The following is a 69,726-nucleotide window of genomic DNA, read 5'->3' as shown; positions in this document are numbered from 1 at the left end:
CCATCCTTTTCTTGGCCCTGGACAGAGAAACCAATGGTGTGTTAAGTTAACATCTGCACAGGAATGCTAATCTGTCAATCAATCATCAACCATCTGTCAATCAATCATCTGTTTATTCAGATATTCTGTACATCTTCTATCCATATAGTCTATACATCCCATCACATACTGTGTGTGTGTGTGTGTGTGTGTGTGTGTGTGTGTGTGTGTGTGTGTGTGTGTGTGTGTGTGTGTGTGTGTGTGTGTTTCTATATTGTTTTTTTCCCCTCATCAATCTACAATCTACCCCATTATCACAAAGCAAAAACAGGGAAACGGAAATAACGTTTACATAAGTATTCAGAACCTTTACTCAGCATTTGTTACAGCCTCGAGTCTTCTTGGGTATAACACTAGAAGCTTGGCACGCCTGTATTTGGGGAGCTCCCATTCTTCTCTGCGCATCCTGTTTGAAGGTGAACCTTCGCCCCAGTCTGAGGTCCTCAGCGCTCTGGAGCAGGTTTTCATCAAGGATCTCTTTGCTCCGTTCATCTTTCCCTTGATCCTGACTAGTCTCCCAGTTCCTGCCGCTTAAAAATATTCCCACAGCATGATGCTGCCACCACCAGGCTTCACCGTAGGGAAGGTGCCAGGTTTTCCTCCAGACGTGATACTTGGCATTCAGGCCAAAGAATTCAACTTTCTTTCATCAGACCAGAGAATCGTGTTTCTCATGGTCTGAGTCTTTAGGTGCCTTTTGGCAAACTTCAAGCGGGTGGTCATGTGACTTTTACTGAGGCGTGGCTTCCGTCTGGCCACTATCATAAAGGCCTGATTGGTGGAGTACTGCAGAGATGGTTGTCCTTCTAGATTCTAGAAGGTTCTCCCATCTCCATAGAGGAACACCTCCCTGACCACGGTAATTTTCCCCTGACTGCTCAGTTTGGTCGGGCGGCCAGCCCTAGGAAGAGTCTTGGTGGTTCCAAACTTCTTCCATTTACGAATGATTGAGGCCACTGTGTTCTTGTGGACCTTCAATGCTGCAGACATTTTTTGGTACCCTTCTCCAGATCTGTGCCTCAACAAAATCCTGTCTCGGAGCTCTACGGACAATTCCTTAGACCTCAACGCTTGGTTTTTGCTCTGACATGTAGTGTCAACTTTGCCCTTCCAAATCATGTCTAATCAATAGAATTTACCACAGGTGGACTCCAACCAAGTTGTAGAAAAATCAAAGATGATCAATGGAAACAGGATGCACCTGAACTCAATTTCAAGTCCCATAGCAAAGGGTCTGAAAACTTATGTAAATAAGGTATTTCTGTTTTTCTATTTTTAATAAATTTGCTAAAATTTCTAAAAACCTGTTTAGGCTTTGCCATTATGGGGTAATGTGTGTAGATTGATGAGGAAAAACATGTATTTCATCAATTTTAGAATAAGGCTGTCACGCAACAAAAGTCAAGGGGTCTGAATACTTTCCGAAGGCACTGTATATTTATACTACGGACTCCGACATTACTTGTCCTATTATTTCTAAATCCCATTATTTTTAGATTAGTGTGTATTGTTGTGCACCGTTAGATATTACTGCACTGTTGGAGCTGGGAACACAAGCATTTCGCTCCACCCGCATAAAATTTGATTTGATCTGTCAATCAGGCATATAATACAATAAAAAGGTATAATTTTCATTATAAAGCCAACTTGGTCCAACTACAGTGGAGATAACTTACATGTTGACAGTGAGGTGACTGTGTACAACACGGCTCTCCTTGAACAGCATCCTGGCCTGCATCCAGCCCTTGGGCCACAGTGGTTTGACCTCGTTCTCCATGAAGGCCTTGAGGTAATCCTCCACGGAGAGAGAGCACTGAGACGACTCCAGTTCATAGCAGCTCAACTTCACACGCACCAGGTTACACAGCAGCGACCTACACACACACACACACACACACACACACACACACACACACACACACACACACACACACACACACACACACACACACACACACACACACACACACACACACACACACACACACACACACACACACACACACACACACACACAAAGAAAGCTTACTAATCTTTTATATTTTCAAATCAGTCATTTTCTCTATGACTTTGCTCAAGAATTTCACTTTAGTGTCTAGGCCGGATTACTATAAAAGCACTTTGTGACAACTGACAAATAAATAAGATTTGATTGAGGGCAGTGGATGAGCCATTACCTGAGCTTGTCGTCCCAGACAAACTTCTTCCGTGGGCCCATCATCCTCTTCCCCGGCTTCCCCTCGTCCTCCTCCTCTGATCCGTTCTTCTCTCCCTCTCCGGGCTGCTGCCTGCTAGGGTCCAACACACACACACCTCAGAACCAACATATTCTACCAACCTCAATATATTCCCGCAGAGGCAGAGACGCATATAAATGAAAGCAGTGATGAACACAGGCAGAGTACAGCACTAAAAACAACCTAACATCCATTATGGATCAGCGATATGGCATTACAGTATACCAGGGGTACTCAACTATTTAAGACGGTCCGGTCATACAAATTACCTACAGTGGGGCAAAAAAGTATTTAGTCAGCCACCAATTGTGCAATTTCTCCCACTTAAAAATTCATCATAGGTACACTTCAACTATGACTAATCACATTGTAGGATTTGTAATGAACTTATTTGCAAATTATGGTGGAAAATAAGTATTTGGTCAATAACAAAAGTTTATCTCAATACTTTGTTATATACCCTTTGTTGGCAATGACAGAGGCCAAACGTTTGCTGTAAGTCTTCACAAGGTTTTCACACACAGTTGCTGGTATTCTGGCCCATTCTTCCATGTAGATCTCCTCTAGAGTGATGTTTTGGGGCTGTTGCTGGGCAACACAGACTTTCAACTCCCACCAAAGATTTTCTATGGGGTTGAGATCTGGAGACTGGCTAGGCCACTCCAGGACCTTGAAAAAGCCACTCCTTTGTTGCCCGGGCGGTGTGTTTGGGATCATTGTCATGCTGAAAGACCCAGCCACGTTTCATCTTCAATGCCCTTGCTGATGGAAGGAGGTTTTCACTCAAAATCTCACGATACATGGCCCCATTCATTCTTTCCTTTACACGGATCAGTCATCCTGGTCCCTTTGCAGAAAAACAACCCCAAAGCATGATGTTTCCACCCCCATGCTTCACAGTAGGTATGGTGTTCTTTGGATGCAACTCAGCATTCTTTGTCCTCCAAACACGAACAGTTGAGTTTTTACCAAAAAGTTATATTTTGGTTTCATCTGACCATATGACATTCTCCCAATCTTCTTCTGGATCATCCAAATGCTCTCTAGCAAACTTCAGACGGGCTTGGACATGTACTGGCTTAAGCAGGGGGACACGTCTGGCACTGCAGGATTTGAGTCCCTGGCGGCGTAGTGTGTTACTGATGGTAGGCTTTCTTACTTTGGTCCCAGCTCTCTGCGGGTCATTCACTAGGTCCCCCCGTGTGGTTCTGGGATTTTTGCCCACCGTTCTTGTGATCATTTCGACCCCACGGGGTGAGATCTTGCGTGGAGCCCCAGATCGAGGGAGATTATCAGTGGTCTTATATGTCTTCCATTTCCTAATAATTGCTCCCACAGTTGATTTATTCAAACCAAGCTGCTTACATATTGCAGATTCAGTCTTCCCAGCCTGGTGCAGGTCTATAATTTTGTTTCTGGTGTCCTTTGACAGCTCTTTGGTCTTGGAGTGTGTGGAGTTTGGAGTGTGACTGTTTGAGGTTGTGGACAGGTGTCTTTTATACTGATAACAAGTTCAAACAGGTGCCATTAATACAGGTAACGAGTGGAGGACAGAGGAGCCTCTTAAAGAAGAAGTTACAGGTCTGTGAGAGCCAGAAATCTTGCTTGTTTGTAGGTGACCAAATACTTATTTTCCACCATATCATTTGCAAATAAATTCATTAAAACTCCTACAATGTGATTTTCTGGATTTTTTTTCCTCATTTTGTCTGTCATAGTTGAAGTGTACCTATGATGAAAATGACAGACCTCTCTCATATTAAGTGGGAGAACTTGCACAATTTGTGGCTGACTAAATACTTTTTTGCCCCACTGTAGGTGGCAAAAGTCAGGATGAATTTAGTCATTTATTGGCGTAGTAACAAACCCCCTTCCAACAACTACAAACTGTACAAATTGTTCACATCCTTCCTGTTGGAGATTTCTTTTGCCATTTTAAAGCTAATTTCCTGCACTTCTACACATTTTACCATATGATACCTGGGTGAATGACTCAACAAAATCAAAATGGGGGCCCGCTGGGGGTCGAAGCCCCTGGGCGTACCCATATACCTAACATGGGCTATTTGATCAACTGGACATTTCTGACAGGTACTAAATCAAAATGGCTCTCTGTCAGGGGATGACAAACAGCCCAATGCAATACCAAATGTAAAGTCGGGAGCCGCGGTCCGTATTGACCCCCTTCTGGGTCCCCATCCGGACCGCGGTCCCCCTATTGAGTTTGGCTGCAGTACACTTTGGAGTATTGTAGTCTTCTTACTTGGCAGCCTTGACCATGCAGTCCAAGTTGTATCGTTGGATCTGCTCGGGCATCACACTGCACACAGCCAGCTTCAGCTTCAACAGGGGCGTACGCAGACGGTCGTCCTGGATGTTGAGGCTAAGCTTCTTGAGGCGTTTGAGCAGGGCCTCCTTATTGCAGGGCACAAAGGCCTCCAGGTGAGAATACACCTCCCCACGGAGCCCCATCGGCTGCTCCTGCACCTGCAGCTCAATACTGGGGGAGGAGAGAGTGGAGGGAAGGGAGAGGAGCGACAGAGGGAAGTAACAGGAGTGAGAGAAAGTGGGGGATGGAGAGAGAAAGATGGTAAGCAAGGAAAGGGGATAAAGGAGACAACAAAGAATAAAACAATTTGAGCGAGAGAGAAGGATGTTGGGAGGAATGTGGAACAGAGTGGGGGTGAAAAAGACAGGGAAAGAGATGAACAATCGACTCCAATATCAGCAGTATGACACATTCAGGGTGGAGACGGAGAGAAATGTACAACGTGTCAAAAGAATGACAAACTCACTCCAGTAGGATGTTATTCATATCCAGGGTGAAGAATTTCTTCCTTCCCTCTTGATCAAACTGACGAGAGGCCTGTGAAGAAAAGATGTTGGTGAGCATACTGTCTTCCATGGAAAGATGAAGAAAAGCAAAAATAAGCCTTCCCTGTCAGTTTTCAAAATGGCTGCATCGTCATCTTGCCAGTTTTCGCTCATCCTTGATTTGTCACTCTCTCTTTCTTCTCTCTCCCTTTTGGCCACCAGTTGTCTGTTGCTAGTCTACCTTTGTTTCATGTGTTTTTCTCGCATCCGCTCTTCCTTTCTGCTCTGCTCCTCTCTAACCTCTCTTTGCATTTTTATCAGCCTGTCAAGAAATGCATTACAAATAGTCCAAGAACTGAAACACTATTTTAAGTGATATCGTCATGGTTTAAGAAAATGGCTGCCACACATTTCAACTGTATAAAATTCCAGGAAGTTACTCAACAATTAAATCAAGGGATTATCACAAACATTAAATAACCAAATAAATAAACCTATGATAAACTGGAAAAGCCTCATCAGTGAGACTCATCAGTGAGACCTACCGCCCGTAGGTCCTCGATGCGCTTGATGAGGGGAGCAGGCAGGCCGTCAGGGAGCGGAGGTGGGTGTAGGAGACCCCCTGAAACCCCCAGTCCTCTCCCTAACACGCCCCCACTCGGCTTCGGCCCTGAAACTCCAATTCCCATCAGGCCATTCTCTCTCCCGGGCATGGCCACGTGCGGATTAGCCGAGCCGTCCAGAAGGCTGAAGTCCAGGTCACCCAAAAGATCCTGAAGCTCCTTCTCATTTGCCGAGCCCAGCAGTGACATCATGGTGGGGTCCGCGGTGAGCTCGGCCAATGAGACGTCGTTGTTAGCCGCGTTAGCGTGCAGGTGGGAGTTAGCCAGCAGGTGGTTGGCTCGCGGGGCATTGGTCACGGAGCTACCCATGCCGGGGTGTGGCACGGTGGGGTTCATCTTCCTCATCTCCTGCTTCTCCCGGGTAAAGCGGCGCAACATGGCTGCCAAGCACAAGGAGTCCTTCATCAGCTTCTTCCTCTTCTTCTTCTCTGGCCGGTGGATGTTCATCAGAGACGACACTCTGGGTCAGAAAGACAAGAGAGAGGGGTGAAGAGGAAAGAGTACGAAGAGAAAAGGAAGAAAGAGAAAGGAGAGAGAAAATATTGAGGGACGTTCTGATGTGTAATCTCAAAGACAAGAAACCTATAAGCAAGGCAATGTATTTTCAATATGATACAAAGGAAAAAACAGTCTCGTAATATCGGCTGGTCTATTTCTGGGAATAGGAGTATTTATGGCAGCGGAGTGATCAGCCTATCAGAGCGTAGCTAATGGAGCCTTTGTTAAGGACACTTGGCCTGTCACACAAGCCCACGAGTCATTCAGAGAGAGCATCACATTGTATCATGTCATAGCCAGACATATCTGTACATGGGTAGGAATGAACAAAAATATATCTATATGATGAATTTGTCTATTGTATTCCATGCTGAACTGCACACATTTCAATTTCAGTACACATTTTATAGAGTTTGACGCGGGAAGGTATAAAAACTTAATCGAAAACCATTACAAGACATTTTGAGGAATGGTTCTTGCAATGTGCTCAGTTCTATTTGAGAAATATGCATAGAACCACAATGTCCCCTTAGATGATTTGCTCTTACAGGAAGAACAAAATCATCCAAATTATTCAACAACCATTCTATCTGAAATTGTAATCTGTGAAGGTACAGACATGCCCGACAGGCACAAGAAGCAGTGATTTATCCATCCCATTATCCTATCATCTCACCCTGGTTTGGGCACTCTGTTCTTCCTGGGTTTCTTCTCCTCCAAATTGTTTCCTTCTTTCCTCCTTCGTCTCTTGATCACTTGCTCCTCGCCATCCTTCAGCTCCTGCTACCACCGGAAGGCACAGACACAACTCATGAAAAACCAAAACCAGTTGGATAAACACAAATAAAGCAGGTTTGTCATACTCCTATCAGGGATGGGGTCAATTATTCTCATCAATTCAGTAAGTAAACAAAAATTCATGGATTTTCTCAATGATTTTGAATGAATTAGAATTTCTGTTTACTTCCTGAATTGATATCACTGAAATGGAATTGACCCCAGCTGACTAATATAGTGTAATTTCACTGTATACAATACATCATGCCAGTATCCCACCCTTACTCTGGGTTTGACATCCTTGCCCCCATCCTCTCCCTCGGACTCGGAAGCAGCTCTGAACTGCAACGTGCCCGTGTTGATGTAGAACCCTCCCAGCTTGGTAGTCAGGGAGGCCGGGACCAGCTCGTCATACTGTCACAGAAAACAAAATGGCAGCCGTTACATTCATAGCACACAGGAGAGTGCATAGACGCAGAACACCGAGTAACTTCAATGAGTCTCTGACAAAAAAAAACAACCAAAAAACATGTCACCGTGGTGGATGTAGGTTAGTATTTATGGGGTGAGGTTGATTGCTTCTGCAAATTGGTGCTGTGGTTGATTGACAGTCTTAAGCTCCAAACAGGAAGCAAAACTCCAGAGAGGAGTTCGCCAGAATCGAGCAGATTCCTGTTTTCTCCACCTATAATACAGCCTAACATGCATTCTCCACATGAAGGGGTGTAGAAGGTAAAAATAAAGGGATACTTACAGCCTCTGAGTTGTCAATGAAAGGGTCGGTCTCGTCGTAGCCGAAGCCAATGTCAATCAGATCCTGCATTCTATCCTTCCTCTTCCTCTTTCCTGCTGCATTTGCATTGCCCTGTGTCACAGGCGATACATACTTTAACATCTACATACTGTATAACCAGTAGTCATAAACGAGAAAAACATGGCTTATAACCAGATATAGCAGGCTTAAAACTTGATACAACTATTAACCAGATAAAAAAAGTCAAACTACACTTAAAACATGTATCTTATAAGTGGAGTTATTAGAGCACAAGGTTTTACCACGGCTCCAAAAAATAACATACATATTTGTTCTCAAACTTCTTGGCCAGGGCCTCCACCTGCAGTCGTTCTTTCTCGTCATCGTTGAAATGGTCGCTAGGGTCAAGGGCAGGAGGCAGGATAAAAGGAGTTGGAGTCTGAGTTGGGGCTGGAGAAGGAGTGATCTTTTTTGCCTAGATGGGGGGGGGGGTGAAGAAACGTGTACTGTAAAAGAAATGGACTTACCCACAATAAACAAACAATGAACAAAGTAACAAATAATATTGTGTTGTTGTTGTACCGGATGTAAAGCATATTGTCATGCAATCATATTGGTGAGGAAGCATTTATATTTATAGCTGGTTCATAAAGTAGTATCACTTGTACAAGTTTGAGAACAATGTGTTATATATTCAGCATAATCGCTATGCAAATATGTAACAACAAAAAAAGCGTAAACTACTGTACCATGCAATGATGTCTGTACACACCACCGAGTGTCTTGGTAATATAATACCGATATTTGCACAACTCTCTTTATTTAGGCCACATCCTTGTACTTTCAAACCTACTCCATACATTCAGCACTGACTGATCTTCAATATGTCACCCATAGGAGGCTAAACTCAACTGTACTGGGGCACTTATTCTACGTGCCATAATAATGGCTGTATGACTGGTGTAAACTAACAAGAGAGTTGGCAAGTTAACAAGAACAGGAAACAGGTAACGCCAGACAACCTTTATCACTGCATGTGCATTAGGCGTGCCTACAACTGTAATCTTGACGTGCCGTTCGAGTTGAGTACCAAGTGATTTGAGTGAATGGGTTCATGAATGGCTGAGTTAGGGTCTTTTGTGTGAAGTCCGTGACTAGTACTTTCCTCCCACCGACCACGCTATTCCGTGGAAAGACAAGATACACCCACTTTCATATCCTATCTTATAACAAGTCCCCACTAACCAAGTTAATAAAATCAACTGGTGTTGATCCATGTCTTTCTTAGCCAAACAGGAGTCATACCTGGATGTTTTGGATGAGTTCGCTGTAGTTAAACTCGGCCGACGATTGATCGCTGGGCTCGGACAGAGATAGATTCAATCGCACGGTAATCCGTTTTCCTTCAGCGTTGTCCTTGTCACTACTAGTTTTGCCGAAAATCCCACTGCTACCATCTGCCCCGGACGCTTTCGTGTCGCCCTCACATTCCGCATCCAAGTCGATGTCGGCCTCGTCATCCTCCAACCGGCGTTTCCTAGTCTCCGTGGCTGATCCAGCAGCGAAGGCCGAGAGGGTGACAAATTGTACTTTTCTCGGTTCGGCCATTTGGATGTGCTGCCTGTCTGAACCTCGCTTCGGACAGACAGCGACAGCGCGAGCTACTTCGCGAAACTACTTCAAATTGGCAAATTGAAGGGGTTTGCGCGAAAATGCAATGGCTATTTAGTGGCTAATAAGATGTAAGGGGGTCATCCGCACAATTCGAATTGAATTTCAGGGGATGAGATGGTCGGGGAAAAGTTGTTTTTTCGGTAGCTACTTGCATCCTCAATTGCTATGGGATCGAGATATTCAAGGTGGCCATCTTGGATGTCAGGAGTAAATAAAATATCAGAGAGGTCACTGGGCCTGCGCGCACAGACACAACGGAAGGAGCGTGAGCGAGGGCGGTTATCATGGCCAATCTCCGCATTCGCCCCCATTTTAATCCCACCCCTATCACAACAGGCGATAATAAGAACATCTGAAGATGGCACTAGTATTATGACCTTAACGGAGATGTCTTTTGTGAAAGGACATTTTATCAGATCATGTCTCCAGAATAATTTATGCATTTTGCTCACTAATATAGAAAATGGATGGGCATCTGTTTTGATGCCATTCTTATGTCATCCATTCAGTCCTGAAATGCTGAATTGTGCGTTTTTCCACAATGCCCTAGCTACACTCACAGTAAATCCCAAAAGGAACCAAACAAGCCAGTTGGGTGGCTCTGTGAGTTACCTATGACGCAACACAAGCAAACATTGGTGGACACCTGTTGAAATTGATGGGTTTTGTGTTCAGTTATTTTGTAGAGACACTGCTTCCGTTAATTTAGATGAGGAAGAAGCTGATCAGCAATAGGGCATTTTGGACAGTACATGTACTATTTCATTCAAATGTATGCCTACAGTATTTGTGTCAGTATGGCCACAAAAAAACGACATCATGACAGAACTAGTGAATGCAGAGAGAACAAACAATAGAGAAAAAGGTCAACAACCCTTTATAAAGAGAATACGGTTTAATACTTGTATCAGCATCATTTGAGTAATACAAAATACACATTTCAATACAATTGATTGGCAAGATTGTACAGAATTATATACACTGCAAATAAAACATGTATTTCATGATAAATACTGTGACTCGTACAATAAAGCGCATCAATACACATTGTGCACGACTCATGAAAACAGGTTATTTTGTAGATTTTTCACTAGTAAAAGAGTCTGATAAAAAAATGCACATGTAAACCACATATATAATGTAATAACAACATGTAGTAAGTGTATTATGTGAGTTAAGCACGTTATATGACATTGCTATGTCAGAGGAACCCTGTTGTCTTTGGCCCATTTCCTCAGTGCTCTGATAATGTACTCCACCTGGGGGTTCTGTGTGCTCCTCAACAGGGGCAGCACCTCCTTCAAGGTTTCCCTGTGGAACCACAGACAATGGTTATTAGTGATGGGAAGTTAGGAACAGGTCGTATTGTACAATGGCAATTTTTTCATAACATTAACCATAACGGTTGTCAATAAAGTTAAAAAGAAAGAGCTTGAATCACAAAAGTCACACTTTACCGTGCAATGTAAATTAACAAGGCACAAAAATGATGTGCCAAAACATCTCTGTGGAGGACAGGATTTTCATATTTGATGTGTTGGTGACTGTATAGGGGACAAATCTTTAACACAGACAAGTGTTGGTATCAAAATTGGACTAAAGACTAAGAAACTTAGCCAATACTTACTTCGACTCTCTGCCTGCCAGTATGAGCTGGAAGATTCCGACACAAGCCCCTCTCTTGCCCTCCCAGTAGTTGGAGTCGGGATCCAGTTTCTCCAGAGAATCGAACGCTTTGGCTGCCCAGTAGAACTGACCCATCTGAAAGCAGACAGACAGAGCAACATTTAATTGCATTGAATATTGAGAAAGCTTGTCCTTTGCTAATCTCGTCCCCAGTCTATTGTGGAGGAAGTCTGGTGTGGGAGATTAAGCCATTGCTGACTTGTGGTTAGCCTGGAAACTAAGTTAGTAGAGAGAATAGTAGTGAGCCTTACCTGATAGCAGTCATTGGCAATGAGTTGTAGGAGGCTGAAGGAGTCTGGCGAAGCCCCCATCTTCAGATACAGCTCCCAGGCTAGTCGGCCTTTCTGGTTCATGATGTCTGAGCGAGAGGAGAGACAACACTATTTAGATAATATATATATTTAAATAAGTTAGTAATATATTTTGTTTCTTAGATCATGTATGTAGATATCACATTGATGTAAAGGTATAGGTATTGAAAATGTATTGACAACAAATGGGTAATGTATTTCAGACTGGATACATACAGCAGCGAGTCAGCCAGCTCAGGTATACATAGTCAGTCTTCATCTTCTCACCCTGGATCAGCAGAAATATCTGAGTCCAATATAAAAGAATGTTACAACATGAACTTTGAACTGATTCAATACACTACTCATGCAAGCAGTAATGCATTTTTCTATGTTGACAGTATATACCTCCTCTGCTTCTTTGTAGTTGCCCAAGGCAGCTTTGGCCTGGGCGTAGTTGAAATTGAACGTATCCTCAGTATAGAAGTAACTCTGTTAATGACAAACCAAAAATAAACAAACAGAAATTATGCTTGCCTCCTTTCCCCAAGTATACATGTTAATTCCACACCAATCCATAAATATGTCAAGCACTCAAATGCAAAAAGAAAAAGAAAGTGATTATGTGTGTGCAAACATGCCTATGTGGTGTACTGTCCTATTGGTCTGTATGCTACATGTTTTGGGCCATGCAAACCTTGACTGAGTTGAGGTAGATGAGAACGTCTTCAAACTGCCTCAGAAGGAAGAAACAGGAAGCCATACACTGTCTTCCAGGTATCGTGTCTGAGGAGAGTGAGATACATAACAGTGAGACAAAGAGACAAAGACGCACATGCTCACTCCAACGCAGATACACACACACACACGCTAACTCCTAGCTTGAATCGCTTTAGATTCATTCATTCACATTACCGCATTCGCTGGCTGAGCCTCCGACCAGCTGGAAGAACTGTTGAGCAATCTTCAGGTGATCCCTCTGCAGCAGAGATACAGGCAGGGACGAGGAGGAGGCAATAGAGACAATCAGTCAGATTTCAGTGATGATCTACTTAACCAGGTTTATAAGACATTCCTAATCTACTCAGACATTTCTACTGTGTGGTAATAGGAGGTTTTCGGGTAGTTTGTCAAACACTTACTCACCGATCCAATTTCTTGACCCAAAGAGGCATTCACCACTCCTTTCAAAATGTACTCCTGAAAGAAATAGATTTTGTTAAGACACTGCATGTACGCTATTAAGGCTTTAGTCTTGAAACAACGAGACTTCCTCTGCTTATGACACCTGATAATGTGAAACTATTACTACCTGTGGTGTGGTTGGCTCCAAGTCTTTTATGAGGGTGTAAGCCTCTTGAACATCATCTGAAACATAAAGATGCACATTATTGATGATAAAAGAGCCATTCAACGTTTCAATGTTAGGATTAGGATTCAAAGACAACCACCAGTGGCTAAGGCCCACCTTGTCCGAGGTAGTAGATGACCAGGTTCAACCGAGCCTCAGAGATGACATCAATCAACGGGGGAAGCACCTGCAACGCCCCCTCCCCACCACGAAACACCACCTGGGGTGATAGAGGTCAAAGGTTATAGAGCATGGGGTCACTGTCTTGCAAACACAGTCACACAACAGAGGTGGTGGAATGGGTTACCAGGTTATGCCGGATAAGGTCCTTAGCAAACTCAAAGGAGCAGGAGGAGATGTCTATGAGGTTCTTTAACTCGGCCTGAGAGAGAAATGAACAAATTGAACCACATTATTTATTGCTGTACAATGACAAGTCTAGACATAAACATCGACTGTGGTTGTAACGCGTGTAGATGCACGGCAGTCTGTTTTGACCGTAGACGCATACAGAGTTGCTTTACCTCAGCTGCCGTGCCATTGTACAGCCTGAAGTGGTTGCAGGCCTTGAGGTTGAGAGCGATGGTGGATTCAGGAATACTCTGAAGATACACAGCCAACACCTCTTGGGAAACATCATAGTAGTCCAACTTGTAGTAGCACAGCGCTACGTACACGTTAAGAGCCAGGAAATCTCTGGTTAAAATAAATATGTAAATATGGTAAAACACGCAATAGCTAGTCCTATAGCTCACACTGCATTCTTGAATAGAAGTCCTTGTGCATCTTTCTCTCTTGCTTTTTGACTGCACCGTCCAATATAATGCCCTTTTCTCCACTTTCTCCAATGCATCTTCCTCCACTGCAAAATAACTATAGCCTCCCTCCATCTTCTTGTCTCGGTCTCAACACAAGGAAATGTGTCCTTCCTATTTTCTAATACTTCATCCTAAATGTATGGCTTATGGTATGTTTACTGGATATAGATATAATAATTTACAGTAAAATTGACACTGACTCATTCAGACAATCCACAATACCTATTGGTACTAGTGGGACCACTGTAATCTGGCATATGAGGGACTATGCTCTTGTCTATCAGTGATTTTGATGACGGGACATGGGAGAATGGCCCAGTATAAGTACCTATTCTGTAGCAGGATGCGTTTGTAGATGTCAATGGCCTCCTGGTAGTGTGATCTCATGTAGTGGATGGAGGCCAGGCTCAGCTGGTCCTCAGTCACATCCTCCAGGTTCTGGTGGAAACCCATCAGCTTCTTCTCATCGTTGAACTGGGAACAGAAAGGAAAGGGATGGTTGGTTTGTTATTACACAAGTAGGTGTGCACCTACAGTAGCATACAGTTGCATTACGAAGAAAGAGAAAAGTACACTGAACAAAAATATAAACATGTTACATGAGCTGAAATAAAAGATCCCCAAAATTTTCTATACGCACAAATAGCTTATTTTGCTCAAATTTTGTGCAAATTTGTTTACATCCCTGTTCGTGAGCATTTCTCCTTTGCCAACACAATCCACCCACCTGACAGGTGTGGCATATCAGGAAGCTGATTAAACAGCATGATCATTACACAGGTACACCTTGTGCTGGGGACAATAAAAGTCCACTCTGAAATGTGCAGTTTTGTCACAAAACACAATGCCACAGATGTCTAAAATGTTTGAGGGAGCGTGTAATTGGCAAGCTGTTGCCAGAAAATGTCATGTTAATTTCTCTACCATAAGCCGCCTCCAACATAATTTTAGAGAATTTGACCGTATGTCCAAATGGCCTCACAACCGTTGTGTGGGCGAGGGGTTTGCTGCTGTCAATGTTGTGAACAGAGTGCCCCATGATGGCGGTGGGGTTATGGCATGGGCAGGCATAAGCTACGGACAACAAACACAATTGCATTTTATCGATGGCAATTTTAATGCACAGAGATGACATGACGAGATCCTGAGGCCCATTGTTGTGCTATTCATCTGCCGCCATCACCTCATGTTTCATCATGATAATGCATTGACCCATGTCGCAAGGATCTGTACACAATTTCTGGAAGCTGAAAATGTCCCAGTTCTTCCATGGCCCGCATACTCACCAAATATGTCACCCAATGAGCATGTCTGTGATGCTCTGGATCGACATGTACGACAGCGTGTTCCAGTTCTCGCCCATATCCAGCAACTTTGCACAGCCATTGATGAGGAGTGAGACAACATTCCACACGGCACAATCAATAGCCTGATCAACTCTATGCGAAGGAGATGTGTCACGCAGCACGAGGCAAATGGCAGTCACACCAGATACTGACTGGTTTTCGGATCCATGCCCCTATCATGTTGCGTTTATATTTTTGTTCAGTATAAGTATTGAGAGCTGAGCGATTAACTGAAATGTTGGTTATTTTTCCGTCTTTAAACAACTAACTGACCGATGTCGGTTCAATTATTTTAATTACATTTTGTGCTCAATGCACAGTTTCTCTACAGATAAATCAAATCAAGCACAAACTGCACGATGTTGTAAGGGGTTGTAGTTTCCAAAAGGCCAATATTCAACATAGTTTAGCAAAGAAAACGTGGTAATTAACTACAATGACCATAATCCATTGTGTGCCTACTTGTCTGGTCTGAGAAAGAGAGAAGAGAGAGAAGAACGTGTGATCGAGAGGGATAGAGAGCAGTTGCTTCGTGACGCATCTCTACCTGAAAATACATGATCTATGATTGATAATTGGTATTCAGCAGTCATAAAAGTATGCCTTAATTACTTTGAAGAACTAGTAAAATAGTTTTGGAATGAAATAATACAGTCATCAAATAGGTCTAAAACAAATGTAATATACACAACAACTGAAATATTTTATTAAAGTAATGCGAATCAATTATGGTTAACATATTAAAGAATTCAGAAAAGTAACAGTTCTGACCTTATGAGCCAGGTGAAAGAGCAGGCGATTCTGAAGTGCACACTTTGGAGCTACAGGAAAAAAGGAGGAACACCTTATCGACTCGGGCAAGAAATAGAAACAGGAGGATGAAAAACAGAACATTTACAAAACATGTTAGCTAAATACTCACCCTTGTTTGCAGCCTCCTCTGCCTCTCTGTAGAGTCCCAGGAAAAACTGAGTGCAGGCCAGATACACCCATACCTCCCCTGGTTCTTCTAACCGGAGTGTCAAGGCCCTGTACTCCTTTCATGGATATAAATAGACATGTGTGTCAAATAGAGTATTGTAAAAATTGCTTTTTTTCCCAGACAATAATTAATTTGACTGAACAAACACACACGCAAGCACACACAGACACACACCTCCATTGCTCTCTTGTAATCACCCAAGTGAAAGGCACAGTAGCCAACCCAAAGGTCTGCATGCTCCTCTTTTTCTCCAACATCTCGCTGAAACTGGAAGACAAAGCAACACATCAACAGTAGGACACAGTGCTCTCGCTCGTTCTTACCACTCACACACACACACCTATGCAACTGTAATAAGGAAATAGAAAGACCTTAAAAGGACACAGGACTTTCACAGATCGCATGATATCTTGTCACATTTATTACAGAGTTGCTCATCATTCATTTGCTGATTGCACATGACAGCTAGCTACATGAGTTCCTATCTGGCTACCTCTAACAGAGTTTGTGCCCCAAGGTAGTCTCTCTGATTGAGGTATTCCTCCAGGCGAGGGCTCTTCTTGGCTTTGTTTTTCTTCTTCTTCTCACTGACGCTAGCTGCAGAATCTCCACCGACTGCTGGCTTCATCCGAGACAGAATCTGGATGGATGTGACAAGGAAGAGAATCCTTATTGTGGACATGACAGCTGGCAATTTGTTTACTAAAGCGGGAATCAAACACTATTTGCACATTTGGTAAGATAGACGGTCATGTTTTAATAGATGTAGTGTAGCACTTATCCTGTCAAACGAGCTAACTGCCATTACTTTCAAATTAACCTCGTCACATATCACAGAAAGGTGAAATAGACTGGTAGCTGGCAAGCGACATTGATTAATCTAAAAGGCTACCTAGCTAACGTTAACTACACAGCAAGACTTTTAGCTAACAAACTAGTATGTTACTCAACTAGTAGGCTAACTTGTAAGACTTACCATGACGGCACAGCAGTTACCCTTGCATAATGTCACTGTTCAGTTTGGAGAAATTGATTATAGCTAGATAACAACACTTGGTAACGTTAGTGGTAAATTAGCTACACGTGAGCACTATTAGATTTTTTTCTATCTAGAATTAGCATAGCTGGCTGGCTAGCTAACAGTGAACCAACAGATACGAAAAGAAAAGACACCTTTTCTTTTCGCTGTCTAAAATTGTTATCAAAGAATAGCATGAATAAGTAAGGTGAACGAAGAGCATCAAGCTAGCTAACGTTCGACACTAACTAATGAAACATCTGACTGTGATTTCCTTTCCGCTTGGGGATTACGTTTGTGTTGCCTAGTAACGCTGTTCATCCTTTTCACGTCTGTTCATCAGATGTCGAAATGCAAATGTAACTCTGGATTTAGTTCCCGTCAAATAAAAATTGCCAACCACATAGCATTGAAACAGGGTAGTTTCATCACATGTATTCGGAACAGCCCCAGTGGCCTAATGGATAAGGCACTGGCCTCCTAAGCCAGGGATTGTGGGTTCGAGTCCCATCTGGGGTGATACTGTTTTCACCCAGAAACTTTCATTAGGCATAATAACGTGAAATCAGTCTTGATAAAGGCGCTCTTGCCTGCAAAGTGGACATAGATGCTGTTTATGTCATTTAAATGTTGTTTATGTAACTGGCCTGGGCAACTATAGCCCTCTGGGTCTGATTGGTGTTACTTTCCCCCCCACCCTTAACTTTTGTTTAATGGACACGATGCCAAATAGGTCAAATCTGTCAAGAACTTTCTACAATCAACCTGTTGTGCACAAATTCACATCACAAGAGTCAACCGTCTGTTATTCCCCTTTAAAGCTAGAATCCTTAATTGAAACAAGTTTTGTAATAGTTGAACTAAACTCATTAGGCATTTATAAATTATATTTTTCAAGAAACAAAATGTGCCTTTACTATTCAAGTCCAAAAATGGATGCAGCAACTAAGGATTCTATCTTTAAATATCAATTGTAAACTGAACAGTCACTATAATATTCGTATGGATTTCTGTGTATCCCTTGTGACTCTGTGCTTGAGTGTTGAAGGCCAAACTGAAGACACCACAAGAGTAGATGACAGATTAAATTCTATGTCAATGTGAAAAACACAATATAATAAACCCATGTATTTGTAATCACCCTCATCCCAAGAAAAATAGACAAGTTTAAAAACAATAAGCCAACTTTATTGACAGTCACTGTTTAAAGCACAGCTTTTGACTCTTGATTGACACGACTTGATTGACGACTTAGGACCAATCAGCGGAGGCACCACCCCACTCGGTAGCCTGGGCGGTGGGGGCAGCGGACCAATCCTCTGTGGCGGGCTGGGCACTCCAATCCTCTGTAGGAATACAATCATGTGTGTGAGAAAATCCAATCAAACCATTTATTGTACAGACATTTCCACAATCAAGAGAAATTGTGTTTCTCCCGACAGGATCCACAGTGAGGATTTGAGGCTTCACTACAGGTTTATGAGAGAACTACTCTACCCCCCTGTGTTAGTCATATAGGACATTTTAGGTCCTAGATGGGCAAAAAAAAGGGGCAATACTAATTTACTTTCAGTAGATCTTACCAGCAAAACCTTCAGCTGCTGCTGGGGCCTTGGAAGGTGCAGCGGCTGAAAAGGAGAATTAAACAAAGTTTGAGTCAAATGTATTCCGGTAGACATTTTGTTTTGTGATTGTCAAAATGTGCTACTCCATCCACCTTTGCATTTGTGGCCTCCACTCCTGTGTATTCATTGCTTACCCTCGGTGAAGCTCTTACCCTCAATGCCAGCAGGGAACTGCTGGATGGGCACAGAGGGCACTGCCACTCCTTCTGACCAGTCGGCCACCTCGGGCTGGGCAAAGTCGGCCGTGGGGGCGGTCCACTCACCCTGGAACTCCTCCTTGCCAACAGCCTTCTCGGCCGCGGCCTGCTCCTCCTTCTCAATCTGGATCGGGACGAAGAGATTAGAAGTTAGGGATGTGACAGTCAATTTGCGCGAGTGCTCAGGTAAGCAGGCACCACAGGTATATAGATTCTTAGCGCAAGCATACAACACTCCAACACCACACCGGAAGCATATTTTGCTTCAAGTTGTTCCATCACTGATTGAGATAGGTCAGTTACTGTTTCAGACTGCCATCTCACCCACAGTGATGGTTTTACTATTCCCTTCCAACGACAACTCACCCAGTCACTGACCGGACAAAGCAAGTGCTTTTAGAAGGAGAATGTGCATTCGAGGTCTCCAAACTCCATTCCTGAATTGCTACATGGTGAGCAGGCTTTTGTTCCAGTCCAGCACCAACACATCTGATGCAATTAATCGTGGTCCAGATAGAGGCCCATGATTAGTTAAGTTGTATCAAACAATTAGTGCAGGGCTAGAACAAAAACCCCAAACACACAACTCTCCAAAATCAGATTTGAAAACCCCTGGTATAAACAGTGTGTGAACCATAGTGTCCCAGTATATCAGTTACCTCCTCTGGATCTCTGTAGAAGTAGAGATCAGGCATGACCTCCCAGGGGTGTTCCCTGGAGATGGTGCCCCTCATCCGCAGCACCTCCCTGGACAGCATCCACCACATCAGACCAACGGAGTGGTGGCCCTGGAACACATCAGACAACAGTCAGTTAGACATAGGGTTGTATAGTAAGTCAATGACGATCATATGCACTGGCAACAGTCAGTCATACAGAGACACGAAGGCCATCAACAGAATTGATCAGTCTAAACTAGTAGAATTGGTTAGTGGATTAACTGATACCAAGTAAAAACATGACTACATGGGAGGGCATCTTCAACTACTGACGAGGAAGTACAAAGGAAACTCCCTAGGTAGGAAGAGACCGAGTAGGGTTCATAGTTGTGGCTCAGGTCACTATCAAACTCCAGTCATGGGGCAGCAGCCCTACTGATGTTAGCGAAAACCCGGCCAGATCACTCTGGCACACTTCCGACACCTGAACACAGACATCCGACCGTGTCAGGCTTTAATTGTGTGCTGCATATTTTCATCAGTCTACCAGGATATCTGCGGAAGTCCCCATCTACGCTTCCACTTTGAGGAAACACCATTGGGGACAAAACTGATATGATAGGCTGTTAAAGTCATTCATTCATATATATATATATATATATATAAAAATGTGAGACCACTAGAACATACATCTGTAGTCTATGGCCTGTCTGTACCTTGTTGTTGCAGGGAATGGCGATGTCCACGTATCTGAGGGGAGAGTCAGTGTTACACATGGCGATGGTGGGGATGTTGACGTAGGAGGCCTCAGTCAGGGGCTGGTGGTCGGCACGGGGGTCTGTCACGATCAGGAGGCGGGGCTCACGGAAAGCAGCCTGGATCTGATTGGTGAAGGTTCCGGGGGTAAAACGACCGTGGAAGGTGGTGGCGCCGGTGGCGGATGCAAACTTCAGCACAGCCCTCTGGTTGGAGGAGAACGGAGAGTGGAGTTAGTGGATTGGCTAACAAGCAGGTGACCCAGTCAAGAATATAACTTAGCAGTAATTTAGTATGTTTTGGTTGTGGCTCAGGTCACTATCAAACTCCAGTCATTGGGCAGCAGCCCTACTGATGTTAGCGAAAACCCGGCCGGATCACTCTGGCACACTTCCGACACCTGAACACAGACATCACAGTGCCAGGCTTTAATTGTGTGCCGTTTAGCTAGTCACCCACAATTACATCAGGCCAACTGAGCTGACCAAAGTAATGTTCATTAGGGCACACCAAGAAATAAAAAACAGTTTCTTATCGGACAAGATTAGATAGTACCTCTCCTCTTTAGACCGTTCACTTCCAGTTTGCACCCCCTGAACATAACCCAGGAGAAACTCTGGGCCCTCGAATATGTCAGGTGAGCTAGCAGTGGGGGTCTCACCTGTCCAGTGTTCCTGGAGGAGATGACGCAGACATCAGCTGGGTTCTCAATGGCCACGATGGCACGGGCAGCCAGCAGCAGCTTCTCCCATGTCTTCTTCAGGTTGATGATGTACACACCTGAGGGGACAACCAGTTACATTATTTACATGTTGATACCCGACATGCATACAGTCATAATGTCTATACACATGCTGGCCTTTCTCAGGACAATCCATGAAGAAAAAGACTGTACCCCTTAAAACTGACCGAGGACTGGTGTTTCACCCACATTAAGCTCATTATCTACTGGATAAATGCTTGAGCTAGAGAAAAACATTCAATATTAGGAAGAGATGTTCCATCACTGATTGAGATGGGTCAGTTACGGTTTCAGACTGCCATCTCACCCACAGTGATGGTTTTACTATTCCCTTCCAACGACAACTCACCCAGTCACTGACCGGACAACGCAAGTGCTTTTAGAAGGGGAATGTGTAATTCAGAGGTATCAACAACTCTAAAGTGACAAATAATCAGGAATCTCGTATTCCTCCACTCACCATCACTCTTTCTCTTGTACGTGTAGTGCTCCATCTGGAAGTCCATGTTGGTACCTCCTAGGTGGGTCCCGGCTGCCAGGAACTTGAGCACATCCTCCTCCTTCATCTGCAGCACATCCAGACCTCCGGACATCGTGACCACTTTTCCTAAGTTACGAGTTATGTGGAAAAGCTGCAGGAAAAAAAAAGAGAAAGGTGAAATGTTATATAAAAGGTAGGGAAGCAGAGAATGGTTGCAGTTGGAATTGAGGGGTCATTGTGGCTCAGGTCACTATCAAACTCCAGTCATGGGGCAGTAGCCCTACTGATGTTAGCGAAAACCCGGCCGGATCATTCTGGCACACTTCCGACACCTGAACACAGACATTAGACCGTGTCAGGCTTTAATTGTGTGCTGAACAACTGTCAATGCTGCAATGCTTATAATTATTTAGTGTACTTATACAGACACTTGCAACAGCATCCGTTTCTAAATACAGAATTTACAATTATTAAATAAAAAATATTGTTGCAGTTCCTTATGAATGACATCTGATCTCTTGAGTGATGATCGACATGAGCATGTGGGGAAGAGGGGCAGCAGGTAACATAGTGGTTAGAGGGTTGGGCCAGTAACAGAAAGGTTGCTGGATCTCATCCCTGGGCCAACAAGGTACAAATTTGTTGTTCGACACCTGAACAAGGCAGTTAACCCACTGTTCCCTGATAGGCCGTCATTGTAAATAAGAATTTGTTCTTCAACGGCTTGCCTTGTTAAATAATGGTTAAATAAAAAAAATGTTGTTGTAAGTAGCAAGTTTATTCCACTAACCCCAATTCGATGCAATATTGCTGACCAATTCATATCAATAAATACAATGTTGCAAAAGAGCATTACATGCGTGAAACTAGTCAAATTGCATTTATGGATGTTGGCTACCTCAGTTATTAGTATCCAGCATCTTCAATGGATTTCACGAGCATGCATGGCTAACTAGCTACTAGTGCAAAGGTTAGTAGTAGCTACATGGCTTCTGGCCTAGCTGTCTAACATGTAATTCGCTATTTACAGCTGTTGTATTTATTCGGATATGGGAAACATTTAGACACAATTTCATAGTTGTTCGTAACAAGGCTTTAATATTGGTCTCCGCAACTTTTACCTCAAGAAAATAGAAAATTGTTATCTCACCACGAGACAACGCCGTATGGAGTTCTGTACCTCACCGTAAAAGAGAAAGAGAAACGGAAGTGACGTATATATATACTGTAAATTCCACCAATCATCTTCCATTTCCGTCTCCATGATTGTAGTAGAACCAATTCATAAAAAGGTCGATAGATGGTAGTCAAATCATTTGAGACTAAAGTGCTATGAGAACGGGCATAAATTGTGATGGAAGCAGTTGTTACTTCAAATTCTGTTAATTGTACAATTAAATACAGTAAAGTTATTGCCAAAAGATCATGCCTTCACCCCATATAGTAATGATTGATTGAACGGCTTTATAGTCTGTTTATGTCATTAGAATTATAGGTTGCCATTTTGAGGTACTTATATCGTTGAATATTTTGATGCCATTTCAATTAAAACATTATCTAATTCGGTACTGTTCAAAGGGAATATAAAATCCACTGCTTTGAAATTAAATCAATTCAGGCCACATCATAAGAAAGTGATTAGTTACAGCCTGTTCCTGTCTGGGATTAAATACATAGGAGAGAGAAGAGGAACACTGCAGCCCGCCTGGTTTTCAACCTTCCCAAGTTCTCCCGCTCCGCCGCAAAATCCACTGGCTTCCAGTGGATGCGAGCTTCGACTGGAAGCCAGTGGATTTTGCGGCGGAGCAAGACCATGGTGCTTGCCTACGGAGCATCAAGAGGAAGGAACTGCCCCTCCCTACATTCAGGCTATGCTCAAACCCTACATCCCAATCCGAGTACTCCGTTCTGCCACCTCTGGTCTCTTGGCCCTCCCACCCTTATAGGAGGGCAGCTCCCGCTCAGCCCAGTCCAAGCTCTTCTCTGTCCTGGCACCCTAATGATGGAACCAGCTTCCCCCTGAAGCTAGGACAGCTGAGTCCCTGCCCATCTTCCAAAAACACCTGAAGCCCTACCCTTTCAAAGAATATAAAATAATCCCCTTCCTCACCTCAAGAAAAAGTATACTTACTCTGCCTGTGATATGTGGTTGTCCCACCTAGCTATTTTAAGATGAATGCACTAACTACTAGTCACTCTGGATAAGTGTAAATGTAGGAAGCAATGAGTCATACAAGACCATTTCTATCTATATCTAATGGCTGATAATCCATTGAAAGACCAGACTTCTCTGTGAACTCCTCACTCGTTTGATATCTCATCACTGTCTTTAGTTCCCCTCTCTGTCACTGGTTGACCACCTTACTCTGCTTATATCAGCCAAGTCTGTTTGCATTATGGACTGGTACAGTACTCACGAGTGTATGTATTTCTCATGGTTAGGCAGGTTATTTTAACAGGGTCAATGGTAAGTGTGAGAGCAAATACAGTGGATTGGTGTTTCAAGGAAGATCTGTCCTACTATGCAAGGAATCTGTGCTGTTAGAGAATACTTGCTAAAGAGGTCATTTAAGAATACATTATCCTGACCTCAGCTGTGTCCTTGTGCATATCAGCATGTGTCGATCACACTGATTATTTCCCCCCTCTCCACATCAGGGAAAGTCAGCTGCGGGGCTGTCTAGTGTAGTGCCTGTCTCTTCCTCAGGACACATGGACCCCGGTGTTCTGAGGACATAAGCTGTAGCCTGTCACTGTCTGTTATGTCAATGTGGTGTTGCTTTGGAGAGACCAGCGGGCTATACAACAAATTAGGATCAATGAGTTAGCCAGCTAACTTTGATAAGCAACCAGAAATAACTATTGATCTTCTGGTTCATTATAAAAGCTTAACTTGTGTGTGTTCGTTTGTTTAATCAATTAGATCATGCCCATCTCATGCTTGTTTTAATAAAAAATTAAAACTTAAGACTATTTAGGCAAGTTATCTGGTTAACTCCTTGATCAGCGTTGTAGTAACCCCTGGTACTGAGGTTTGAGCCTGAAAATACAGCAGCTCAAGGTAAAGAGACTCACAAAGGATGATAACATGATGAACCAAAGTTGAAGTTAATCTAGGCAAAGATTGAATCAAATAAACACCAGGAATTGTACAAAAATGGGGGGAATTTTATTAACTTAAAAATAAAACAGACACAGCATCGGTCTGAGCAAACTCTCACACACAGACAAAATATTGACAATAATAACAGACAATATACAGTGTAAAGTCACAATATCAAGGACAATAGTGATAGCGGTGATAATCGCCAAGGTAAGAATGTTATGGCACAAAACAACTTGGTGTAACGACAACACAAACACACAGACAAGGGCTGAAGAGCTACCAATTCTCAAGAAACGTCAATCACCCCAGTCCTTTTACCAGCCGCTAAGGGGCTTGAATGAATGAATAAATATGCGTTGAATTCTAAAGTGCAGTCACTGACTGGCATTGAGCTAGGGTTAACTCAGTGTTTCCCCTCTCAATGACTCAAACTACTCAGCGGCCAGTTTATTAGGTCCGTTCACAAAAATGGTTCGCTCCTACAGACAGTGAGTCACGTGGCCGTGGCTTGCTATAAAAAGCAGGCAGACAGGCATCAAGGCATTTAGTTTCCAGTCGATTGAACGTTAGAATGAGAAAATGAGAAACCTACGCAACTTTGAGTGTGGTATGATTGTTGCTGCCAGGCGCGCCGGTTCCAGTATCTCGGAAACGGTCGGCCTCTTGGGCTTTTCATTCACGACAGTGTCTAGGGTTTACAGAGAATGGTGCGACAAACAAAAAACATCCAGTAAGCGGCCGTCCTGTGGGTGAAAACAGCTTGTTAATGAGAGGTCGAAGGAGAATGGCAAGAATTGTGCAAGCAAACAGGAGGGCCACAAACAGGCAAATAATTGCGGGGAACGGCATTTCGAGATGCGTAACTCATCTATCCTAGTCTAGGATGGCCTATTGCAACAGACAACCACACCGGGGTCCGGTCCTATAAGTTATAAACAAGCGCTTCCAGTGGACACGTGATCTCCAACACTGGACAACTGAGGAGTGGAAAAACATTGCCTGGTCAGAGGAATCCAGGTTCCTGTTGGTTCATACTGATGGCAGAGTCAGGATTTGGCATAAACAGCAGGAATCCATTGCCCCATCCAGGCTGGTGGCGGTGGTGTCATGGTGTGGGTAAAGTTTTCCTGGCGCACGTTAGGTCCCTTGATAGCAATTGAGCAACGTTTCCACGTCCCAAATAATTCCGGTTGTTCTGGAAGCATAGGGGGTTCGACCCGGTACTAGATGGATGTACCTAATAAACTGGCCACAGTGTATATTGAAGCTGTTTTGTCTTTTTCATTTGTGAGTGTAAAACGCAAAAACAGTTGGCAAACAGTGATTGTAGTGATGGTACTGGATTTAAATCAGTTTCTCTCAGCCATCTCTGGTCCTCAAAGCTTCAGGCTCTATAGTCTGAGTATTCCAAACATTAAGAACACCCTCCTAATACTGAGTAGCGCTCACTTAGTGTATATTTTGAATCTGTAACAATACTTTTCAATATAACACATAACACAAAGCTGACATGTTCAAAAAAATAATACCCATAACATGGCACACTGGACACTGTGGGTTTAAAAATATACACGTGTATGGGCTTCCAAAAATGAACTACTCAAAATGCTGAATACATAGGCCTATTCATTTACAAAACTAATAAGAGACCATCCAGGACCATGGCTGTGCATCACTGAAATGGATTCCTATATTTAGCTGGGTAGTGTACATTAGTGCACACCATAGCAAAATGTTTTGCATTGAAAAACAAAAACATTTTACATGTCATTTAGGATAAGATAAGCTCGTCACTCCGGTTTGCTTTCTTTTTGTGCCTACTGAATCCGGCCCATGTAATACAGTGATGCTGAAGCTGCATGTTCATGATCGTGATGTTGACTATTGTCTCACAATGCTACAGCACAATGGGGGCCAGAGTTGCATTGTCTGGGTTCCAATGGCATTGACTAGAGCCAATTATCCATCTATGACTCTGGGATTGACTATCATTACTGGTTAGATAAAGCACATCTGGTCTACAACACTGCAACCAGAATGGAATGCACTAGAAATGAGATCCCAGTTGAATTGGGTATAGAGAACACCTGCTGTACACTATTTTAATATGGCTAAGTATGCCAATGCTAAGTTGCTAGTAGCTAATTGTGCAGTTGCAGTATAGAAAATATCAGCCTCGTCTTTTGCTACAATGCACAGCAATATTGTCTTGATTGTCCAAGCTAGTAAGAAATATTTTAGTCAGTCAATAAATATCGTATTTCCTTCAGTCAGTCGACAGGTCACAATAATCACTGTGCTGTTATAATCTATTCTGCCGGTCATTTGTAAATATGTTGCGTGGGCTGTTCCACAGGATGTCATAAGGTGAATTCACCAATTTGTAAGTCGCTCTGGATAAGAGCGTCTGCCAAATGACTTAAATGTAATGTAAATGTAATGTTATGGCACTGGGTAGCTTTGTCCAGTCCACTACACTTTTAGCCAGCGGATAACCTCTTGCTGAGCTAATTCAATCAAAGCTGCTGTTTCGTCTTGGGAGTGTTAGAGACACCTAGATGTTAGTCCCAGTCATTCATAGTCATAGACAGTGGTAGTGGGTGACAGTCGGCGACAGTCTCTGTCACTGGAGTGGTATCCAGAGCTAAACCACAGTGGTCATAGTCTGAGGGTCTGCCCCATAGAAATATAATTAGATCATTCTCTAGGGTCTCCCCAGGCAGAGTCTCCCTCATAGAAATATAATTAGATCATTCTCTATGGTCTCCCCAGTCTGAGAGAGTCTCCCCCATAGAAATATAATTAGATAATTCCCTATGGTCTCCCCAGTCAGAGTCTCCCTCATAGAAATATAATTAGATCATTCTCTATGGTCTCCCCAGTCTGAGAGAGTCTCCCCCATATAAATATAATTATATCATTCTCTATGGTCTCCCCTGTCTGAGAGGGTCTCCCCAATATAAATAGATAATTATCTATGGTCTCCCCAGTCTGAGAGGGTCTCCCCCATAGAAATATAATTAGATCATTCTCTATAGTCTAACCAGTCTGAGGGTCTCCCCCATAGAAATAGATCAATCTCTATGGTCTCCCCAGTCTGAGGGTCTCCCCCATAGAAATATATTAAATACATCCCTATGGTCTCCCCCATAGAAATAGATAGTTCTCTATGGTCTCCCCAGTCAGAGGGATCCGTTCAGTTCTCAGCAAAAGGGGATGTCATTTAAGGTCAGGGTTGACAATGTAAGGACATACATCAAACATTCACAATAACTCTCATAAACAACATGCAAAACACACACACACTCTTCCATGCCACAGACACCCACCTCTTTCTTTCCCAAGCTAGTTGCAGTGATAAACGGTCCCTACACCTCCTCTCTCCCTCCTCCTTCACTCCTTCTCATCCTCCTCTTTCTTCTACTTCATACTGCTGCTTTGTATAAAAACAAGTCCCCATATTCCTCCTTTATCAGTTCCTCCCTGTCTCCTCTCCTCAGGACTTGAGTCCCATGCGGGCCATCAGCTGTTCGTAGACAGTCCAGGCCATGGCTGCCATCAGAGTCCTCCTCAGAGAGCGTGGCACAGCCCCACGGAAGAAACCCCTCAGACCATGCTCCTGAAGGAGAGAAGAGTTCACTGTTCAGTTGGTAAAAACAATAGTGTGCGCAAGAAGAGATGTTCAGTCGCTTTTGGAGGAACATTTACGTTCAATAAGAAGTGCTCCATAGTGATATCTCATGCATTAAAATACCCTCAGAATAGGAAAAATTGGAAGACCAAGAATGGTACCTTACACATAGGAAATTAATCATGTAGTGTATATTTTCATTAAGATTCAGGCCTCACCGTATAGATGTAGCGAATGGCGTCCTTGGTGGTCCAGTGGGCCGGGCTGACCTGGATGTGAGTCTTGACCACGTCAGCTGGCTGGGTGACCACAGAGGCTAGGACTCCGGCCATCACCCCACAGCCAAAGTTCCCCAATGGGGCATAGGGTGACGAGCTCACCTCTGAGAGAAGAGACCGCACAGAGAATGGTCAGACCTACACGGGCACTAGCAGAAAATACAGCGTCAGGTAACCTAGTGGTTAGAGTGTTGGACTAGTAACCGAAATGTTGCAACATCGAATCCCCGAGCTGACAAGGTAAAAAAATCTGTCGTTCTGCTCCTGAACAAGGCAGTTAACCCACTGTTCCTTGGCCGTCATTGTAAATAAGAATTTGTTCTTAACTGACTTGCCTATTTAAAAAAGGTAAAATAAACATGTCATTATTCTGGATTACTTGGAATTCACATGCAAGCAATACCCCACATGGCGTTTAATAGCTGTTTACACTAACAGACGCCAATGTAAAGAAATCCTGCTGAAGTAACACACTTGACTATTCAGTGTGTCGGTGACATTTTGTAGTCTCTCACTCGCCCTCTTCCCCTCCTCTCACATAGAGAGTGTGTTTCTCTTACCCGGTGGCAGGGACCTCTTGGCCTGGCTGTAGAACATGACGTAGATGCCAGAGAAGGGGGCGTCTCGGAGCAGTGTGGCCGTCAGCCCGGAGAACAGAGCCCTGGGTCCCTCCGTCTCACACACGCTCTTCAGAGCTCCCAGGACACTCACGTAGTTGTACCGTCCGCTCTGCACAATGCACACAGTAATACAACACATTATACACTACAACCACAGTAGATCACGTAGTGTATACCGTCCACTCTGGAATACCTACAGATTACCAAGAGGGTTGGGGTCGGTTCCATTTCAATTGACTGAATTGAAATGGAATTGACCCCAACTCTGAATACAGCGAAGGACGGCTCATAGTAATGACCGGAATGGAGACAATGGAATGGTATCAAACACATGGTTTTCATCTGTTTGATACCTTCCCATTCACTCCATTCCGGCCATTATTATGAGCCGTCCTCCCCTCAGCAGCCTCCACTGATTGAAAACTGAATCAATACACAACATTACACACAACTACTAGCAACATCTAAACACTAAACCAGATAGATATCCACCACCTCTGGAAACCAACGGAGCGCCATTAATAAACAGATGACACGTAGTCATACAGATGAAGAAACTAGCAGGTGACATAGTTACATTAAACACTTGTAGTCGTGACAGATCCTCTACGCACAGCTAGATGCTCAGTCCTTATAAAACCAACACCAGAATTTATTCAAATGCAGATAGAAGCGTTTAATTCCCAAGGTAATCAGCTCTCCCATCAGATAACCTTCTCTCTCTCCACGCTCTCTCGCCTATCTTTTCCCTTCATCTTCTCCTTCTCTCTCTGCGGTGGCAGGCTGCTAATTCTACCAATATCTTCTCTCTAATTCTACCTTCCAGCTCCAGCCCACAGACACCAAAAATATCCCAGCCTATCTGCTAGTGCTTGTTCTATGTTATTACTGAACCACCAACTCCTCCTCTTCCTCCTTTGTTTACTTCCTGACTTCATTCTCCCTTTCCTCACACACACATTCTGATTCTGAACCATTCCTCATCTTAATTCATACATCCTTCCAACCCTCCTTCTATCCATTCATGCTTATCTTCCTCCTAATCCATCCTAAACATACATGGCTGTAGCAACCCTCACCTCATCCTTGCTCCTTTCCCTCCACCTCCATCTCTCCAACCTACACCATTGCCTCAAAGTCTTTTTCCATCCTGATATAGCTGTAACAACCTCTCGCCCACTCAACCGTGCCTTAATCCCAGCTCCTTTCCCTCTCCATCTTTTATTTTAGTCCATCCCCATTCACAACACCGAGAAGAAGCTCTCACCTCGAAGCGTGTCTTGATGACGGTGACAGGCAGCATGCAGACCCCAGCCACGGCCCTGGCCCCGGCCCCCAGCAGCACAGCCTCCCCAGCGTTAGGGGCCCGGCCCTCCTGGAAGTAGTGCTGCTTCAGTGAGTAGAAGGTAGAGAAGTAGATCCCTACGCCTGGGATACAGCGCAAAAAGACTGGAGAGAGATAGAGTATGAGGACAGAGAGAGAGTGCGAGGACAGAGAGAGAGAGTGCGAGGACAGAGGGAGAGAGTGCGAGGACAGAGGGAGAGTTGAGAGAGGGAGAGAGAGAGAGAGGAGGGCGAGAGAGAAAGTTCAAGATTTAGATTGTAGCTAAATTCTTCTTTAAAGGTAGAAACTATGGTGAAGTGGATAAAGACGGTGGAACTCAGACATGACATCCAGTGAGTTTTTAAACGACGGAGCGCGAGATGGTTCAACAACAATAAATCAGCACAATCAACTTTTTGGGGTTTTCAAATTGCTGCCGTCTTGGAGCTAGAATTGTTATCATGTATATTGTGCTAATGAGAACACGATAAAAGAGTCAAGGAGAGCCATGTACAATTCGGGGAAATGCGCAAACGAGGCATTTGTGATAAGTATAGTTGAAGTCGGAAGTTTACATACACTTTAGCCAAAACTCACAATTCCTGACATTTAATCGCAGTAATAATTCCGTTTTAGGTCAGTTAGGATCACCACTTTATTTTAAGAATGTGAAATGTTAGAATAATAGGAGAGAGAATGATTTATTTAAGCTTTTATTTCTTTCATTACATTCCCAGTGTGTCAGAAGTTTACATACACTCAATTAGTATTTGGTAGCATTGCCTTGAAATTGTGTAACTTGGGTCAAAGGTTTCAGGTAGCATTCCACAAGCTTCCCACAATAAATTGGGTGAATTTTGGCCCATTCCTCCTGACAGAGCTGGTGTAACTGAGTCAGGTTTGTAGGCCTCCATGCTCACACATGGTTTTTCAGTTCTGCCCACAAATTGTCTATAGGATTGAGGTCAGGGCTTTGTGATGGTTACTCTAATATAATGACTTTGTTGTCCTTAAGCCATTTTGCCACAACTTTGGAAGTATGCTTGGGGTCATTGTCCATTTGGAAGACCCATTTGCGACCAAGCTTTAACTTCCTGACTGAGATGTTGCTTCAATATATCCACATCATTTTCCTACCTCATGATGCCATCTATTTTGTGAAGTGCACCAGTCCCTCCTGCAGCAAAGCACCCCCACAATATGATGCTGCCACCCCGTGCTTCACGGTTTTGATGGTGTTCTTCGGCTTGCAAGCTTCCCCCCTTTTCCTCCAAACATAACAATGGTCATGACCAAACAGTTCTATTTTTGTTTCATCAGACCAGAGGACATTTCTCCAAAAAGTATGATCTTTGTCCCTATGTGCAGTTGCAAACCGTAGTCTGGCTTTTTATGGTGGTTTTGGAGCAGTGGCTTCTTCCTTTCTGAGCGGCCTTTCAGGTTATGTCAATATAGGACTCGTTTTACTGTAGATATAGATACTTTTGTACCTGTTTCCTCCAGCATCTTCACAAGGTCCTTTGCTGTTGTTCTGGGATTGATTAGCACTTTTCGCACCAAAGTATGCTCATCTCTAGGAGACAGAACGCGTCTCCTTCCTGAGCGGTATGACGGCTGCGTGGTCCCATGGTGTTTATACTTGCGTACTATTGTTTGTACAGATGAACGGGGTACCTTCAGGCATTTGGAAATTGCTCCCAAGGACGAACCAGACTTGTGGAGGTCTACAATTTGTTTTCTGAGGTCTTGGCTGATTTCTTTTGATTTTCCGATGATGTTAAGCAAAGAGGCACTGAGTTTGAAGGTAGGCCTTGAAATACATCCACATATACACCTCCATTTGATTCAAATTATGTCAATTAGACTATCAGAAGCTTCTAAAGCCATTACATAATTTTCTGGAATTTTCCAAGCTGTTTAATGGCACAGTAAACTTAGTGTATGTAAACCTCTGACCCACCGGAATTGTGATACAGTGAATTATAAATGAAATAATCTGTCTGTAAACAATTGTTGAAAATATTACATCTGTCCTAACCAACTTGCCAAAACTATAGTTTGTTAACAAGACATTTGTGGAGTGGTTGAAAAACGAGTTTTAATGACTACAACCTAAGTGTATGTAAACTTCTGACATCAACTGTACACGGGGCCGCCATCTTTATGCATCTCTGCTATTGTTCACACAAAAGAAAACAGTTGTAAAAAAAAGTTCCGTCGTTTTTGGAGAGTGACGTGATCTACTAAGAAGGTCTGGTTCTTAGAAAATGATTCACTAACCAAAGTGATACAGTAAGTCAGACTTTGATCACAGACTGTTTTAAAACAGTGAAAGTAAACCACAAGATGAACAGGGAAGCCAGACCGCTTCGATTAGACTCTCACCGGTGACACTCCCTTCCACAGGCCCAGAAAGCTTTCTGTCCGAATGACCTGGATAAGCACCGTCATCATCCCCACCTTAGGAGCTCTGAGACAGGAGATAAATAAATGGTTACACACACACCCATTAAGCTTAGAGACTGGATACTTGAAAATAAGCGAAAGTCTAAAAAGACAGATTCACCTGTAGATATGTTCACAACACATCTTCAGGGGTCAATTCTAGTGAGGAGTTGTTAGCATGGAAGTGTGTCTAATTAGCATATAAGGGTCAAATGAGGGGATTCAAACTGTCTGAAAGCTACTGAAGAGGGATTCTACCCTGCAGCATGTGTATCTCTCAGCGTGTTTGTATTGGTGTTTATGCAAGTATATATGCGCGAGTGTGTGTGCCTGTGTGTCTCCGGCTCTTTCTGTGTATGTGTGTCCTACAGACTAGAGCTGGGACGAGAAACCAAAAATTACCGACACTGACATTCCATATCATACCGAAGACATTTTGCAAATGCATATATGAAAGCATCACGCTGCCGGAGCACAACACTTTCATCTATGCCGTTTTATTTGAGCCAATCAGAGCCGTGTTCTATCCCAAGCTTCCAACACCTGCTGTTGGCAGTTCTCCCAAGTGATGTTGCGAGTAGCCTTGTTCATTAGCGGGGTCAAATGAACAGAGACAAACAAACTGCCGTCCCAGAAATCCAAGAACAATTGCTACCAAATAAGGATGCTGTGTCGGTAGTTTGGGCCTATTCTGGTTTTCAACCTAGTGACATTGAGCAGAGTGAGACGATGTGCTTGAACTGTCGCACAACTATAACAACCACTCGAGGTAACACCAACAACTGTTTCCACCTTTTGAAACACAGGCAGGTAATACAGCATGACGAACGCATGGCGAAGAAGAATTAGGCAGAGGTCAACAAGTGTCATGACTAGGGCTGTCATGAAAAGTTGTCAGCGGGTGACTGTGATGCAAATAACTGCCTGACTAACGGTAATTGACTGTTAACTAACATAAACGTGTTTAGCATTTCTGGCTACCACACATAGCCTACAAGCCACTGATGCAGACCTTTGGAACATATACATCAACAGCCCAATAAGGAATCGTTTGCATACACAATGCAACACACTAACCGATGGAATGAAATTACAGATGACATAGCGTACCACATCGCAAAAGAAGATGGTTCACAATCTGGACAAGAAATACAATGTCATGGCAAAATAGCATCGGAGCTGAAACGGGTGCAGAGCAGTATTTGGCAACAACTGAAATGTGATCTAGTAGGACGGGGAAGCCCTACATGTCATTGATACTGCACAACATCGGAGCTGAAGCTGCGCTGCAGGTGCTTTGTAGACGGTTTAAAATACAGGTCTCTTCCTGTCGCAGTGTTACAACATCTTTTAAACGCTGGATCACCTGGTAACCAAATAACTTAGGATAATATATTATGGCCATTACTTTGACACAGTGTAAATAGGGTGCAAACTGAGAGTAACTGTGCACCTCCCCAAAAAACAATTTAGCCTAATTGAATCACAACAAATGCGTCCATTTATGGCGATATGGATTGTTGTCTGTATTGCCGAGCTCCACTACATACCCAGGCTTCATGGTGTTCTGCAAGGTCTGCAGGCGCGTCTTGACCAGGTCCAGAGGCTGGAAGAGCAGCGTGGAGCAGGTACCGCTGAGGGAGCCACACATGAAGGCCTTGAGAGCTGGATGCGCCTGCGGGGGGCATGGAGTAAGAGCGAGATGGGAGGAGAGAAGAGGGTGAGACAAAAAGAGGACGAGGGATAAGCACACGTCCACATGTCGTTTTATGTATGACTGGTGCTACGTACACGGGCATGCAGGAAGGCAATACAGCTTACACCGCACAATCGATGCCCTAAAAGGCTACGCACAGTACGGAAACATGTTCATGATGTATGCACAAGTACACGCAGATATAACACAACCAGTGGTGATGGAGAAGCGTGCAGACAATCGTCACACAATCAGTGGTGATGGAGATGCGTGCAGACAGTCAACACACTGACAGAGGAGCTGTCATGGCGAATCACATGGAGACTGAGCGTTCTCATTGTTCACACTTCTGATGGACATACATGGAAGGGGGAGATGTACACAGACAAACACTAAATATAGCTCGAGACGCAGGGATAAATGGGACACACACTGATAAATACCAACACACAGGCGCACGTACATACATACATACACCATTTCACTGCACACTCCCCTCATCTGGACAAAAGGAATGTATATGTGAGGATGATGTTCATCGACTACAGCTCAGCCTTCAATATCATAGTGCCCTATAAACTCATTACAAAGCTCACGGCCCTGGGTCTGAACTCCTGCCTATGCAACTGGGTCCTGGACTTCCTGACGGGCTGCCCCCAGGTGGTGAAAGTAGGCAACATTACGTGCTCGACACTGATTCTCAACACTGGGGCCCCACAAGGGTGCGACCTCAGGCCCCTCCTGTATTCTCTGTATGGCCTCACACAGTTCCAACTCCATCCTCAAGTGTGCTGACAATACAACAGTATTAGGCCTGGTTACCAACAATGACGAGATGGCCTACAGGGAGGAGGTAGGCACTCTGACGGCATGGTGCCTGGTAAACAACCTCTCCCTCAACGTCAGCAAAACAAAGGAGCTGATTGTGGACTTCCGTAGGAACCAGGTTGGACAGCCCCCATCCTCATCAACAGGACCGCGTGGAGACGGTCAAGAACTTCAAATTCCTCTGTGTAGACGTCTTAGAAAAGCTAAAATGGTCAAATCACACGGACACCGTGGTGAAGGCTGCAGAACAACTTCAGGAGGCTGAAGAAATTGGGCCTCTCTAAGAGGGCTCTCAGTTTTCTACAGGAGCACCATCGAGAGCATACTGTCGGGCTGCATCACAGCCTGGTACGGCAACTCCACTGTCTCTGACCGTAAGGCACTTCAGATGGTGATACGTGCAGCCAAACGCACCACTGGGTGCACACTGTCTGCCCTCCAGGACATCTACAACACCAGGTGTTGCAGGAAGGCCAAGAATATCATCATTGACCTCAGCCACCGTAGCCACGGCCTGTTCTCGCAGCTTCCATCACTCAGACGCAGGCAGTACAGGAGCATCATGGCTAAAACCTGAAGACTGGCCAATAGTTTCTACACCCAGACCATCAGGCTGCTGAATAGCTACCACGTCAGCATCCTACTACCCCCTCCCCCGGCTACTCCCCCATGGACATTTCCTCCCCACCCCAATGACATTCATCACTGTTGCAGATGTAAATATGTATATTCTTATTATTATTTCTATTGTTTTATTTCACTTGGTCCCCACAGCCCCTCAATGGTCATTTAGTCTGCCTGCTTCTCCCCCTCAACAGTCTCTAGTCAGCCTGCTGCTCCCCCTATGTTCACCCCCCAACAGTCTCTCGTCAGCCTGCTGCTCCCCCTATGTTCACCCCCTCAACAGTCTCTAGTCAGCCTGCTGCTCCCCCTATGTTCACCCCCCAACAGTCTAAGTGAGCCTGCTGCTCCCCCTATGTTCACCCCCCAACAGTCTCTAGTCAGCCTGCTGCTCCCCCTATGTTCACCCCCCAACAGTCTCTCGTCAGCCTGCTGCTCCCCCTATGTTCACCCCCTCAACAGTCTCTCGTCAGCCTGCTGCTTCCCCTATGTTCACCCCCCAACAGTCTAAGTGAGCCTGCTGCTCCCCCTATGTTCACCCCCCAACAGTCTCTAGTCAGCCTGCGGCTTCCCCCTATGTTCACCCCCCAACAGTCTAAGTGAGCCTGCTGCTCCCCCTATGTTCACCCCCCAACAGTCTCTAGTCAGCCTGCTGCTCCCCCTATGTTCACCCCCCACCAGTCTCTCGTCAGCCTGCTGCTTCCCCTATGTTCACCCCCCAACAGTCTCTAGTCAGCCTGCTGCTCCCCCTATGTTCACCCCCCCAACAGTTTCTAGTCAGCCTGCTACTCCCCCTATGTTCACCCCCCCAACAGTCTCTAGTCAGCCTGCTGCTTCCCCTATGTTCACCCCCTCAACAGTCTCTCGTCAGCCTGCTGCTCCCCCTATGTTCACCCCCCCAACAGTCTCTAGTCAGCCTGCTGCTCCCCCTATGTTCACCCCCCAACAGTCTAAGTGAGCCTGCTGCTCCCCTATGTTCACCCCCCAACAGTCTAAGTGAGCCTGCTGCTCCCCCTATGTTCACCCCCCAACAGTCTAAGTGAGCCTGCTGCTCCCCCTATGTTCACCCCCAACAGTCTAAGTGAGCCTGCTGCTCCCCCTATGTTCACCCCCTCAACAGTCTTAAGTGAGCCTGCTGCTCCCCCTGTTCACCCTCCACCCCCTCAACAGTCTTTATTCTGCCTCAATGGACATGTATTTATTCATCACTGCTACAGTTATGTTTATAGTGCTATTTCTATTGTTTTTTATAACAATTTTCATTGTTTTATTTCACGTAGTCCTGCAGCAGATGTTCACTGTACCATCCAACTACACCTGCAACACTGTACATGTGAATTTTAAACACTCAATCTAAAACACATGGACACACAAACATATATACACACACACTCACTCACAAATGACAAAGACATATAGATGCTGACAGGTGGATCTCAAATACTGTAATCATGGTGATTAACAATTACTTTTAAAAGCATGTAGACGCAACTGCACAACAGCATAGCACGAAAACGCATCCACATTGGCACTTGACAGTAACACACACACACGACACTGGCTATCCTCCCTACCTTTCCCAGAATGCTTGAGGGTTTGCCTCCTTGAGAATCCTGTTTCTGTTGCATGTCTCCCTCTTTCACCTCTCTCCCTCTCTGTGCTGCTGCTACGAACAGCATATTACAAAATAAGACATCTCCATCGCTCACTTCCCTCTCGATCTAAAACACAATGGTTTGCTTCTCGATCTAACACACAATGGTTTGCTGCTGCTACCCCTCTTCTCGCCCCCACCCACAGGCTTCTAAATTGGTTTCTCTCTCAATTGCTCGTTGATTCGCACATACACACATATATACACAACAGAATTGCGCTGCTCTCTCCCCTCCCCTCTAAATCGCTTTCTGACAAATTTTCTCTCTATGAAATGATGTATGAGTCATGCAGTGGCTGTGTCTCTGTGTGTGATTTAGACTGTGTGTGTGTGAGAGAGAGTCTTTCTCTGTGTGTGTGTGACACTAAATATGGGTCACTGAGAATTGGATTGTGGTGGGAGTCTGTTTATGCAAATGAATGTGTGACTTTCAGCCTGTGTGCACTATACGGTCTTCCCCAGGCCAGGATGACATAACCAATGTAAAATTAGCGTAGTAGAATATTACAATGTTTGCACAGAAAATACAACTTTCTCTGTCTATGGCAGCCTCATTTACCCCGACGTCACAGGCTTAGGCTCACAGCCCATTATTCTCATCATTACAAAAAAAGTCCTATTTTTCTAAAGAATGCCATGGCGACAGACAACTACGACCAATAAAGGGCTGCCTATAGAACATTAAAGGGTGTTGGGCCTCACCTCCATGCACTTCGGAAGATTTCAACTCCTTACTTCTGGAGAATAGTCAAATCCTGGCCATGACCGCAGGTATTCAAACCAAATCTTCGCAGAAAACTAATTTAGCTAAATGATGGTTTGTGCCATTATTCTGTTACCAAACATTGCACCTGCAATGTTCAAGTAAATGTGTTTTAGTAACATTTGTGGAATTTGGTAGAAATAGTCCTCGTGCAGAGAGTTGTATGGTTTGTTTAACTCTGCAGTCATTCGTTTTTATTTGACATACATTTTAAATCAAATCAAATTTTATGTCACATACACATGGTTAGCAGATGTTAATGCGAGTGTAGCGAAATGCTTGTGCTTCTAGTTCCGACAATGCAGTAATAACCAACAAGTAATCTAACTAACAATTCCTAAACTACTGTCTTATACAGTGTAAGGGGATAAAGAATATGTACATAAGGATATATGAATGAGTGATGGTACAGAACAGCATAGGCAAGATACAGTAGATGGTATCGAGTACAGTATATACATATGAGATGAGTATGTAAACAAAGTGGCATAGTTAAAGTGGCTAGTGATACATGTATTACATAAGGATGCATAAGGATACATATAGCTGCAATATGTAACTTTTGGGTGAAGACCAAATAAACAGAAATTGAGTTCTGTCATTCTCATTGAAAGACTAATTAGATCTGCTCTAAGTGCATATTTCTATGCTTCCTGTTCTTAATTTCGTTTTTTGCGTCTTTTGTACAAACATCTGAAGATATATTTTTGGTAATGGAAAATATATTTCACAGCGGTTTATACGGTAAAAAAAAAATGATACCCAACACTTTTGTCATATAAACAAATTAGGCGAACTATTAGATTGAGTAACCAGGAAATGGTGGAGCGTTTTCTGCAGTTTTAATTAAACTGAATCTTCTGAGACTGAGTATCACACTGTCAGGTTAGCTCGCTTGTATAGTAACAAAGACGAAGATGCCAGATGCCTGTGAACTACAGTGTTCATGTATACAATTGTAGCTAACGTTACTAACTTGCCAGTGCCAACTCCATTTTTGATGATGCAGTGGATGAATCCTGAAGGAGCGATTCGAGCGCCTCCTTCCCTTCTCTTGCCGTCTTGTCGCTGTTTGTTTACAGCCCCAACTCCAGTGAGGGGGTGAATAACTATACCAATTACATACGCATGTCAACATAATGATGCAATGTTTTGAAGAACTCGCTACAGCTACTGAACTATAAAATGTCTACATCAGGTCAAACTGAATATATTAGTTCAAACTGAACACACTAGTTAGCTACCTCTTTAGCTATTGAAAAAAGTGGTCAAATGACATGGACACGGCACGCAAACATACCTTACCTGGCTTTGAAGTTCGCTAGGGATCGATTATTAATTTCAAAGACATTTTGCCGGTAAGTCGGTCACTACACCAACTAGCGAACTGTTAGCTGAACCAAAAACTAACGACTTAGTAAGCGCGGACCTTTGAGTAATACTAGAATTGTGTTTAGCTAAAATAAATACTAATTTTACTCGTTAGGTAGCTAGCAAACTGTCTCACCAAAATGACGCAAGCTAGCCAACGTTAGCTGTACTGACTTTGCAAAAGTAGTTGGCTGGCTTTGTACTAAAAACGTTTGACTGCTCACAGCAACCGACGTGTATTCATCTACTAGCTAGTAAAATATAATTCACTAGATTTAAAACGTAGACAGCTATGCAGTTGCTGCCATCCACCTTTTTTGTATTTATTTTTTTACTGTCAATGACAAGGTTGGTCGGTGTCGGGAAAAGTCAAACCTGCGTAGTGAGAGATCAGCAATTTTCCCCCCACGTCGCCCCAAGCACCTCCTCTCTACCCTGTACCAGTCGGGGCCAACCGGTTTCATCTCGCTTTCCACTGCAAAATATAGTGGGAGGAGAGCATAGGAAATATTTCTAGTTATACTCGGAACCCTCTGGTGGTGTACTTGAGGACTACGTGTAAATACTGCAGCTAATTTGTGGTATCACTCCTTTGTTTAAAACTCCTGTTAAGTGTGAGAAAATGGTTTCACTGCATCAATATTAATTAAATTCAGGATTAAATATTGCAGTCATATCCTTTTAATATAATTTTATTGACACATGGCATCTGATAAAATACTGAAATAAAACAAATTGTCAATATACCCCTCAGTTACAATTCATTAAAAGAGTGAAAATTGCACATAAGCATACATCCCCACTAGATCTTGCAGAATCTCTAGAAACTCAATAATTGAAATGTGAAAGTGCGATAACAGCAAATGAAAGTGACCGAGCTAGATTAAGAGTATCTATTCTTCGATATGAAGTAGAATTCATACCATGTAGTATTCACTGCCACTCATGTGCAAACAGTGCCATCTAACCCACCACCATTCTCCCTATTTAGCAGAGCACATGGATCAACCCAAAGCAGTCAATAAGTAAGAGACCAATAACTATCGGAGAAGACCACGCACATGTTGTTTCAGCATAATAAGATTTGCAAGTGTTTAGGCTGTAGTTATGCTCAAGTGTATGTACCAACTTCATTCCTGTGTGACCGTTAGGTATAAAGTGCAGGCTTTAACTGTAGATTTAATAACTGTGTACAAATGTCCTAATGTGATGCAAGTACTACAATATGTGGATTAAGTGAAGTACTACTGCGTGCAGAAAATACCAGTGGAAAAAAAATAAAAAAAATACACCAGAAGTACATGATACAGCACTAATAACCCATATTAAATTACTGCCTTCATAAAGAAAAACCATATGTGCACAGCGAAAGATGGCAGAAACAGTATCATACAAGTTCCAAGGGAAAAAGAGGTTGCAGCAGATAGGTGTATTCTAGCCACAAACAATTTAAGCTGCTAAACCATGTCTGAATAATATACTTTTTATAATATTGAAAATTGCTGAGTAGAAAAATGGATCTAGAAAGTCACATATTTGGAATGCTAGCCTCTAAAAAAAAAAAGTCACATTTATGACAAAATATAATTTGGCCACAGATTTGTTTTACACACACGCACAAAATGCTTTGTACAGATTTGGAATGTGAATGAGTAAATCTATGAGAACGATCTCAGATTTCCGACCTGAACAAAACAGATTGTCAAAAATGGACACGGAAGAGAATAGTATAAATCTTGGTATACAATTATTTGTATGATAGCTGATGGAGCAGGCAGCTATAGAATGCACTATTTAAATCCATGATAAATGTTGCATTTCCAGTATGGTCCCTGTAAAAGTTGGCTGCGCTCTTCTGTCACGTTCATCTCACTCAGGTATAGGCTTGGATGCGTCGCTGGGCAGATCCATCTCCTCATCACTGTCCCCCATGCCTGTGCGATTCATGACACGGCGCATGTTTAAAGGCAAGTCCCCGCGCCTGCAAAGAGTAAATAAACGACTTCAGAGATATTTGGTAACAGGTTTTATGACTGCGCAATTATTTAAATACATTTTAAGATCCTTTTATGCTTGTTCAAAGTCGAAAGACCCAATAACACATTGTATTTCTGTAAAAAGGTGTGCCAAAAACACCATAACTATAAAAAGGCTGTGTTGTATTCAGTGAATTCAGAATGTTTCCAAACACACATTTGACATGATCCCTTACTCTACCCGACATACATTCTACACCTATGGAAAAAACAGAACGTGCACCCAGGGGGGCCCCACGACCACGATTGGGAAACCCTGCTCTACACAATCCAGTTCTAACGAAACCTTGAGCAACATTTCACTCTAATGAATATAGGGTAGAGGGAGGGATGGACCATACCTGAGCTTGCTCTTCAGGCTGCTGACCTCTCGGGTCACGGCGTCTTGCGACTCAGTGGCATCGTCAAGCTCCCTTTGCAGCTTCCTGCGGTTGGCGTTGGCCCGTGTCACTTCCTCCTCTGCCTCCTCCAGCTGACGCTTTAGCTGACGTGTGCGGTTGTTCGCCTTGTCCGCCTGTGGAGTACAGGCAGAGGACCTTCGATCAGTGACTGCAAATATACGTATCCTTCATCTATGGAGGCTATACAGTGACTGTGCAAGGTGGTTCAGTGGGCTGCAGCTATACAGCATGCAGGTTTCTTGTTGTTTTCCCAGATATAGGACAGGTCTGCACAGAATATCTGGGATATATTCATTTGCAAAATGTTGTAACAGAAATCGTTTACTCCAAACGGAAAACATTTTGCAACAAAATAGAGTTTAATGGACAATTCAGGTAGGTCCCTCTCCATTTACTCCTGTTTGGTTCCTAGAGTAAACGTTTCAATTGCAAAACAATCTGAATAATTAACTCCCCAGATCTTTACAATAGAATTTGCAGCCGTCGTCTCGCTTGTCTGGTTACATTGCACCTGGGACGACACACACCACAGGAGGTTGGTAGCACCTTAATTGGGAAGAACGGGCTCCTAGTAATGGCTGGAGTAGAATGATATCAAATACAAACATATGGGTTTGATGCCATTCGCTCAGTTCTAGAAATTCAGCAGCCTTCACTGATATACATTACACCCATGTTGCTACTGATATAGGGGTAAGCAACGGATGTTGGAGTAGGTAACTGATTGAGTTCTACACAGAGTAGACCCACCTCTGCTTTGTACTGCTCCGTGTTGCGTCTCTCGTCCTCCACCTGCAGCAGCACCTCCTTCAGCTTCTTCTCCGTGCGCCTGACCAGCCTGGACGAATGCTGACGCTCCCTATGAACAGAAAAAGTCAAGACATGACTCATGAAGGGGTGTTTACTCCTAACCTGCTTCTCAAAATTCATTGGTTAGTCAAAGGGGAGGGACCTTGGATCCTCTCCTACAATACATTGAAAAGGAAACAAGGAGATAGGAATTGAGGAAAGACCAAGGGAGACCGCGCCAATGGTTTTTAACTTACTTGAACTCCAAGTCCAGTTGCTCCTCCAGCTGCAGTATCTTGGCCTCCAGTGCACCAATAGATGCCTTGTATCTGGACTTCACAGTCTCCTCCAGCTCCTGCAGCTTGAGCTTCAGCTCCTTGTTCTGCCGGTCCAGCTGGGCCCGGGTCCCCTCCAGGCGCTGGGCGGTACTGCGCTCCGCCGTCAGCTCAATGGTCAGCTGGTCAGTCTAGAGCAGAGTGTGTGGAGTTATGAACAAGACTATGCATTGAGATGAATCGGACAATGTAGTGGCCAGCCCGTAACATTAGACATGGTGTATTTGTCTCAGTGGACTACTTTTCCTACAAATAGAGCTCTAATGACTCAGGTTGAAACACCACAAACTCAATTATTCTTCAACTAGAATCCCTCTTTTCCCTTCACGTCCTTGTGACTAACCCAGATAAATGAAACACTTTCCTCGCTACAGCTCTTCTGCTTTGCGATCAGTTCATTACCTGCAGTGTGGTTCTCCTCAGGCGGTCGTTGGCCATCTCTGTGTTCAACTGCTCCTCCTCTAATTCTTCCTCTAGCTTAGCGATACGAACCTCCAGCCTCCTCTTCTCATCCACCGTCAGGGAACTGAGGGTGGGGGGGACATTTTGGTTGGGAGGAAGAAAACCATGACAGAACTTGCAAATTCCATGCAAATCAATTCCATAGTGTTTCTATGAGGTGTCTGTGAGCCGTACTTCTTAGCGTTGTGGCTGTTGAGCTCATCCTGTAGTTCATCCCGCTCTGTCTGGGCCTGTTTCTTGACACGCTCAGCAGACGCCAACTCCTATGGAAGATGGAGAGGAGTATAAGAACATGGACAGTGGGGGTGGAGACAGCGAGCCAGAGCCCTGCAGAGAGACATACCTCCTGAAGATGGATGGTGTCAGCCTCCATTGCCTTGACCTTCTTTTCGTTCTCCTTGGCCATGTTGAGGGCCTCGTCCCTGGACAGACGCAGATCCTCCAGCTCCCTCATCTGATCTTTCAACAGGGCCTGTATAGGAGAGAACCAAAGGACTGAGTCAAGTACCACACCAGACTGTAGGGCTTGGTATCCTTCTACTGAAAAAGACTGCACACTGCCTAATTTGTAGTGAGCTGTGAACTACGTTTATGTCAGTGTAAACCTAACGGCTGTCAAACATGCCTTCAGCTCACTTTTGGTGCATAGAGAAGGTTACTGTGTATGGTTTGATCTCTCACATTCTCAAAACCAGAAGCCAGTTAAAACAAAAACTCATCAAATTCACAGCTCTTCACTCAGGTAATTACTTCCTGCTAAAAGTCTGACTTGGTTTGTTCAAGGGACCAGCTGTGACCCCCCTGGTTCTAAACTGAGACCAAATCCATTAACTCGGCCCATGGTCACATGGGACAAGTGAACATGAACCAACTTCAGAAAAATCACTAGGAACAAGCCTGTTCCCCAAATCCTCTTTCCTCAGCCCTGAGTACTCACTGGAGGGAAACCGCTAGCCATATCCTCACTTTCTTCCACCTTAACAGGAGACTCACCAAGCCTACATGCTACAGGAACTGTCAACCGCGCCTCAACAGGAAGTGTCAAAACCAGTGGCTCTGGCTTTTCCAAACTATTTTTCAAGCTCTTGATTCTCATCACAAAAACCCCGCAAAAGCCAGATCAGGTCTCCCAGCAGATTCACACTCGCATCACAACTGGGAAGAATCTCCCTCACACAGTTTAGTGAGAAAATTGTCAAATAAATCCGACACCCAAACAAGCTCACGGTCAGCCTGCTGAGGAACCACAACCTTAGCTACTTTGACAAGGAACATGTCTGTAAACAGACACACAAATCTCTCAACCTGCAGAAGGCACACATGTCTCAGCTAGAGACAAGAATTTCCTGGGAGCCACCATCTAGTTTAGCAGAAACAATTTCAGGGCCCCCCCCCACAAATCCACCTCCATCGTTTTTTGTGTGTGTTTTTTTCCATCAGCACTCTAAAGATGATTAACTTTACCAACTGGGTTTAACTCAAAACGCCCCTTGAGAAACTACGCTCGGGCTGCATTCAGTACAAAACAAAGTGGAAAGTCATTTAATCAAGTACTGTTCTGAATGACCAGTTGACAAAGGGAGTTAGGGAACCCTGTTAGCGTGACCACTGTCCTTTAAATATGTCATTCATCACGCCATACCCACCAAGCGGAGAAAAACGCTCCCGTCTGTTAAACAATCCTCGTCATCTGGGATCCTTGGAACGTCCCCCATTTGATGTTGAAAAAGATACTTAAAGTAGGGGTTAAGGTTTGAGTTTAGAGATGTACCAAGGAGCCCAAAAAGCACTGACCATTCAAAGTAACCTCTACCGTGTTCAACTTCTGCCATTTTCAACCTCCAGCATTTCTGCCACCTGCAATAACTGATCCCTCATTAGCTTAAGAAAACCAACATCCTCTAACCCTACACAATACACTGCTAGCTCAAATGCCCCCATAGTTAAAATCAGTATGCCAAAGAAAACCAATAAATCAACTGACAAGTTAGCCATTAGCTCACCGCTAACCAAACACATGCACATGCTCCAAGCCTAAGAGAACCACTGTGGGGGGAAAAATGAAAAGCATGCCATGCACAATGCTACCAACCATCGCAACAGTTAGCCACTAGCCTAGCGCTAACACATACTCAGACTCCCAACTGGGAAATCTAATCCTGCAAAACAGATTTAATTGTTTTTATATTTAAATGCCCTACAGTAGATAAATACCAGCTGCAAACAATGTTCTGACCTTATGGCCACCACAAACATTTGTTGACCAAAACCCATCAGCTGAAACTCACTAGCACTGCTCCAAACCTCACCTAGCTTACTTTAGAAACAAACATCTGCATTGCTACCCGTAGACTTCATTGCGCTAATGCTAGTTAGCATTCACTCACGAAACTGCCAACTTCATTCAGACAGCAAGCAGAGAAACAAATGGTTTCCACAAGGTCATCCGATTCTGGGTTTGTAGAAGACATTGCATTATCCTTTTAAATAAATAACTTCATGCTTCGAGCCAACACCCCACCACATGGAACAAACGTAGCTTCAAGAACATTTTGGGGAAACACGTCTTTCAGGACAGACAGTTACACAACATAGCAAATGTTCAATATAACTGAACACACCCCAGCAACAAGCCACCTTACCTTAGGTCCAGCGCCTTCATGACAACTTGGTCGGCCAGTCCAAGCAGGTTATTATTTGTTCAGGTGGTGACAAAACGCCTACAAAAGGTATACCCAAACTAAAAACAAAAACAAACGAAAGGCCTCATGGCCAACAAACAAAACCAGCAGCCTCAAGCTATGCCAGCTGGGACACTGACTCATCTTCATTGGCAGCACCTATCTGCAAATAAAGGCTTGGCTCAGCATCTTGACCCAGTTGCTGCTGCCACCTGGGGATGGAGTGTGGTAGTGTACCATGGTAGTGTGTTTGTCCTAAAACTTAACCTTCACCCCCATAACATAACTAACGCGATGCACAAAACCTATTATTTGGCAGGGAATACTTATTGTAGATCATCGATTCTATACCTCAATTTTCACAAGCTGATCCTCTCCAACGGACTTGGAAGTTGTAGGAAAAATAAATTGGTCAATTAGGGTCAGTTAAAAAGGGGAGAGTCAATGAAACCAACCATGGAAGTATGTCGCGAATTAAGGGGGTTAGCCCTGACCGAGACTCGAACCCGGGTCTAGCGACTGGTAAGCAAACACCTTTTAATTGACTGGAAACAGCTTGTGTCAATTACAAAACATTTCCTACATGTAGCAACACTTGCGAACAATCCTAGAAATAACAGTAAAAGCAGAGTGCCTCAAGTAGCCCAAAACTCACACTGCCCTCCTGTGTGTGCCTCTGTATTACCTGCAGTTTCTTCAGCTGTTTGAGGGCCTCGTCACGGCCCTTGTTGGCCATGCTGATGCCTGCCTCCAGCTCTCCCAGGTCTGCCTCCAGCTTCTTCTTAGCAGCCGTGGCCAGGGCTTTCTGCCGGCGCTCATCCTCCAGCTCGGTCTCCATCTCACGCACCTGGGGAACACCACAGATCCAAGGTTGTGTTTATTTTTTTTATTAAATGAGCATTTCTTATTGTATAAGTTGTCTGTTCCGGGTTTCAGACTGCTTTCTTCTAATTGGCATGTAATGAACACAACCCAGTACCTGTTTGACCAGCTGCTTCCTCCTCTCTTCACCCTGCTCGTCTCTGGCCTGCAGGTCCCTGTCGGACTGGGCCTTCATGGCCTGCATGTTGACTTCCAGACGCAGCTTGGCGTCCTCCGTGGCCTGCAGCTCATCTTCCAGCTCCTCCAGCTGCACGCGCATCTCCTCCAGCTGTTGATCCATGGCACGCTTCGCTTTCTCCAGCTCGTGGACCTGCACAAGAGGAGGAATAAAATAAAACACATCTTCATTCAACAATGAGGGAGGGATGGTGCATTCACATTTTGCGGCATTTGGAAATTTTCCAAACTATCCTCACGATTTGCAAAGCACATTGGAGGTCAGACTGGACTTGCATTTTTAGGAGTCTATAAGGCAGGACGCAATGAAGCGAGAACTTGATTGACCCACTAGCAATAGTTCCACAACAACATTCGTGATCGGACTTACACTTTTACCAACGTCGTCCTTCGATGAGACCAGGTCATCCATCTCTGCCTTGAGGACCTTGTTGGCCCGGTCCAGTTCATCCTTCAGGTCCTTAATGGTCTCCAGCTCGCGGGTCAGAGTCAGGGCCCGCGTTTCCTTCTCCCTGGCCTCGGCCTCAGCCCGGTCCCTCTCTTCAGCATTCCGGCTGGAGATGCTCTTCTCCTCAGTCAGCATCTGTTACAGAGACAGGCGAGAAGGTATTTTAGTAAGACAGTAGAGTCAAATCCAATTTTTTTGTTTTGATATAGTGCTCGAAGCAAATATGAACCGAAAACAATTGATCTATTCACCATCATATGATGCTATAGAACCTCTATGCCATCATCACCCATCAAACAATTCACCTGGTCAAACTTCTTCTGCTTCCTCTCCAGGTTGGACACAGTCTGCCTGAGGTTGTCCTGGTCCACCATCATGTCATCCAGCTCCTGCTGCAGACGGGTCTTGGTCTTGTCCAGCTTGTCGTAGGCCGATGCCTTCTCCTCCAGCTGTTGGACCACGCCCTCCAGCTCCCTCTGCATACGTTTCTTGTTCTCCTCCGCCCCCTCCAGGGACTGGGTCTCCAGCTCCATCTTCTTCTTCATCTCCGTCAGCTGAGGATAAGGGAAGAGTATGAGAAGTTCGGTAGAAAAGGTACAAAGGGAGAGGAAGAGATGCACATGAGATGTAGTGCCGATTGGTCAAGCTAAAGCGTCAATACGTAAAATACATGAAATGCCTCAGACTTCATGGTCTGTATGTCCTAGTGTACAAGGTGGCATAGTTCAAATTTGGATTGAGATAATAGGAAGATTTCTTTAAGCATTCAGTAAGGTGGTGTAATACATGCAACGATAGGGGACAAAACGGGATAGTATTATGGAGAAAAGAGGGACAGAGGAATGAGCTAGCAACCAGAGCTTGGAGGGTGTAGAGCTGGTACTAACCTGAGCTTGGAGGGTGTAAAGCTGCTTCTCCGTGTTCTTCTTGCCCTGCTCCTCTTCCTCCAGCGTCTCCCTCAGGTTGTTCTGGTCATCCTCCATCTGACGCAGACGAGTGGAGAAGGAGAGCTTCTGACGAGTTTCCTCCTGGAGCAGCGCCTAGAAAGACAAAAGGAGGGAAAACATTGTTAGTGTGCGTTTAAGGCAGTTTCTAAACTGCACAACATGGGTGTGTGTGCGCGCGTCTTGGCGAGCGCATCTGTGTGACCGTACCTGTACATCCTGCAGTTGAGACTCCACAGTGGAACAGTCTTTAGTTGCCTTGATGGACTTGCTCTCAACCACACTCAACACGCTGTTGACGTTGTCCAGCTCAGACTAGACAAGACACAGAAAGGAGGAATTAACAGCCATTTAACCACATCCACGTTAATCCATGATCCCTAATATACATGCATATATTCATTACCATCCATTAACCCCCCCTTCTGTTCTTACACTGCTGCTACTCGCCGTTTATTATCTATGCAGTCACTTCACCCCTACCTACATGTACAAATTACCTCGACTAACCTGTAGCCCGGCATCCCCCTGTATATAGCCTTATTGTATTACTTTATTTTGTAGTTTATTTAGTAAAAATGTTCTTAACTCCATTTGAATATGAACTGCATTGTTGGTTAAGGGCTCGTAAGTAAGCACTTCACTCTAAGGTCGACACCTGTTGTATTCAGTGCATGTGACAAATACTATTGTATAATGTTAATCTATCCATCCACCAACATAATACTTTGAAATCCCCCAAAGTGTTCTGGATACCCCATTCATTCACCCTCTTGCCTCATATCATCCCTTTCTCCATCAGCAACAGCCAAGCCATAGTATCCAACATCCAGTCCACACCTACCTGCATCTTGGCCACCTTCTCAGCCAGCTCCTTCCTTTGCCTCTCGCTCTCAGAGTGTTTGATCTGCAGTTCCTGGACCTGGGTCTCCGCCTTCTTCCTGCGCTGCTCTGACTCACTCTTCCCCTGGTTCAGGGTCTTCAGCTCGATGGCCAGCTCATTATGTTCGCTTTCCATAGCCTGCTTGGCTTTCTCCACTGACGCCTTGTTCTGAACGAGCAGACATGGGCAGGAGGTTACATAGGCGGTTCTCTCCCAAAATACTTTATCGTACAGCTTGTTTTACTTCAGAGAAAGAGTTCATGTTCATATTGTACGGTTGGTTATATAAATTCATGCTGTTGAAAACTTCAATATGAAATACAAACTATTACAATAAAACCTTGAATGTTACAGGCTGACGGTCAATCGACAGGCAATATAAAATTAAAATAAAGGTTCCACCATTCACACAGTCATGTTAAAGAACCATATGCCCCCCCCCCAAGAGAGAAATTCCCATTATTATTTTCACCTTTATTTAACCAGGCAAGTCAGTTAAGAACAAATTCTTATTTTTCAATGACGGCCTAGGAACAGTGGGTTAACTGCCTGTTCATGGGCAGAACGACAGATTGGTAACCTTGTCAGCTCTGGGATTTGAACTTGCAACCTTCCGGTTACTCGTCCAACGCTCTAACCACCAGGCTACCCTGCCACCCCATGATGCCTACATATGAACAGTATAAAGAGCCCTCACCCTCTTGGCCTGCTCCAGCTGTTCGTTGAGCTCGTCGAAGGCCTGGTTGTGTTTGTGCCTCATGTCGGCCACCTGCTGCTCGTGCACTTTGGCCTCGTCCTCCAAAACCTTCTTTAGCTGGGTCACCTCAGTCTCACGCTTGGTTCTGAACAACAGGACGGAGTGATTGAAAGTGGTGGAGGAAGAGGGGAATTGAGGACTGGCCCCATATGTCTTCTCAACGGGTAATGGTCTATAACTAAAACTTGACATTTACACATAGTAAACCACTGTCCTTCACCTCCAACTGTGTGTGTGTGTGTGTGTGTGTGTGTGTGTGTATGCACGCTCCCAGTACCTGAGCTCTTGTTGTGTTGCAGTGGAGTCCAGTGTGTCCTCCAGCTCAGTCTTCAGAGCCTCCAGCTCCTCTCCCAGGTCCCTGCGGTGTTTTTCAGCCTTGGCCCTCGCAGCCCTCTCCAGCTCCAGGTCCTCCTGCAGCTCAGAAAGCTGGGCCTCCAGCTCCCGGATCTTCTTCTGGGCCGTGTTCTTGGCCGCGGCCTCCTCCTCTATCCTGGAGGATGGTGGGGAGTAAAGAAGGATGGGGGTCAGAGTGTAAAGCATTGAAATTAAAAGTCATACAAGATTATTTTCTCAACTTTGGCTTTACTGTATGGGCTTAAATTAAATCTAATAAACAGCAGATCAAACTCTTTCAATGGAAAGTAAAACATCTCGTTCAGACCAGCCAAATGCGGGCCGCAAGCTAATTAAATGTGGCCTGCGTTCTCTGCGTCATTTATAAAATACACACATCAGAAAATTAATTTAGGCCCCTTTCTCCAATCAAGCATTGTCCTTCCCCCTCACCTGGCCAGTGCAGCCATTAGCTCCTCCTCCTTCTTGGCCAGCTGGGCTCGGAGCTCGGCTATCTGGGCGTGCAGGTCAGCCATCTGGTCATTCAGCTCCGTGGAGTCCCCCTCCAGCTTCCTGCGGTTCTTTTCCAGCTCCTGACGACTCTTCTCCTCCTTCCTCAGCCGGTCTGATGATGGAGAGGAAACCAGGGTTGTCTCAATACTACTGTTCTCACCGGCGCTTTTCAAATCAGTACAGACGAAGGATAAGAGACAAGGAAAAGAGATTCTAAGTTTGAGGTAAACCAATGTCATTGTATGTCTACGGTCCACCTACCCTCCAGGTCAGTGATCATGGCCTCGTGTTTGTTCTTGAGTTTCTGCAGGCTCTTGGACTTCTCCTCCTCCTCAGTCAGGTTGGTGGTGAACTCTGAGATACGTTCCTCCAACAGCTTCTTCTCCTGCAAGTAAACAAATAACCCCCCAGAAGGTTACACAATGTCTGAACTATGAGAGCACAACCAGATATTACATTCAAAGAACACCTAGTCCCTAATTTACTCTTAATAAAAATTGTTCCATGATTACTTGCTTTATTGCTGGGATGAATGAATAACTGCCTAATTGATTATTTTATTCTTCCATCCATCTGAAAGAAAACATGCTAATGCATCAACTTGTACTACAAACCTTATTGAGTTTGTTGTTCTGGTCATCCAGCACCATGACATTCTCCTCTATCTTCTTCAGCTTGGCATCTGTGGTCATCTTCTCCAGCTGCAGCTTCTGCCTGGCTGCCTCCTCCTCATCCAGCTGCTGCTCCAGGTCCTACAGACAGACGAGGGATGGAACGTTGTCATTCAGATGTTTTAACCTCAATTCTTGACATCACTCCCTCTCTAAGTTCATTAAAAGCACCACACCCCTTGGAGGGTGAAATGGAAGGGAAAATGAAAACCAGTGAAAATTGACAATTTGCAAAGGCAATTTAATAGGAGAAATCAAGTTAATATCTTTACATGTGACTGACAAGTTGACCACAAGGCTCAATTAAAGGAAAGTTACAGTCCACCATAAATAATATATAAAACTGAAAAAAAAACTACCGTGATGTTGGTCTGCATCTTCTTCCGCTCGGTCTGTAGCTGGGTGACCCTCTCCTCTTCCTCCTCCACTCTGGACTCCAGGTCGTGGAGGATCTCCTCCAGCTCCTGCTTCCTGGTGGCCAGCTTGGAGCGCATCTCCTCCGCCTCGGCACACAGCTCCGTCTCAGCCTGCAGCTGCTCCTGCAGGGCGAGCTTCTCTGCATTCAGCTGGGGGGGGGCATGTGTTAGAAACAGGGCAATGATACACAGCAAGGCTGAAATGCTGAAAGTAATTCACTCCATCCATCAACAATGTATAAGACACTAGGGGCAATTTCCTGGACAGATTAAGCCTTGGACTAAATAGCAAACTCAATGGTGACTCAGTTAAATGCTTTTTAGTCAAGGACGAGTCAATCCGGGTAACTACACCAATAAGACACATTGAAAAGGCACCAATTCATAATCGTTCTGAGTGTACCAGTCATTACCTTACATTGGGGCTTAGTCCAATCCATAGAAATATAATTACTAGAAGGGACCCTCCATACCTGTTGCTGCTTGGCTTCGAACTCCTGCAGCTGCTCCTCAGCTTGCTGCTGCCTCTCCTTGGTCTTCTCCAGCTCATCCTCCCGAGCCTGCATCTCCTCCTCCTGCCTGGTCACCTGCAGCAGAGGCTTCACCTGGGGGAGTAGGGGAAGAGGACGGGGACTCAGGACAATGCAAGTAGCTGAGGAGTAGGGGATGAGGTCTGCAACACTGATATTAGGATGCTCCCGTATGGATTTTCAACAGTGTGTGTACCTTGGTGAAGAGCCGCCACCACTGCCAGTTCCTGAGTTTGAGGTAGGCAGCACAGTTCCTCTGGATCACCTTCATAGCAGTCAGCTGCTGCTGTCTCTTTGTGAAGGCTCTGGAGACATAAAAAAAGCTCATCAATATAAATGATATTGGAATGTGTACATAGCGCGCTCACATACCAACTAATATACAGCAGAAAAATCACAAGCCAAACCTATGCTCTAAATGACAAATTCCTTACTTGCGGGCCACGTATCCACGACACCAGGACTGGAAGCTGATGATGATGTCGGTGATCTTAATGTCCCTCTCCTCCTCCAGGTGGGCCAAGACACCGGCCCGGAAAAACACCTTACTCTGGCCAATCCGGAACAGGTTGGAATCCAGCTCCAGGGCCTTGATCTGGGAAGAGGAAGGAGAGAGAGGATGACATTTGGGAATGACATTGGAAGACTGCTGAATAATGGTTTGTTCTGACGCCTCTTACCATGAGTACACAGGCTTGTTTGCCGTCCATGAATCCCTTGGGAATGGCGTTGGGAGTGAGGATCTCATATCTGGGAAAACAGGAGAAGTTTAAGGTAAGACACTGAAAAACAATAACAGGCTAGTCTGCTCACAGTGAAGCTGATAAACAGGTAGGAGATGAGCACACAAAGATACGTTTCCGTGGTTACCTCTGTCTGAACTCCTGGAAGACGATGCGGTTGGGGAAGCCTTGTCTGCAGATACGGATCCCCTCCAGAACTCCATTACACCTCAGCTGTTCAAGAACCAGGTGGGGCTCCAGCTTACCAGCCTGACAGTGACAAAGTGAAGCGGCAGGATTTTAAATATACATTTTATAGTATATGTGCTAAAGCACAGACCAACTGCCTGTGCCTCGTATTTATCATATATTTATTATTTAATTTTATAGTCAAAAACACTTTGATCAATGGAAGAGTTGATGTCTGTAGACACCATACCTTCTTCTCGTGGTTGGGGATGATGCAGCGGACAAAGTTGGGGTTGGTGTTCCTGAGAGTGGTCATGAGGTTGGACAGCTGCTCCTTGTAGAGCTGGCCCACGGTGCGGAACATGCCCTTACGGATCTTCGTGGCCCCGTGCATCCCCCCATCAGACATCCCAGCAACTTTGTCCAGGCCAACAATACGGTCCACTGAGAGAGAATGAAAAGGAGCAACAGGATCATAGATAACACTTATCAACTCATCTTTCCTCCAGTTCTTTCACCAAACACCTTCAGTTCAAACACAGAAAGGTTGCTGTAGTTCTATTGGCCAACACCAATCATGCAGTTCCATGTACCAACAGTAGGTGACACTATTAAGAGTCTACAGCCCAACCCAGTTACTTTCCAGTCTAGTGGGGGTGTCTGAGGGCAGGATGGCTCATAATGAATGGTTTTCAGGTATTTGATAACCATCATTTGGAGCCCTCCTCCCCTCAGACGCCGCAGGTCTAGTCAGCTCACGAGACTTACCATCTCTCCAAAGCTCCGACACAAACTTGTCAGTGGACTGGTTGAGCAGCGTGGCCACGTTGTCATTCAGGGGGTCCATGTTCTTCATCAGCCACTCATCTGCCTTATAGTCCACCTGGGGAGGAACCATATTGTGATCACAGAGCTGAGCAGTCAAGAAGTTGTGGTATTACCAAGTCTCAGGTTCAAAACTCAGTTTTTCAGAAATCCTGGTTGTAGGATCTCTTAAGACTTTCATAAAGTCCCCCGAATTTGACCACCCAATTAGATTCCCCACGAGTGGTAAACTGACCTTTCCGGCGTAGTGGATGATGCAGAAGTCGGCAGAGTCCTTGAGTTTCTTGGGCTTCTGGAACTTGGGGTTGTTTCCCTGCTCCTGCACCACCTTCTCCACAAAGCTCTTGTCCGTGGCCTTGGGGAACCAGCACTCTTCATCCAGCAGAGCCAGCACACCAGGAGGACTGGCCTAGGAACAGCAGAGAGAAAGGTGGAGACATCAATTCAGTGCATGTTGGGTTGTGCAGGACATTTAAAACATGCTAACTTCAGGGGATATTGACTTGCATTGGTTTTGTGAGAAAGAAAATGCCTAATTTAGCATTTGGTGACAGCAGCCAGGTAAACAACCATCAGCTGGATTGCTGTTTATGCTTGTTCAAAGACAATGTGTAATTTGGAACAGAACAAATCACATAAGCCTAAGGTCCATTAGCGAAGAGGTGGTAATGGCAGTATACTTACATGCTTCTCGATGAGGTCGATGCAGGGCTGCAGGTCCAGGCCGAAGTCGATGAAGCTCCACTCGATGCCCTCCCTCTGGTACTCCTCCTGCTCCAGGACGAACATGGTGTGGTTGAACAGCTGCTGCAGCTTCTCATTGGTGTAGTTGATGCACAGCTGCTCAAACGAGTTCAGCTACAGGAGAAAGCGGGGAAAAAGAGAAGGTACACATGAATTAGACAGACCTTGGTGGGAACTCAGAAATGCAACTTTTATCTTAATGTGAGAAAGCAGTAATGATGTCCACGCACCATCTAAATAGAGATAAAGATGCATTTTGAAAACAAATTGACAATCAACGGCCACTCACGCCAATCCATTGTTTTGTATTCAATGACCAACAAACAAACCCCTTTCCCACAATCTTCATCTCACCTCAAAGATCTCAAAGCCAGCAATGTCCAGGATGCCGATGAAGGAGGCTCCCTGTCTCTTGGTCTTGTCCAGGGCCTTGTTGATCCTCATCACCAGCCAGCGGAACATCCTCTCATAGGAGGCCTTGGCCAGGGCCTCCACTGCAAACTCAGCCTGCTCCTGGGTCTGGGCCTTCTGAACATAGTCCCTGCCCACCTTGATCCTGGGGGACAGGATGGCCCGGGTGAAGTCGGTCACGTTCATGCCCAGCAGGTGGCACACTTTCTGGGCCGCTGAGGGAGAGAGAAAGAAGTGGTGAGTGTTTGGTGTTGGAGAACGTAAGGGATTGTCGAAGCCATGAAGGAGGGTTGCAAGAGACATTGTCATTAAGGACCCAAGTTGTGGAGTAGAGGGTGCATACTTTTGTTCCAACCCAGAACACACTTGATTCAATTAAATCACAGAGCTCTTCATTAGTAGAAACAGTTGAGTTACTGCCGAACTAAAACAAAACAATGAACCCAGTACCGATCTTGGGGGAACCCCAGAAATTATTAGTGAAACACAGATGTAAAGTACCTGTGTCATCAGGCATGGAGGCCTGGTCAGAGTTGCGCTCCTTCTTGAAGCTCATGTTACCCAGCTGGAGAACGGCAGACACAGTTTTCAGAAGACCTGATGGAGAAGAAGACCATCGATCACAATACATCAGTTATTTAAAGAAATGTCATTGATCTTGAAAAAGCTATTTGAATACTGTACTATTACAGGCTAAGAATCTGGTGTGACAGGGGAGTTTGTACCTATCCGCTCCTCCTCTGGGATGCTCATGATGTTGAAGGCGTCCATGGTCTCCACAAACAGGTCACGGTCCTGCTGACCAGGGATGGTCACGTTCCCGTGGGTCAGGAAACGGTAGTTCTTGTAGTCCTCCAGACACAGCTCAGCTGGTTAAAGAGAAAACACATAAGCCATTATAAAGGGAAGATATGGTCTCCCGGGTGGCGCAGTGGTTAAGGGCGCTGTACTGCAGCGCCAGCTGTGCCACCAGAGCCTCTGGGTTCGCACCCAGGCTCTGTCGTAACCGGCCGCGACCGGGAGGTCCGTGGGGCGACGCACAATTGGCCTAGCGTCGTCCGGGTTAGGGAGGGTTTGGCCGGTAGGGATATCCTTGTCTAATCGTGCACCAGCGACTCCTGTGGCGGGCCAGGCGCAGTGCACGCTAACCAAGGTTGACAGGTGCACGGTGTTCCCTCCGACACATTGGTGCGGCTGGCTTCAGGGTTGGATGCGCTCTGTGTTAAGAAGCAGTGCGGCTTGGTTGGGTTGTGTATCGGAGGACGCATGACTTTCAACATTCCTCTATCCCGAGCCCGTACGGGAGTTGTAGGGATGAGACAAGATAACTACTAACAATTGGATACCACGAAATAGGGGAGAAATAATTTTTTTTTTTTTATATATACACATAATATAAAAAGATACATGCTTTAATTATTTCAAGTTATAAAGCATTATATCTGCAGGCTTCAAGTAAAAACTGTTACTGGATATAATTTGATTTAAAATCAAAACTTATTTTACATTATACTTAAAATAACATCCGGCATGTAGACTAGCGGTTAAGAGCGTTGGGCCAGTAACCAAATGGTTGTTGGTTCAATGTACCCTTGAGCAAGGAACTCATCCTATTTGTTCCTCTAAGTCACTTTGGATAAGAGTTTTTCCTATAATGACACAAAATGTAATAATTGCCCCTCCCCCCAAAAATAACATGGCATAAACATTGATATAAAATGAGTTTGTTGGTCACTCACAGCGCATTTTGTCCCCAGCTCCTGTGAGCATGTAATAGAAGATGTGGAAGGCTCGTTCATCCTTCGCCTGCCGGATGGCTCTGGACTTCTCCAGCAGATCTGACAACATGGTTCGTCAAGAAAAAAAAAAACCCCCACCACAGACAGCCAATAAGTTGCGTAATATTTGATGTTAAAGTTACAATCCATAGTTGCTGCATCGATTTCTGGACTTAGTGATATATACCCATTGATTCTTGAAGAATAACTTGTTTGACTCTAAATGTTTGTAAACAAATGTAAACGTTGTAACACTGTATAGCTTCAAAACATGGCTAACTCTAAAATGTTGCCATCATGGATGCTCTAGCCATGAATTTGTGTGTGTTTATTTATCCAAGCCCATCCCTCAGCTTTTTCAGCTAACGATTCTAGCTTGAATGCTGTACAGGGCCTTCAAGAACTATGAAGACGTATTGATCGAAAGGATACAAGTTTCAATGTTGGCTCCCACAATATATCCATTGACGTCAAAGTTGATCCGGATAAACTTCCCCTAGAAAGAGAGAGAAGGCGAGATTTGTCACTTGTTTGACCAGGTGGCAGTGGATCCAGTTACAGTCAATATCGCCACCACATAATTGCGCAAAGACTCAAAAAAAAAAAAGTTCTTACGAATCTGGAGGAGTTGTCATTCTTGACCGTCTTGCCGTTTCCGAAGGCCTCTAGGATGGGGTTAGCCTGCAGAAGTTGTTTCTCTAGCTCCCCCTGGTGACAAAACATACGTGCAGTATATTCACAAATATACCAAATGTTATCATTATGGCAGTAGGATGGCAGGATGACTCAACATGGGCATTCATGCAGTAAGATGCTGCAACTCCTTGCATTGCATTTCATCTTGGCGAGAAGCATTGGGAGCACCCGCTTGGCACCCGCAACATGCGTTGGTCGTGGAACTATAGCTATGTTATGCACACGTACACTCAGCTTATTAGGAATGTTTCTCCACTCCTTAAGTGTCCAGCGTTGGCGATTGCGTGCCACTGATCGGAGTGGAACTCTGTCGTCGTCTGATGAAATAGCCCATCCGTGACAAGGATGGAGGAGTTGTGCATTCCTCCGTTCTTTTGCCCGTTTGTGTCCCTCCTGTTAGCTTGCACAATTCTTGCCATTCCCCTTCGACCTCTCATTAACAAGCTGTTTTCACCCACAGGACGGCCGCTTCCTGGATGTTTTTTGTTTGTCGCACCATTCTCTGTAAACCCTAGACACTGTCGTGAGTGAAAAGCCCAAGAGGCCGACCGTTTCCGAGATACTGGAACCGGGGTGCTTGGCACTGACAATCATACCACACTCAGTCGCTTAGGTCACTCGTTTTGCCCATTCTAACATTCAATCAAACAGTAACTGAATGATTCAATGCCCGGCTGCCTGCTTTTTATAGCAAGCCACAGCTAGTTGACTTACTGTCTGTAGGAGCAAATTATTTTTCGCAAATGTGGTGGTGTATATTGCCTTAGATCAGTTATCATAGACATAAATTAGCAGGTGTGCATAGCTGTAAGCAGTAAACAGCAGGATATGCTACCATTATGATACAAACCAAGAAAGTATGACCCCAGGGAAGATATAATTTCCATATAAACCCCCACACTCATTCATGTTAAATATTCCACATTCCGACACACTCTCCCGTCCCAACCACAAGCCCAGCCTTACACAAGCATAAAAGCTAAGCACTTATTAAAGTACATTCGAGACAGTCGCCAAGATCCCAAGACAGCACACAGGCAGAACACCCAAAACAGATAAAAATCAGCTTTTGTTGTTGTCCACTTGTTCTAAGACCAACCAGATGAGGTGGACAAAGGCCAGGGAGTGAGGTGGGACAGGTCAGACAAACATGATTGGGTTACCCCTTCACTACCAATGTGGCCTGACTCATGATCACTTTGCTGATGGCTAAACACACACAACTTACATTTGATACTAGGGCTGTTTTTACACAGCGTCCCAATTCTGATCCCCCCCCCCCCCCACTACATATCAGATCTTTGTCAGAGCTGACCCGATTGGTCTTTTGACCAATTAGTGAAGTAAATAAAAAAGATCAGAATTGGGCAGCCTGTGTCAACAGTCCGAAGCATTGTTACTTGATCTGCTTGACTATGCAGTCATTTGAAATGTCACGCAGTACTCTTTTCGGCCTAAATCTTTAAGGTGTTTCGGTATAACATAAAACTTCCACACCTTAAATACATCCTTTCACCTGTACATTACACCACCACACAGCTTGCAGACAGACTGCAGTTAGTAGAACATACATGTACATCGGGGGGGGGGGGGGGGGGACGCTGGCAAGCGGGAGAGATGGCGAGCGATTAACTCACATGTGCTAACGCTGCACCCTAGAGATGGGAACGATGGATAAGAGAAGGAGTTTATCACAAGTACTAGCCTACAGTGGTAAAACAAACTAATACAGTAGTCATTACAGTCCCATCCAATGTCAATGGGCTGTGTTCAACAACCTGAATTCAGGAAATGGGCCCCTATTCATAAAGCGTCTCAGTAGGAAACAGTGCTGATCAAGGATCCGGTCGCTCCGTCCATGTAATTTCGCTCATATTGAGAGCTAAAATGGTAAAACTGGTCAGAGATCAGCACTCCCTCTGAGACAGTTTATGAATACTGGCACTGGTGACTACAGGGAGGTGAGGCAGGCAGGTCTGGGCCTGAAACAGGAATTTTAGGGACAACTACCCGGAATAAGTACAGGGGGATGAGAAAATGAGCAGCAGAACAGGAAAACTACAGAGGACAGAGAATGGAGGTGTATGAAGAGGGAGAGTGAGGAGGTGAAACGGAGGGCTGGTACTGACTGACCTGGTCTTTCTTTGACTTAAAGGAAGAGGCAACATGTGCCAGATACTGGATCACTTTCTTGGTGTTCTCAGTCTTCCCAGCTCCTGATTCTCCTCTGCAGGAAAGGAGAGAGAAATTAGATAGAAATGAGAGAGGGAGGGAGAGAACAGAAGTTGCTGATTGAAGGGAACAGACAGCTCCGATGAGATGTCTTTTGCTAGACAACAAGCATAAATAAAAAAGGGAAGATTTTGAGCAGAGACATTGCTTACGTGCAGAGGATGGACTGATCTTCACGATCTGAAATAGAAGACAGAAAATACATGTGAGTGTGTGCGCGTCACTGGTGTGTATGTGGCACAGGTGTGTGGCATCACATTCTCTCACCCTGCATCATACTCCTGTAGGCGTTGTCTGTGATGGCGTAGATGTGAGGGGGCATCTCGTGTCTCTTCTTGCCCTTGTACATCTCAATGATGTTCTCGGAGTAGATGGGAAGGTACTTGTAGGGGTTGATCACCACACAGAAGAGACCAGAGTATGTCTGAAAGTTACAAGAGAAGGGACTGAGCACACAGGCAACACTAACCATCTATACCAAGTTAGAAAACCGTTACAAAAATCATTTGTCCAGAGTGCTGTGTATTTATCAGAAATGTAAATTGTTCTGGATAAGGGTTTTCTGTATTCCCGTGTTATTTTACACGTATTTATGTGGATTCTGTCTTTGTGCAAATATGTGCATATGAAGCATGCAAAACCCTCACGTAGATTAGGCCAGAGTAGTAGCGGTCCTTGAGGTTGTGCAGCACTGAAGCCTCGTTCAAACACGTGAGCTCAGCCATGTCCTCCACCTTACTGAACTTGGGAGGGTTCATCTTCTGGATATCGTCCTTGTTCACAGTCACCTTCTTGCCTGTGTCGGCTAGCTCCACCAGACACTCCTCTCCCTTCTCTTCCTTGACGGAGCCGGCCACGAACCCCAGCGTCTCCGAAGGGATCCATACGAGCTTCTTGGTGGCCCAGTCGGCGTGGTCTAGGGGGTTGGCGACCTTCCCACTATCTCTGTAGAGGAACTTGTCCGCTTCCGACATGGTGGCTGTAGGACGAAGACAATAACGAACAATAAGACCACCCAGGAGGTAGGCTGGAGAAAGGAACGTGAGCCAGAACATAGTGGCTGTAGAGCGGAGAGGAAAAACACAAGACATTGAAACACCCAGTGAAAAATAAATTGATGATCGTGGTTTGGCCCAGGAGTTTGTACTGAACACATGACCGGATTTATCGAGTTCGGCTTCTCCCTGTACAATAACTGATTTGTTTCTGACATGTCCTATTTTCCCTATCCATTCTACAGCCAAGTGTCCAGAGGAGGGAAAAATGCAGACATGCTGAGCTAGCCTAAGATTGTCACAGCGCAGCAAACTATTTTGGTCGAAATGCCTTACTTTAAAGTGAGGGGCAACCATAAACAGCATGCAGGTGCAGTTCAGACCAAATGAGTAAAAGGTACAGCTCAACTGATGTAATTATTTTGGTCATATGACATCCCATTCCTTGGATTTAACACCTTAGAGATGAAGTTTGAGTGAAATGTTTCAGTGTATAATTCAGTCAACTTGTCTAAGTTCAGATCATATGCGCAGCATGGCACTATATCAAATGACTAACCATTTCAGAACACATGATCATTGTTGAGAACGCTGAACATGTTCTACAATGAAATGTGCTTCTCAGGAATATTTGCCATGTATGAGAGCACGCTCACACCCCCCCCGCAGGCACACACTCACGGCTGCACGCTAGAGGTTGTACTATGAGGATGCATTATGAGGATGATCCTCTGTAAGCTTGGTAGATTTTCCCCATGAGACATAAGAGGCGCTATGGACTGAATTTGGCCAAGCATAAACTGGATCAGACTCTAAATGGGTTGTGACGATCAGGAATTGTGCATGCACATGTCATTGGAGTCACACACACACACAAAACCAGTGACAACTTTCAATCGTGACCTTTGGCACTTACAAGCTGGTCTTTCCCACTCCTGCTGCCCTCTACATGACGAGACAACTTCTGGGCATTGACCTGCTGCTCCCGACAGACACGGGCACTTCTCTCCCACAACTGTTTCATACATGCACCTTAACCTTCCTCTTGTTGTCTTCCTGTCCCTTAATAACCAAAAACAGAACACTCCCGCTATTGCTTGATGCCTATGCTCGATGAAGTTGACAACATCGAAGGGTAGTACGACCTGAACTTATTTTAATAAGAATCGCTTGGTTTGTGTGTTGTTGCAAAAAAAAAATGTTGCTACGGTGTACCATAAAGAATACACTCCAGCTGTCATGTATTACATAACATTGTCTTACAGACAAGTAAAGAGTGGTGGACCAGTCAGAGGAAGACAAATGAGGGCTCCCTTACTTCCTTTGAAGGGGAACAGAAAACAGGACAGCCAGTGAGGAATGTCTGGAGCAAGTTTAGACAGAAACATTTCATTACACTCAGCCACCACTCCCTTAAGAACAGACGCCATGTCTCTTGAAGAAAACCTTCACTCTTCAGGTTAAATTGGTGAATACACAGACAGATCCACATCTTAACCTACTACTTCCCCCTTCTATCCTTGGGCCTGTATTCATAAAGCGTCTCAGAGTAGCTATAGTGCTGATCTAGGATAAGGGCCCACCTGTCCATAAGCTTATTCAATATGATCCAAAAGGCTGATCCTGGATCAGAACTCCTAGACTGAGGCGCTTTATGAATACAGGCCCAGGTATTCTAGGTCAATTTCTATTTCTATCTGCTTGCGTCTCGAGCTATGACCCTTTCAAGGGTGTGTGTGTGTGTGTGTGTGTGTGTGTGTGTGTGTGTGTGTGTGTGCACATACTCATGGCCTCAGGCTACAAGTACAGACTACAACACCCAGTCGTAACCAGTTTTTACCTCCATGATAACATTGTAATTACATTCCAGGTGAGATCATTATCTTTAGGATTACATAACTTGTACAGGGTTGCCTTGTCCACCATTATAATTCTATGCCTCTTAGGCTGCATTTACACAGGCAGCACAATTCAGAACTCCCATTTTGTCTTTTGACCAATTGGATCTTATGTGAAAAGATCTTAAGTGATAGTTCAAAAGACCAATAAGTGGAAGAAAGATCAGAATTGGATGTCTGTGTAAACGCTGCCTTATACTGGTTGAAGGCTAATGAAGCTGTGTCCAGATCTATCAGCATATATTTCAAGGTTTTCTCCTGCTTCAAGCAAAACATCACCGCGTGTTGATCATATCAACCATAGTGCCCGAGGTGGTGACACTAAACAATGTGTTTCTAACCCACGTCCCCCCTATCAGGGAGAAAGTGTGAAATAATAGGGACAGAGAGAAAGGGGGATAGAGAGGGACAGAGCAATAACATCCAGCTGGATAACATCCAGGTGTCTAAGTTCATTATGGGCTCAGACCGATGCTCTGATTAAAGACAGAGGGGGAGGATCACCTTAAGGATCTGTGTCCATGCTGTTGGCTGCCCACTACATGTGCCAGCACGAGTGGACTACTAAACCAGAGTAAACCAGTGTGAGTACACAGCTGAAAAATCAGGACTGTTCCCACTCATGATGACCCAGGCATGCTAGCCTGATCCCAGATCAGCTAGCCTGATCCCAACTCCTTGTCACTCAGACCGAAAATGACACTGACTGACAAGAAGTTGGCACAAACAGATCTGGGAATCAGGCTGATCTCATGTACATAAGCCCCATCTGAAACACATAGGAGGAATGGGTTCTCGTGGGAGACATGAGGAAATGCAGACAAGATGAGAGAATTTCACATGAACGTGGGTTTTCAGCAACAAAGTGCGAACTGTGGGCCAACTTCCACAGGAAGTTGCATGATATGGTGTTGCAGTGTTGATACATGCATTTCCTGAGGGTCTTATTGCCCAACTTCAGTCTAGAAAAGGACACTACTGACATCCACAATTGATGGTACCCATTGTCATACAGTGTTAAGGGGATCAGAGTGTAAGCCCATGCAGTGGGCAGTGGCTGTCAAGGATTTCCTAGTCACCTTTCAACTCGTATGACTGGCTTGCCAACTCAAATGACTAGTTAAAAAGGGCAATTACACTACTTTCAACCTAATTTCCATCATCTCCAGCACAACCAGTGTCCATCTACATATTTGAAAAATGCACATACATAAAGTTTAAAAGTCATTGGAGATAATGATTGAGGTTGAAGTGGCAGAATTGCCCTTTAACACAACTCCTTATCCATTCACTCGAGAGACCTCGGCATGATTCGTCTTGCAGTTGCCCGATTAGATTTATGTGCATTGGGTCTACATCTGGGTTCAGAAAGTACTTGAAAAACAAAGGTAAGAAAATGAGTCCTAAACCAGCGGGAAAAATAAGAAATGTATTTGGCGGCCTGGTAGCCGGTTAGGAAACCCTGCTCTACTACCAACCAGTGTCATTTACCTATGTTATGTAGTCATTGTATCTCAAAACTGTTGTCAGACAGCATAATAAAGTCCTATAGCTCAAGCTGTTGCAGATGGAAGTGGCATGTGGGTGGCTGTTAAAAGGGCAGGAGGAATCCAAGCTAAAGACTGGATTGAATGGAGGCCAAGAACACAAGTGCGTAGAGATGTTGAAACGTGTTGCTGAGGACAGCAGGGCAGGTCTGTCAGAGCTAGACATTAGCCAGTGGTGACCTCAACACACCTGGTTTTAAACAAACAGCATTTTGAAAAATCGGTCAAATACTAGCTGTGCTTAATTTCGTGGCACAATGGAACCAATGGCACAGTCCCAACAGTGCAAACAGCACCCCATCTGGCACTCCAGGTAGGCTTAATGCCCCCTATTTAAAAATCTTGACTCTTGGGAAAATGTAAATGTAAATTTGGGACACTCCAATTAGTATGATGTTACATTTCGTATGGTATGTATTAATTTGGGGATGTCCATCATCCATTTCATGTGCTGTTACAAATTACAATTTGTTGTTAGCTAGGTGCCTAACGTTAGCTGGGGTTAGGGGGTTAAGGTTAGCCAACATGCCAAGTAGTTTCAGAGTAGCTAAAAAGTAGTCGGAAAGTTGCTAAAACTGCCCGTGATGAGAACACACAACCTTTGGGTTACAAGAAATTTGCTTTATACTTCTGCCCGCTCAACCACCCTACTTTATTTTTGTCTTAAATAACCCTCTGTCATACGTAACTATTTTACCTTTAACTACGCAAGTCAATTAAGAATTTTTAATTTATTTTCAATGACGTCTTAGGGGAGGAACAGATTTTTTACCTTGTCAACTCGGGGATTCGATATTGCAACCTATCAGTTACTAGTCCAACACTCTAACCACTAGGCTACCTGGCACCCTACTATACCAAATGTAACATATCATACTAATTTGAGTCCCCCGGATTTACATTTACTGTGTTACGTGTAGTCTGAGACCAGGCTGTCTCTTATCTAGTTAATGCAGGTACTAGGAGAGGCCGGCATTAACAACGTTAGTATCTATAATAAACTGGGTGGGGGAAGTAACTAAGCAAGATGGTAGATTTGATTGCAGAACAGCTATGCATGTACTAATCATATAATTCTATTTTAAAGTGTGTATGGTCGAGTCCCCAAGGAAGGACTCGATTCCTACCAGGAACATTGCATTCTGCTAAAATAGCTTGGAGACAGCACAGTGGCCTGAGTAGGACATTCACTGAACTGAACAGGTTTGGCTCAACAATTGATAGTTGAATGCCACACCTTTACCATACGAAACAACTCAAACGAGACCCAGTATTTCAGGTGCCAAAAACCATTTGAATGCGAGTGTGTGCAAATTGTGTATCCTTAGGGCAGATCCATATCAGGGCGTTCATGCATTTTGTGCTCCAACCAACCCTCCAAGCCATAGTCTCAAATTACAACTTCAAACCAAGACAAGCAAACATCAGATATATTGGCAGTGTTGAGCAGTGTACTCCATTTAGTCCAGCTAGTAATTTAAATATTTAGTAGGCAAATGTATATTTTTCCACATCAGACCTGCCTAATTCTCACTTGAAACATGGTTTGTTTAATAGGCTAAAATATACCTTTTACATTTTCTGAAATGCCAGACTACAAATTTAAAGAACAAATCACTTAGAGGTCATATTTAATCAAAGTGTATTTTAGCTTTTACTTGAGTAAACCATGTGTTTTTTTAGGGTAGCTTTAGTGTAGTTCACCTTTGTGTGAAATGATTGGTAGCTTAGTGAACTATATTTTCAGCGTAGCTTCCACAAAACAGTAAATTGGTCAACGTAAAGTGCACTACTACAGGGTTGATGGCTGTGGGTTGGAAGAGCCGCCAAGTTCGGGAAGCAGAGCATAGGATTGGACATTGGCTGGGTGTTGTCATTGTTAATTACTTATCATGACAAGGTGAAATAATCATTGTTTGTATAGGTAGCCTACAATTGGCTTACCCTTGCAGATGCTGCTCTCCAGGTTAGCTTTACTCAATGGCTAAACTCAAACTGCAACAGTGCAAGTTTAACGGGACTAATGCGAAATGACTAGAAAGAGAGAGTATCAATATTAAATCCCATCAACTAGCAATGTTACGTTAGTTTGCAATCTTTCCAAGTGTCCCTTCGTTACTACCACCGACTACGTTCTCACCTGAAGCAGTGACAAGGCTACCTTGACGTCGAGTAGTGCGGATGCTGCTGGACGCGTCACCTTTCGATCTACATTCGCGATAAAAACGCAAAAGCGCACATGACACAGAACTAATAAAAAATAACCTACTTGTCTGTCGTCGTTCGTAGAGTTCCCAGCGAAAGACCTCGAAGAGAGTACTAACATATTATAAACAGATCGCATCCCACGAGGATTACGGAGGGACCAGCTGATAGGTAACCTTGATTAAAAACAACTTACCTTCTACTCGGGTTGTAGGCACCACGGAGTGAATTCGTTTGCTGTACCGGTTTCCGTGTTTTCAAAGGCAACTTCTTCCGCGCGACGGCAAACTCAAGAAACCCTACTGCAGATTTTTTTCCTTCTCAATTATCTCCCTTTCTGTTGTCTCTGCGCTGGGCGTGACTGAAATAGGGTGGACATATCTAAACTATGATCCACCCACTTTATCATTCACAGGTGAGAAAGGTCTGACTGCGAACCGCGTCCTCGCCAAGACGAGGTAAGAAACGCCCACGCCCATAGAAAGCCCGCCCCTCTTGTACTGGCTCTTGGCTACTTACATTTGAGTAATGTAGCAGAAGCTCTTATCCAGAGCAATTAGGGTTATGTGCCTTGCTCAAGTACACATCGCTTGATTTTTCACATAGTCTGGTCAGGGATTCGAACTATCAACCTTGCGGTTACTGGCCCAACACTCTTAACTGCTGGGTTACCTGCTGTCCCTGTAGCATTTTAGCTAAGTCTAACCCTTTTCCTGACCATAACCTTATTCTCCTATCCCGCTACATGAATTATCCTAACCTGCTAGTTAATTATTCTAACTTGCTACATTAGTTCTCCCAACCTGCCACGTTAATTATCCTAACCTGCTAGTTAATTATTATAACCTGCTACATTAGTTCTCCTAACCTGCCACGTAAATTATCCTAACCTGCTACATTAATTCTCCTAACCTGCCACATTAGTTCTCCTAACCTGCTACATTAGTTCTCCTAACCTGGCACATAAATTATCCTAACCTGCTACATTAAGTATCCTAACCTGCCACATTAGTTCTCCTAACCTGCTATATTAGTTCTCCTACCTTGCCACATAAATTATCCTAACCTGCTACATTAAGTATCCTAATCTGCCACATTATTTATCTTAACCTGCCACGTTAATTATTCTAACCTGCCACATTAATTATTCTAACCTGCCACATTAGTTCTCCTAACCTGGCACATAAATTATCCTAACCTGCTACATTAAGTATCCTAATCTGCCACGTTATTTATCTTAACCTGCCACATTAATTATCCTAACCTGCTACATTAGTTCTCCTAACCTGCTATATTAGTTCTCCTATCCAGGCACATAAATGATCCTAACCTGCTACATTAAGTATCCTAATCTGCCACGTTATTTATCTTAACCTGCCAAATGAATTATCCTAACCTGCCACATTAATTATCCTAACCTGCTACATTAGTTCTCCTAACCTGCTACATTAGTTCTCCTAACCTGCCACATTAATTATCCTAACCTGCCACATTAGTTCTCCTAACCTGCTACATTAGTTCTCCTAACCTGGCACGTAAATTATCCTAACCTGCTACATTAATTATCCTAATCTGCTACATTAGTTCTCCTAACCTGAAAGTTAGTTATCCTAACCTGCTACCTAAATTAGTTCTCCTATCTTGCCACGTTAATTATCCAAACTGCTACTTTAGTTCTCCTAGCCTACTACTTTAGTTGTCCTAACCTGCTACATTACTTATCCTAACCTGCTTTAATAATTATCCTAACCTGCTAGAACAAGGAAGTAGCCAGGTGCCAAAAGAAGAGGTGCAGGTTTTCTCTGGGCGTTTCAACCCGGGGCGGTTCACCATATTGCAGGTAGGTATTTGTGCCTCACCCCCCATGTATCAACCAACAACATCATAATGTGGTAGGAGAAATAGGGTGGGATTTGGAGGGATGATCATGCATATTGAAATGTTTGATTTGGTGAATTATCACTTTCTATTGTCAATTGCCAAAGAATAAACTACCAATACTTTAGCACCATAGTCAAATATCTAATACTTATCTCCAGAGGCAGACCTCAACCAGGCCAATAAATATTGATATTAACAGATCTGTTTGTTATTTAACCATACTGGATGGTAAGGCTTGGGAAGGAGAGAGGAAGGGGTGTTGTGACAGAAGGTGAGCATCTGGTCTGAGAGAGGAGAGTATGTATGTGTGGAGAAATGCAGGAGTCTTGCCTGTACCTGCCCTTCCTGTAATTTTCTGAGCCAGGTCACAGAAAGCTTGGGGGCTGGAGGGGGGACAAGTGGGGGAGACAGTAGAAGCTTTGAGACCTTTAGCTGTTGGGAAGAGGGGTGTAGAAAGGTCTGCTCTGCAGCCACTCTGAAGGTGGGCTGGTGTCAATAAAGATACACTAATGATGCTGTAGGAGAATTTCTTCATCAATGTGATTGAAAACCTCACCATGCACTGTACACTTTAGCTTATTTTTAGCATGTATTAAAAACTAGGTAAACATTTGCATGCATTTGACAGACCCTGGACGAGA

The 69,726-nt window shown here is 44.4% G+C and overlaps 5 protein-coding genes and 3 non-coding genes across 12 annotated transcripts in view; 1 reads left to right on the top strand and 7 right to left on the bottom strand.

Annotated features, from left to right (window-relative positions):
• LOC135537258 (ubinuclein-2-like) overlaps positions 1-9,637 on the bottom strand; it is a 15,151-nt gene extending 5,514 nt beyond the window's left edge. Inside the window, 11 exon segments of the mRNA XM_064963456.1 lie at positions 1-17; positions 1,716-1,913; positions 2,217-2,330; positions 4,540-4,776; positions 5,072-5,142; positions 5,636-6,173; positions 6,888-6,994; positions 7,274-7,402; positions 7,743-7,853; positions 8,068-8,217; positions 9,048-9,637. The exon segment at positions 1-17 is cut by the window's left edge and continues 26 nt beyond it. Coding sequence (XP_064819528.1) covers positions 1-17; positions 1,716-1,913; positions 2,217-2,330; positions 4,540-4,776; positions 5,072-5,142; positions 5,636-6,173; positions 6,888-6,994; positions 7,274-7,402; positions 7,743-7,853; positions 8,068-8,217; positions 9,048-9,350 — 1,975 coding nt within the window. The 5' untranslated portion in view covers positions 9,351-9,637.
• Positions 9,638-10,298: 661 nt separating this feature from the next.
• Positions 10,299-17,344, bottom strand: LOC135537287 (intraflagellar transport protein 56-like). Of its 2 annotated transcripts, XM_064963482.1 has the most exons (19): positions 16,866-17,344; positions 16,383-16,529; positions 16,064-16,156; positions 15,830-15,944; positions 15,679-15,728; positions 13,890-14,035; positions 13,268-13,439; positions 13,051-13,125; positions 12,861-12,963; positions 12,705-12,760; positions 12,539-12,592; positions 12,308-12,371; positions 12,090-12,178; positions 11,801-11,884; positions 11,630-11,699; positions 11,354-11,460; positions 11,044-11,177; positions 10,874-10,921; positions 10,299-10,727 (listed from the first exon to the last, which is right to left on the bottom strand). In XM_064963482.1, the coding sequence occupies exons 1-19, from the start codon at positions 16,866-16,868 to the stop codon at positions 10,613-10,615; spliced, it is 1,725 nt and encodes a 574-aa protein (XP_064819554.1). In that variant the 5' UTR covers positions 16,869-17,344; the 3' UTR covers positions 10,299-10,612. The 2 variants fall into 2 exon arrangements, with proteins under 2 accessions (XP_064819554.1, XP_064819563.1); XM_064963491.1 differs by lacking the exon at positions 10,874-10,921.
• Positions 17,345-17,353: 9 nt separating this feature from the next.
• trnar-ccu (transfer RNA arginine (anticodon CCU)) lies at positions 17,354-17,426 on the top strand. Its single transcript has one exon. It is a non-coding gene; the product is annotated as a tRNA-Arg (tRNA).
• Positions 17,427-18,073: 647 nt separating this feature from the next.
• Positions 18,074-22,568, bottom strand: LOC135537299 (small ribosomal subunit protein uS2). 3 transcript variants are annotated; one of them, XM_064963509.1, is made up of 8 exons: positions 22,489-22,568; positions 21,347-21,518; positions 20,806-20,924; positions 20,105-20,350; positions 19,389-19,517; positions 18,667-18,853; positions 18,491-18,535; positions 18,074-18,253 (listed from the first exon to the last, which is right to left on the bottom strand). In XM_064963509.1, the coding sequence occupies exons 2-8, from the start codon at positions 21,477-21,479 to the stop codon at positions 18,159-18,161; spliced, it is 954 nt and encodes a 317-aa protein (XP_064819581.1). In that variant the 5' UTR covers positions 21,480-21,518; positions 22,489-22,568; the 3' UTR covers positions 18,074-18,158. The 3 variants fall into 3 exon arrangements, with proteins under 3 accessions (XP_064819581.1, XP_064819574.1, XP_064819591.1); XM_064963502.1 differs by having other exon boundaries at positions 22,518-22,566; XM_064963519.1 differs by having other exon boundaries at positions 18,685-18,853; positions 22,518-22,566.
• LOC135540556 (small nucleolar RNA SNORA26) lies at positions 18,332-18,450 on the bottom strand. Its single transcript, XR_010455845.1, has one exon. It is a non-coding gene; the product is annotated as a small nucleolar RNA SNORA26 (small nucleolar RNA).
• LOC135540531 (small nucleolar RNA SNORA62/SNORA6 family) lies at positions 20,446-20,587 on the bottom strand. The gene has a single exon (XR_010455823.1). It is a non-coding gene; the product is annotated as a small nucleolar RNA SNORA62/SNORA6 family (small nucleolar RNA).
• Positions 22,569-24,514: 1,946 nt separating the features above from the next.
• Positions 24,515-40,165, bottom strand: LOC135528520 (mitochondrial glycine transporter B-like). Its single transcript, XM_064957665.1, has 8 exons — positions 39,639-40,165; positions 39,314-39,442; positions 34,322-34,446; positions 32,712-32,796; positions 30,270-30,581; positions 28,943-29,111; positions 28,323-28,486; positions 24,515-28,092 (listed from the first exon to the last, which is right to left on the bottom strand). The coding sequence occupies exons 2-8, from the start codon at positions 39,326-39,328 to the stop codon at positions 27,970-27,972; spliced, it is 993 nt and encodes a 330-aa protein (XP_064813737.1). The 5' UTR covers positions 39,329-39,442; positions 39,639-40,165; the 3' UTR covers positions 24,515-27,969.
• A 215-nt stretch (positions 40,166-40,380) lies between these two features.
• On the bottom strand, positions 40,381-67,605 carry LOC135537229 (myosin-9-like). Of its 2 annotated transcripts, XM_064963416.1 has the most exons (41): positions 67,401-67,605; positions 61,207-61,538; positions 60,827-60,983; positions 60,712-60,739; positions 60,461-60,554; positions 59,965-59,982; positions 58,247-58,339; positions 58,064-58,127; positions 57,593-57,691; positions 56,579-56,722; positions 56,355-56,450; positions 55,797-56,068; positions 55,383-55,556; positions 54,934-55,107; positions 54,642-54,756; positions 54,124-54,317; positions 53,833-53,954; positions 53,643-53,712; positions 53,397-53,557; positions 53,159-53,267; positions 52,906-53,037; positions 52,376-52,582; positions 51,960-52,097; positions 51,607-51,730; positions 51,286-51,457; positions 50,777-50,989; positions 50,440-50,584; positions 49,704-49,910; positions 49,070-49,174; positions 48,803-48,955; positions 48,221-48,469; positions 47,838-48,050; positions 47,388-47,600; positions 47,094-47,255; positions 44,071-44,199; positions 43,902-43,990; positions 43,668-43,791; positions 43,188-43,396; positions 42,892-43,000; positions 42,082-42,254; positions 40,381-41,685 (listed from the first exon to the last, which is right to left on the bottom strand). In XM_064963416.1, the coding sequence occupies exons 2-41, from the start codon at positions 61,531-61,533 to the stop codon at positions 41,574-41,576; spliced, it is 5,889 nt and encodes a 1,962-aa protein (XP_064819488.1). In that variant the 5' UTR covers positions 61,534-61,538; positions 67,401-67,605; the 3' UTR covers positions 40,381-41,573. The 2 variants fall into 2 exon arrangements, with proteins under 2 accessions (XP_064819488.1, XP_064819494.1); XM_064963422.1 differs by lacking the exon at positions 59,965-59,982.
• Between the last annotated feature and the right edge of the window lie 2,121 nt (positions 67,606-69,726).

This window comes from Oncorhynchus masou, chromosome 5 (genome assembly GCF_036934945.1).
Source record: "Oncorhynchus masou masou isolate Uvic2021 chromosome 5, UVic_Omas_1.1, whole genome shotgun sequence".
Taxonomy (NCBI): domain Eukaryota; kingdom Metazoa; phylum Chordata; class Actinopteri; order Salmoniformes; family Salmonidae; genus Oncorhynchus; species Oncorhynchus masou.
Note: the sequence above shows the minus strand (reverse complement) of the source record. Positions and strands in the feature narration are given on the sequence as shown.

Bases quoted from the DNA above. Each gene is read 5' to 3' on its own strand.
- LOC135537229 (XM_064963416.1), bottom strand. From the start codon at position 61,533: ATGTCGGAAGCGGACAAGTTCCTCTACAGAGATAGTGGGAAGGTCGCC. The intron at 56,069-56,354 runs GTACTTTACATC...TCTCTCCCTCAG, and splicing joins CTCCATGCCTGATGACACAG to CGGCCCAGAAAGTGTGCCAC. The intron at 41,686-42,081 runs GTATGGTCCATC...TACTCTTTGCAG, and splicing joins AGCCTGAAGAGCAAGCTCAG to GCGCGGGGACTTGCCTTTAA.
- LOC135537287 (XM_064963482.1), bottom strand. The intron at 13,126-13,267 runs GTAAAGCAACTC...TTTCTCTCTCAG, and splicing joins ACAATGGCACGGCAGCTGAG to GCCGAGTTAAAGAACCTCAT. The intron at 12,372-12,538 runs GTGAGTAAGTGT...TCTCTGCTGCAG, and splicing joins TGGGTCAAGAAATTGGATCG to AGGGATCACCTGAAGATTGC.
- LOC135537299 (XM_064963509.1), bottom strand. From the start codon at position 21,479: ATGTCCGGAGGTCTGGATGTGCTGCAGATGAAGGAGGAGGATGTGCTC. The intron at 20,925-21,346 runs GTGAGTGGAGGA...TTGTCCCCTCAG, and splicing joins GTACAAGAGAAAGAGTGATG to GTGTGTACATCATCAACCTG. The intron at 18,536-18,666 runs GTAAGCAATGAA...TCTCCTTTTCAG, and splicing joins GGGTAAGAGCTTCACCGAGG to CCGCTGCACCTTCCAAGGCC.
- LOC135528520 (XM_064957665.1), bottom strand. The intron at 32,797-34,321 runs GTATGTAGTGGA...CTCCTGTCTCAG, and splicing joins CAGAACACCATGAAGCCTGG to AGCTCCTAAGGTGGGGATGA. The intron at 28,487-28,942 runs GTAAGAGAAACA...CTCTTCTCTCAG, and splicing joins CAAGAGGTCCCTGCCACCGG to AGGTGAGCTCGTCACCCTAT.